This window comes from Ixodes scapularis, unplaced genomic scaffold, assembly GCF_016920785.2.
Source record: "Ixodes scapularis isolate PalLabHiFi unplaced genomic scaffold, ASM1692078v2 PGA_scaffold0__279_contigs__length_252992795, whole genome shotgun sequence".
In the NCBI taxonomy this organism is placed as follows: domain Eukaryota; kingdom Metazoa; phylum Arthropoda; class Arachnida; order Ixodida; family Ixodidae; genus Ixodes; species Ixodes scapularis.
Window position 1 is genome coordinate 202,907,308 of NW_024609835.1, and position 72,089 is coordinate 202,979,396.

Genomic DNA, 72,089 nt, shown 5'->3' on the forward strand with positions numbered 1-72,089 from the left:
AGTTCTTAGCACTCATTTTTGATGGGAAGCTAAATTTTATTTCACATTTGAAACAGCTAAAACATAAATGCCTAAAATCTGCTAATATCCTCAAAGTCTTGTCACACAGGTCATGGGGATCTGACAGAAAGTGTCTGCTGCGCCTGTATAATTCCATCGTCAGGTCCCGCCTTGACTACAAAGCAGTAGTTTACAGATCGGCAAGGTTATCGGCACTCACGATGTTGGATCCTGTTCACCACCTTGGCCTTCGACTTGCCACAGGGGCGTTTCGGACATCTCCAGCCCTCAGTTTATATGTAGAGACAAATCAGATGTCGCTGGAAAAAAGACGGCAATATATTAGCTTGATTTACGCCTACAAAGTCCTGTCAGACCCTAACCATCCAACATACCGCTGTGTGCATGACTTTAGTTCTTCCCTTATTTTTCAAAACAAGCCTAGTATCGTGCGGCCGCTTAGTCTTCGCCTTGAGGACATCCGTCAATCTCTTAGTCTCGAACTGAATGACATAAGCTTGCTCGAAAGAACCGACACAGTTGCCCCTTGGGACCTGCTGCCAGTCAGCTGCGATTGGTGTTTCACCAGGTTCAACAAACATAACATTTCTCCAATAATCATCCAGCATGAGTTTTATGAGGTGCTAAAAAAGTACAAAGATTATGCACAGTTTTATACCGACGGGGCAAAGACCTCCCCTTTTGTTGGATCTACTGTGTACTCTGAATTATTTACGAGCGTTCAGCGGTTGAAAAGTGTTGCTAGTATATTCACTGCAGAACTTCAAGGTGTATTAACTACAGTGGACTATATTATAGAAAGCCGTACAATGAAGGCCATCGTGTTTGTTGATTTTCAAAATGTAATAACTGCAATCAGCTCTGTAAAGGATTCAAAGCATAATCTCATCCAGCTTGTGCATGCAAAAATAAATAGGGGCCTACAAACCGGCATGACATCATATTTTGCTGGGTACCTAGCCACGTTGGGCTCAGGGGCGATGAGAAGGCTGACAGGCTTGCGGCCTCTTCTAAAAACTTGCTGGAAACACGTCTGCTGCTACCACATCAAGACCCGAAGCCTATTTTGTGGGCAGCAATTTTCCTAAAATAGCAAACAGAATGGAATAAACAGCATGACAACAAGCTGCACCTCATCAAACCTGTTTTAGGGATATGGGAGAGCTCTTCCCATAAAACCCGGACTCGTGAGATATTACTCTGTCGCTTGAGACTTGGTCATTCTTATGCCAATCATGTGTACTTGTTGCATGGGGCAGATCCACCTTCTTGCGAACACTGTGGTGAGATCTTGACGGTCTGGCATATTCAGGGTCTCTGCTCTGCCCTTGCACAAGAAAGACGCTCCTGTTTACCGGCATTCGCGATGTATTGTATTCGATTTCATTCTGCACTAGTGCTTGGCGAGCAGCCGATTACTCCCTTTGAACGTGTTGTTATGTTCCTTGAGAAAACAGGTTTATTGCTTAAGTTCTAGCTTTTCCAACATGCACTTTATATAGTATGTGATCACCACAGATAATTAGGTCCTAAGCATTCTGTCTTCTGCCCGAGTATCTCACTGTTACTTCTCCATTAAATAACACTCTATTTTTGCTTTGCGTAAATATTTAAGTCTGGCGCAGTATGGCCACGTCGCTGTTGCGCCAGAAAGCCCCTAATCAATCAAAATTTGAACGTCTAAAGAAGCTGTCCAACCCAAAAGTGATTTTAAACGGGGCAAGTTTGTATAACCCACATTATAATTTACAATGAAAATATAGGCGCGACTATTTTTTTTGCGCACGCTGTCCACAAATATAAAAAAAATAAACATATATAAACATACATGCATTTGTATTATGAAATTTAAAATTATTTGTAGATTGTTAGGGTCGCGTTTTTAAACTTCAAATTTTTGTGCGAAAAAGTTACACATAAAAGACACCACGGACACCATATCGTCCGACTTTCGACACACGATGAATCGCCAACGCTCGCAGACAGAAGGTTGCGAAGCTGCGCGAACGGTTTTTGAGAGATGCTGCGGGGTTACGCCGGGCGCAACGGTTTCGCGACGGTTCGAAGAGCAAAGGGTTCGCGATAACAAAGTTGCGTCTTGCATCTTCAGTAAGCTAACGGGGCTCGAGAGTCACATGCTCACATTTCCTCTGAGCGAGCTCGGTCGGCCAGATCGAGGCGCAGTCGGCTCTCGCGTCGCGAATGCTACGTCGTTGCTCTGCCTACACTGATGGTATGTGCACTGGCAGTCGAAGCAGCCCTTTCGAGACTTCATTCAAATCCAATAGACGAGTTTATAGTACGATAGACTTTCGTAAAACTGAGAGTAGAAGTCATTTCGGTTGGGGCGTAAGCGGCCGCTTTATGTTCGTTGACACCTGCGTCTACAATGACGAAATATGCACATAAACATTAAATATAAAGAAATACAGCACGCAGAGAGAAATGCTAACATGGCAGGGGCACGGCCAAAGTAGAAGACGTTAACGCTACGAAATGCACATACTTGCAAAATACACTAGAAGAGACAAAAATATTTACACCTAAAAAAAAAACGGAATTAAGTTTTCAACGCCGAGGCAAGGCAATGCGAAGGGAGAGCAGCTGGGAATCAACAGCAATAGTCCTATAGGCAGCTAAGGACGTATTTGTGATCGCGGTTATAACGCACTGGCGACGTACGCCCTATGAAGTTGGCTCAATAAAATTATCGCCCCGAGCGAGCGCATAAATGACTCTTTTCTACTTTGCTACCTCTGCAATTCAAAAAAAAAGATCGTTGGTCTTTAGCCTTGGTGACACAAAAATCAACAAGCCATTGGCTATGGCAGTACAATATTGACCAGCCTATACGAAGACATCACCAATATTGGAAAACTCTTGGATTTGATAGTTTAATATTAACCAGCTTAAGTCAACGTATATTCAATATCCGAAAGCCACTGGCTCCGACAGTCCAATATTGAACAAGTTATACCGGGTATGTCTAATATTGGAAAGAAATGGACTTTGGACAGTCCAATATTGGACAGCTTATCTCGGCGTATAGCCGATATCAGAAAGCCAGTGGCTCTGACAGTCTAATATTGGACAGCTTATCTCGGCGTATAGCCAATATCAGAAAGCCAGTAGCTCCGACAGTCCAATATTGGACAACTTATGCCGGCATATATCCGATATTGGAAAACTATTGGCTTTGACAATCCAATGTTGACCAGCCTATGCCAACGTAAACAAATATCGGAAAACCATTGGCTTTGACACTCTATTATTGTCCAGTGTTATTCCAATTTTGGGAAACACATGGCTCAGTTGGGCCACTGTTGGGCCATTCTTTGCCACGTCAAATCCAATGTTGGCCCAATACTATGTGTTGCCTGGGACTTCGTCTCTCGACGACGGAAAGAGCAACCGAGGCCAGAGACCGGGCAGTCTGGCGAAAAATAGTAACTAAGTAGAGTACTAAAGACTCAAATTTGTAAAGTAATTGAGTAAAGTACAAAATACTCCAAAAACGTAACTTCTTACTTTCAAGATACTTTCTAGTTACATTTTTCTCTGCGATTCATTGTCAAGCACAACCGAAGTCAGAAAAAATTCTTCCTCCCAGCTACTACGGAATTTCCTGGAAATCTCCTGGCTAGACTTTGGCTGCTACTCAGGCTTCGAGGAGGTCCCAAGTAACTACGAATGAAACAAAAATAAAAACGTCATTGAATCAACCATTATTCACTTGCGAAAATGAAAATCAAAACGCCAGTGCCAAAAGCTTTGTTCCCTCGCAGGAACAGCTGCTTTTCAAAATTTGTGTTTGATAATCTGCCCCTGTTTATTTTTTTAATACACATGTCCGTCGATGCTGGATAGCCGTTCGACAGGCGCGCTCGAAGGCACCGCGACGTTGTGCCGAAAAAAGAGTTTGTGAAGAGTGGGGTACTTGATGATCTGAGCCACTTCTTTGTTTCTGTCGTCAGACTGCAGGTATGATGACAACTCCTGTCCACCATAACTTTGAGAGCCCGTAGCCACCGACTCTTCAAAAGAAAACAAAATCATCATGCTCCGCTGAAGGTCACGGTTCCTCGGTTGAAAGGGTAGACGACTGTGGCAAGCTAGCGATTTCGTCCTTCATTAGTTCGGCCACTGCCTCGCGTTGACCGTCCGGCACCCACTGCAACTTGAACCGAGGCAGGGGAACAGCGCTTACAAGCAGGGTCTTTTCCATAGAGTTATTATAATGTACGCTAGTGTTCAGCTGGCGCTAGTGTGCTGTTGCAAATTGAAGCAGACAGCAAGCAGTCCGAAATTGACTTCCGGTAATGCATGTAATGCATTTCTACGGCGAAAAGCGAGTGCATTTCCTCCCTGCGCTCGATTATAAGAGCAAATATCACGAATAATTCGTGCCTACTAGGCACATTGGAACATTTCCCAGGCACGCAGATGAAATAATTGGTCAGTTACGGCGTTTTTATTTTAAAATCGTGGCATGACAAAAACGGTGCTAAAACCGCTTCGTACGTGTATTTATGTGCACTGTCGGTCACTGTTAGCGCGAACACGGCCCCGACGCTTTCCAGCATGGGGGTATACGTGCCAAACGAACGAAGGACATGTGGAAAACCAAGAGAGACGGCAAGAACTACGCAGTAACACTGGATAAGTAACTCCTTGTGCTTGCAGACGATCAAAATAAATTGAAAGTCACCTAATATAGTCCGATTTGCAATAAATAAGTACTGTTTTATTCTTTCTGCTCATGAATACATGCGGAGATGCTTGTTCTGTGTTCAAATCATCACCCGGACGCTCCAAATCTTTGCAAATAGGGGCAAGCCAGAGAACAGGTGCGCGATCAAAACTGCCCAACATAAGAAATATTAAGAAAATACACCTTTCACAGCCCACGTACTTTATTCTTTACGTTTCGAACGTTTTTTTAACCACTCGTAAAGATGCACGCCGAGGACATTTTCACATAGTGATAGGATAGGCATATTAGCAATATATAACCACAAACGGAACGCTGGTGAACTTTGAACACACTCTACACGCTCTACATTCCTTTCAATTGTTATTTTGCTTGGAATCGTCGCTCGTTTCTACATACCTGCCATGAAACAGGTTTAAACCTGAAATATAGCGAAGTTTAACATCGTTCAGTGGTAAAGGAAAAATGCAGTAACTAAAGCAATTACACTTTCACAATATTAATAAAGGTACATACTACCCGGTACAACCTAAATAACAAAAGTTATTAATGTTATTTTCCGGCGACGAGACAAAATTCACGCGCGTTTTCCCATAGGCATACACAGGAAAACTGGAAAAGTAGACTCCATGCTGTCTGCTTCAATTTGCAACCGGAAGTCCCGTAGACACTTGCGCCAGCTGAGCCTCTAGCGTTTATTACTATAACTCTATGGTCTTTTCTTTCACCGGGTTGCCAAACCTGTAGAGAACTTAGTATTTCACTAGAGTTATTATCATTTTCTGGCCACCATAATAAGTAAAAGCAAACATTTACGGATAATAAAACGAAACTTCACCTTTTCTCAAGGCCAACAATCACAGCAAGTCTAAGCGGCTCACAGAGTTCGACTGCAGAACAGGACGCGAGCTTACACTTCAGCGCTGTAACGGAGGGGAGCAAATATCCAAGAAATATGTTCTTGTCAGCCTGGATAATATCCAGTGCCTTTGCATGTTGTTTCATCACCTAAAGACAAAGTGTGATGTGTAAACCAGAATATATATATATATATATATATATATATATATATATATATATATATATATATATATAAACTATAGGTGCTGCCAACAGAACCAAATGCACAGTGCCCCCCCACCTCGCAGTATTCCTTGACTAACTGCACATTCCTGATGCGCCGCATGACTGAAAGTTTTTGTCTCTGGCTTTATACTTTCAAGCTGTCAATTTTTTCTTCTAGCAGTCCAATAATGCACTGCATGACGTTAAATTGGGGATTCCACTGTGTGACGTTTGGGGCAACCAGGTACCTAAAGAGCCGAAATTCGTGTATAGTTATGTCCACCACTAAAAAGAAAAAAAAAGTCCGGAACTAAGTGCCGTGATCAATCGGCAGAGCCATACATTTTTTTGTTAGAAATTACCTTCAATAGAAGTTGTGAATCTCGTCCGCCGTGAGAGTTGACCGATTCTGTCGTTCCCACAGAGCTTGGCACTTGCCGAACACCGACTTGCTGAGTAACAAGTACGTTGCGTCGTTCTCACCCCGTCTCGCGTCAGTGGTGGCTACCAGATTTAGAGTGTGAGCTGCGCATCTTTGGTGAGGAGGAAAACGGAACGGCTCTCCATCTTCGAGCACAGAGGATAAATCAACCAGCTGCGTATCCTCGCAATCGTTGTCCTTCTCGCCAAAGGTCCGAAGGGCACCAACCGGAAGGCTTTTACGAAGTTTGAGCAGTTATCTGGCACGACTCTGGTAACCTTGTACTAGATTCTTAACTCCAGAAAGACGTTCTAATGCTCCTCGGCTATCGTACTGTACGTTATACTGCCTCTCACGCGTCGACATCACAAAGCTGCCACCTTCCGCTCCAGCGTTCAGGCGTCCAACCACAGCGCGGTTACTTCAAGGAAGGAGCTAGGGAAATGCATGTTTTGTCATAAAAGTATTTATGCTACCAAAGCAGCAGCATAACTTTTACCGGTTGAAAGTCTTCCAGCAATCTGCGGGGGCTACCACGAACTTTGCTTTGCTGAACTCTTTTAGCAGCCTTCCCTTCTGCCCTTTTGCTTCGGAATCTCTTTTGCTCTTGGGCTTGGCCACAAACAAATTATAAGAAAATGTGCCTTGCCGTTTTGCCCAGTTAGAAGACACGACACGCGTTTGCTCGGCTTCAAGCTGCGGCACCTGGTTCTCCGTGTCACCTCTTTCAGCAGAAGCACGGAACTGCACTGTATCACGTGGCACGAAATGTATCTGCAATTGCAGGGCGCCTAGCCAAAATAACTGGAGCTGAATATTTCCCAAGCTTCCCGCCTCTAAAGAAAATAAAAAATAGAAAAAATTTTAAAATGAGTACAAGTTACTTGAAAAAGTATTTCAGTTAGAGTACTAAATACTGACGTTCGAAAGTATTTGCTAGATACCAAGTTACTCAGAAAAGTATTTAAGATGCAGCAACTTTAGTGGAGTATCTAAGTTGCGTACAGGTCTGCCGGAGACACACGAGGCGCAAGGCGTGCATCAGCGTGCACGCCTGGGCCCCGTGCGTCCGCCATTTCCAGATCGAGGGACGTCGGGGGGGGAGGGGGGGGGGAGGGGGGGGGAGGGGGGGGAGGTGGGAACCCCCACGTCATTTTAACGTGGATGTGGCAGTTGAGCTGCTCCGACGAGGCGGTTCCGGCCTGTTCGCATCCGAGGCACGCGGCCGCCTTCCCCAGCCTGGGCACCATGCTGCCGCCACCAACGACGTTCAAGGCCCGCAGCCGTCGGCGCACAACTGCCGTCGACGTCCGCCTGCTACAGCCAGTCGACGTCTTCTTCGACGGTCCAGAAAGATTAACGTCCTCAAGACCCCCCCCCCCCCCCCCCCTCCTTCCCGCAGTCCCAGGTTTGAAAGGGAGGGGGAAGGCGAGGGGGAGTGTGGGGATCGTGCACACAGAAGGCCCGTACATTGGCCCGCCGGGGGCCAAGTGAGAAGAAGAGGACGGCACGAGGCAGTTCTCTGGCAGCGCGGTCGCGGATGGTCGGCAAAGGAAGGCTAACGGACAAGGCACTGCCTCCAGGTCGTCCAACTGTGAAACACTATATCCTTCGTACCTAGTGTTTTGTGATCTCCTTCGGGCGGACAAGGCGAGGCCTCATTGGTTGGTGGCTAAAGTGAACGCCCACATAGTTAGCGCTTCAAGTGCTTCGAGCGCCAATGAGCTGTCAAACTTATCAAGTGGGAACTCAGAAATTGATGAGCGTCCAGCTCATGTCTCAAGGGGTGTTTTAATAATTCGCAGGGACAAGAAAGTCATTGCCTTCTCTAGATTACAATATTTTCTTAATTGAACAATTTGAGCGTGGACATCGCAGAGTAGTGCTTTCAGTCAGAGAAGCCACTACTGTGTTTCTAAGGCGATAATTTTAAGTAACTAAGATTATGAAAACATTTGTGATTATATTATGGCTTGCACTAGCGGAAATATAATATTTTGCTTAGTAGCATAACTATAATTATTATCATATCTAACTTTGAGATAATTCCACCTCTGAAATGCACCGGAGTTGTTTCTTTCAACAAATTTGTGCACATGGCGGCAGATGATTCTAATATTAATGACTTATTTATATGGTCCTTTTGTCATATCGTGTTATTTTTTAATATTTATCAAAGATCGGTTAATCACTATCACCTACATACTTGTTTTATATCTAATAAATTACCGACTATTTACCAACATTTTTATTCCCATAAGAAGGATAACAACGTCCTCTTTCTAATGCAGTGTCAGCATCTGTGTGATGTTGCTGGTACATCAGAAGAAGGACTTAGTTAAATCGACAGAAATTAAATAGGTGTTGCATAAGTAGACATGCACGCCCATGTCAGAGGGTCAGCTGTGCACCATTGACTGTTGCACTTTTTGTTAGATCATCCAAAAAACGACTATCAAATATGTGTCTTAAATGACGCAATGCGGATTTTTTTTTGAAAATGAACGTTTTAATAGTAGTAGTCGTAGTAGTAATAGTAATCTTTAATAACTAATTCTTAGAGTCAGGATCAAGTTCCAGGTCTTGTCAAAGCCTCAAGGGCTTGTGGGACTAGACCCAGCAGTTGCAGCAAGCTTATTGAAAATGTTCACATTGTCACGTACACACACTCACACACACACACGCACAAACACGAATCACACACCGATCACATCTTCTGCTCCAGGCGCAAGTTCACATTTCTGTCGGTCTTGAAAAAGTGCAGGAAAACACGTAGTCTCATCAGAAAATAAACGCACACATACGCAAATACAGTAGCCCGAGAATACAATGAAGACCGTAGTCGTATCGGAAGCAGGAGCGAACTGCCAAGGCCAACTTACTTCCTCAAAAAGAAAAAAAAAGGAATAAATACTTATTACCCCAATAACAACTAAATCATTTGAGCATTGCCTCCAGTAGAATAGTACTGCCTCAGAACGTACTAAACATATTTCCATAATTTTCATAACTGCTGATTCTTGTACTGGGAAAGAAAGTACACGCTCGTGTAGATATAAGTCCACAGTAGCAAACACACCGTAATGCATTGTCCCCTGTAGCTAAGCGTTATATAGAACCGTCTCTGCTGTATAAGAACACGTGCCCAAAATATCTCATTGCTTGAAGATCCTTAATAATAGAAAAATAACTTTCTTTAACACAGACAACCAATAAAATTGATTTTTGAGTATTTACACTGCCGAGAACGTGGCCGCGAACCCTGTTTTAGAAATTGCACTGCGGAGGCGTGAAGTGACGACTCTCTAATGCTATTGATTATTGATACTGAACTAATCGCGCGGTTCAATATTAGGGATGTCACCCTTTAGCTGTCTTTATCTTGCAAACGCGAGCAATATTTGACAAAATGATCGATGTGATGTGCGTAAATTTCTCGCGCGATTTCTTTTTCGTTTTTTTCTTGTACCACGTTGTTGCTTCTAATAATAATGTAGACAGAGATACGTATGAGTTGTAATTTAGCGCGTGTGATTTGCTTTTTGCAATATTCTGGCTTCTTTCTTGTCTTTTTTCTATTGTTGCTGCTGTGACAAATCAACCACACGTCCAAGTATTATCTAGACAATCACTATAATTCATATTTTACCACGCTTTTAAGACGCTTAAAAACAATCCGTTTTTAAGGCTCCAATTCAAGCGCTCTCGGAAACGAAAATATATTTTTGTTTTCTGAACGAAGACTGGATATTTCTACTGTGCCTTGCTGCATACTAATTTTTCTGAGAAAGGCATATTCAGCCAACTAAATTCAGACAATCCTCGTTCCCTACTCAGCCCTTGGTCATGGCAGAACTAACCCATTTTACACTGACACTTTCACGACAAACGCTGGCTGCCTTTCGCTGCCAGCGATCTGCTCTTCAGTCCGCGTTATTTTCGAGAAAGGCAATGTAAAAACCAGGAGACATTTCCAGCAAGCGTACCCCTCCGATCATAAATAGAATAAATGTATGGAGCATATTGACTATACCCTTTAACATTGGGGCGGAAACCTGCGACATTTTGGCTAGAAACATTTACTACCTTCCGCGTTAAAATTTGCTGTAAAATTTGGCTCTGGTTCAATAACTACTCGAAGAACTTCCTGTGTTATCTCGCATCTTCAGTGTTTCAACAATCTTCAAGCATCCTGTTTGTGATTGTAATCCTTTATTTCTTCGTTCTTCCATCTTTGCAAGTAAAACACAATGTTGTCTTGAAATCCGTTTTACCTCTCGCTGTCATTATGGCATACGGCACATGTGTATCTATATTTTGAAATTTAAACTTATATGACTCTGGCTTTAACAATCCCGTTCTCTTCTCAAAGAGTAAGGAGCATTCCAGTAAATTATTGAACACATTGTCCTTTCGTATGTCCTGTTTTTGTCACGTGTATTTTAATTGTTCAAGCTAATTTGTAGCATTATTTTCTTCAAAATTTTATTACTCATTTTTTCCCACTGAATTGTATGCACTCATCCCATTACTAGTGTGTAGGTATTTAAATGTAGTTTATCGTGTTCTGTTCGTTCGTTCGGTTTTTAAATATGTTCATTCATAGCGGCTAATACACTTAACGTGTCAATTTCGTAGCATAAATTTTAATTGGCCTTTGTTCAAATTTAAACTTACGACTTGACATTTTGCTTTTAAAAATCGACCATTTTATGGCCTCATGCATAAACTCGTTTGGTGCCTTCCCATACCCTCCCTGCGCCCATCTGGCTACAATATGCTTTGTCTGTTTCCAAACAAAATTGAACAGCTGACCTACAGCAAATGCCTAATTGCGAATATATAGTCGAGCATTATTCTTTCTTTTTCAATACCTCTGTCCACACCACTTATACTACAGTTCCACGGTACCTTAAGTTTTATGATTCGGAATTTAACTTTATTTCCTAACTTCTTTTTTTTTTTTTTTGTTGCTCTTGATATTTGCTTAACTCAAAGAGCCATTCCTTTACGTACTTGTTTATTTCTTCGTGGTATTTTACAATGTATTGTATTTTCGGGGATTCCATCTTTAAAGAGTCAAACATAATTTCCACACTTCTTACTACGAAGACTCAGGCCCATGGTATCCCATTTCTATCGACATATTCCTTTTATTTCCTGCAATGTAGTTAGGATATTTTCCACGAGTACTACATGCTATGACCCCCTGCAAATGTGGGTCCTCTGATGGAAGATGCGTGATCGCTCCATAACGGCGGTCACAAACGCGAGCTCCTTGCCTTCGACTGCGGATTGTCTGCAGAGCCCTCGTACAGCGGGCGCAAAGGTCGGAGCTACCCGCTTGCGCCACTTGCATGTTCCGCAGCGAACAAAATTGTATTGCATTTAATAACTAATGCGTCACACGTCTCCTGTTTCCGCATCAGTGGAGCGTGGGGATTACGATTGTGGAGTCCTTGGATGTACTACCCCTTGGGAACCTTCAGAAGTTCCCTCTGTCTCCTAAAGGCGTCTACAGACCACTATCCCACGCGGGCGCATTTGTTTTGTACAACAGAGGATAACTTTATCAGGGGATTTTTGAAAGAACGGATGTAGCTTTTAAAAATTTTGTGACATAGTTGACATTGTTTCAAGGTTACTTTCCCATCTGGGTGTAGGATTATCTTTATCTTCTTTAGCGTTAAAAAAATTAAAATTTTTTTACTGGTTTAGTACAAAAAAGTAAAGATGCGTAGTCTTGAAATGTCTGCATTCAGAGTATTTACGAATTACATTATGCTATGATGATACTTTGATTTGCTCTTAACTATTGAAACGCTGTAAAAAAAAACAGATACCCCATGCAGCTTTTTTGAATATTAAAACAAATATGACGACTCACAACAGTTGAAGCCCTTGAGACTTCGTCGCCCCTTCAAATGAAAGCTGCAAACTTTCCAGTGGGGAATATACCGAGATAAAGTTTAGGGTTTAAACAACACCGGCGCAGTATAGGCAAACATTTCCGACTCTGTAAGCACCATATAGACGTAAACGTTCACTGTGGGAACACAAAGAGTTTTCTTTTTAATAAAAAGCGAATAAAAAAGAAAGATACATAAGGGAATCTCTAGGGAATATGTTAGCGTAACCCTCATTGGTTACGTTTCCCAAAGAGGGACATAAGGAAGATACAGGGGGGATCGGTAAGGAATATGTTAGCATGACCTTTTTTGTTACGTTTACCAAAGGGACACGTGTGTGGCGCTTCCCAAGGGTCCTGCTGGATTCATGCCGTTTGGTCAGAGTTCATGGCTGAGTCTATAATCCAGATCACCTTAGGATGTACGGTAACAAACGCTACGAGTAACCAGAGCCAATCTCCAGCTTCAAGCGTGTCACGTGATCTTCTCGTATGGTCAATCGAATTACGGGGTGGGTATTCACGTGTCACACGCGGACGCAGGACTTGCTAAGGCTCGTTTTTACGTCCGTTGCTGTACAATGTAGAATAAAACATCATATAGCTGTGCCGCTGCTGCCGCAATGTAAGACGTCAGATCACGAGACATGGCTCTTAGACGCCGAAAGGTAACCATAAGTATATGTTGCTTACTTCCATTAGGGCCTGCCTGTTTTACTTGCTTTGGGCTCTGACTTGGCTGACACGCATTACCACCGTCCTTAGCCTAATAAGAGTGTGAGACTGTAGTTGGTCCAGGCCGAATGGCGTACGTGTAATTTATGTGAACAGTTTTCAATACATTAATATTGGTGATGTAGCAAATGGCTAAAGTATATTTAGAGCAATGAAAAATTATTCATCTCAATTTTTGTACGCTAAATATTTTGTTATCTTCTATATTACCCGATTTCAACGTTAGACACAGTAAACTGTGGACAGTATATTTTTAATTGTTGTTACCTTAGAGAGTCACCATCGCATTTCAAATATGATTACCTCATTCAAATGCCGCTCTAAGCCAGGAAAGTGTTCCAAAATGCGTCGTTGGCGCATCTAAAGAAAGGTAGGGACGCGTCAATCAAAGAGCAATACAGATAACGCGCAGTGAACGTGCAAAAATTTAACAGCCGAACGCGTGCCAATATTTCACGAGTTTGCGGGAAACAGAAGCGCGTGCTGAGATTTGAGAAGAAAACAAACACACGGGGTGCCCAAAATGCAAACGAACTGCGCGCCATTATTTCCCGAACAACGCAGCCCTTCAGACGTAGAGCGTATTTAAAAACAAATGTAGGCCTACCAATACCTCCTATCCCTCCTCTTCTTTCTCCTACCGTCGTATATCAATGCCGTAGTTGAGCGACAACTACCTGAAAGTAAGAGAGCATATCCGCCAAAGGTGGAGGCAGCAACTCCCTGCCGCGCATCGCTACGGCTCGGGGAACTCCTAATGGACTATAATCCGGTCAAGAAGGTTTCCAAAGTGGGTGGTTATTGAATAAGAAAAAAAAAAAAAAAAAACTAGCCGGCATATGGCCATCACTGCAGAAAGAAGACGCGGTTCTGAGAGTAGCACCTTGGCCTCTGCCGCTTTCAGCAGTCGGGATTACTGGCCAGGGCTTTCTCCTGCTGGAGTAGATCAGCAATTAGGGCTGCTTCCCCCGGGGGAACCTGGAGGGTAAACAGAGCGCCGGAGCTAATGCGGCAGCCGGAAGTGGGATCGATCTGCGATCGGGGCGCTGCAAGCTCCGCTGACTCCGCTTTTCTCCGTACTGCTTTTGCTGCGGGGAGATCGCTCGGGCTTTCGCTCTGAAATCAATGAGAATGTTAATTTGGTTTTCCTTATTTTACTCTTGCGCCGGGAATCGTATGGTCACCGATACATCCTTGCGTTTTGGTTCCGTCATTGCTTTGTTAAAGCTGGTCATCACAAGTGTCTGTAATTGGCGATGGCTGAGGAGCTTAGAAAGAACCCAGTAAGGCTAGAGTGCTCTATTAACACTCTCTCGGGCACGCTCTATTATATTGAAAGCACTGGAGAGCTTTCAGGTCATCGAAGTTGTTTGTTCTTGATTAAATTGAAATCCTCGAGAAAATCCTGAATAATAGAAAGGCTTGTATTTAATCGGTGAGGTTGAATAAGTCAAAGTTTACACGTGGCAAACCCAAATATGTTGTTGCTAACACGGCTCATCTCCGATTGAAACAGACAGTTTGAAGCGTCACCTCCGGCAAACTAATAAAATATAGGTAGCAATAATCAAAGAAAAAAGGGTTGGTGAATAGATATTAATGCTTGAGGGAATAAAACATTGAGGACGGGGCGGAAACAGGACTTCTTTCATTAAGCAACAACATGGAATGGCACTTCATATAAAAACCGCACCCGCCCCCAAGAAAAAAAAAACAAAAAAAACTTTTGAACGTTCGCGAAGAAGAAGAGGAGAACATTTTTAAAAAGGAAAGGGAATTAAATGTAAATATTAAAGTTCAAAAAGAACTAGCGTCACGACGATGTGTCTGTATTCTAGTCCTTTTTCGTGTTAGAAATTCGAGCTGTGTCGTTTTCAGTGATAAAGAAAGTAATGTTGTTGTTGACAGTCCCAATGGAAAATGATTCAATGATTTCTCTCCCAGAACTGCGGTTCTACCCGCCCAGTATTCTAGTATCAGAGAAATAAAGAGTACACTCCTCTCACGCGCACCCGTGAAAGACGATTGGGCGAGAATACTCATTTGAACCTGTTGATGCTTCCAAGTTTTGTTGTTTAGGTCGATGGTTGGAGGCATCTCCCAGTTTATTCGACATACCGACTGCCGCAGCTTAGAGGAATTGAAAAAAAATCTTTCTTTTTTCTCACTCTACGAACTATTTTGCATATTTTACATTGCACCTTGTGGGACTGTCGCTCTCATTAACTTTTCTACATATCTGTTTAGGGCGCATACAACAGGAAAAAACCACACTCGTGTCGAACTTGGACGCGATAGATCTTAAACGGTACGCAAAATTGTACATGTAGTAAATCACAGCAAAACGACCTTTCTCTTTGGCAACAATCGCAAAGGTTGTGGCCTGAGAATGAATCTCTTCAAGATCAAACAAAAAACGCTGTAGGAAAGCCTCCTTTTTGCAAGCTTTGTTACTGCAACTTGAGGCTGCTTTCGGGGATTCGCTTAAACGACTTCGAGAATGAGAACTTAAAAAGTGACCTCACTATGCCATGCTTAATTGACTTGGAGTAAACACTGGTGCTCACTCCAAGTCAGGTAAGCTAGGCGTAGTGAGGTTATAGTTTTCACTTCAAGTCAGTCAAGCATAGCAGAGAGTGGCCACTTTTCCAGTCCTCATTCTCGAAGTCGTGTACGCAGTTCTTTGAAAGTAGCATCAAGGTGCGGCATCAAAGCTTGAAAAACAACTTGGTTTAAGCTTCCTTCTTCGTTTTTTCCTCAAGAGATTCATTTTAAGTCAACAACATCCACATGCTGTTGCCACAAAGAAAGGCCGTTTCGCTGTGATTCTCGAAATCAAAATTCCGCCTACCGTTTAAGATATATGGCGTCAAATTTTGACACAATTGTGGCGTTTTCTGGTCACATGCGCCCAATACATGTGTAAAATGCTTAATGGGAGCGAAAGTGGCAGAGGGTGCAAAGCAAAACAAAACAAAAGTTTGTAGAGTGCGCGGAAAGAAAGGTTTATTTAATTCCACTAAGCTGCGGCAGTCAGTACGTAGGACAAACTGGGAGATGAGTCAACAATTGACTCAGATAACACAACTTGGAAGCATCAAAGCTTCAAATTAGCCCTTTTACCAAATCATCATTCACAGCCGCACGTGCAGTTATTGTGCTCCTTATTTCTTTGATACTAGAATACTGGGCGGCAATAACAAAAAGATTTGGAAGAGAAACTATTGAATAATTTGCCATGGGGACTGTCAAGAATATTTATTTATCTTCGTTATCACTGACAAAGGCAGTGGTCGAATTTGTAGTACCAGAGATGTTTTGATTACTGATACCTCGTCGTGACGCTAGTGCTTTTTAAACAATTAAATTGATAGTACATTTCCCTTTGGGATTGCCAACAACAATATTTGTGTACCGTCATGATCAATGACAATGACAGAGGTCGAATTATTATCACCAGAGATAACTAGATTACTGACACTCGTCGTGGCGCAAGTATCTTTTAAACTTTTATATTTATAGTAGATTCCCTTTCCTTTTTAAATATTTTCCTGTCACCTTCTTCGAGAACTTTCACACCTTTGGGGCGGTTTTTATCTTTTGTGTCATTCTATGTTCTTTCCCAATAAAATAATTCCTGTTTGCATCCTCGTCCTGGATGTTTTATCCTTACAAGTAATCGTAATATAGGTTCAAAACATTGTTTTGATGAAACTGCAATATGTAGTAAATTTGAGGCACAACAACGACAGCCAAAAATTATTTAATCATTCACGTGATAGAAGGTAGGTGAATGACAGAGTTGTGATTATGTACATTTTTACACAATATAACCGAATCAAAGCGAAATAGTTCACGGAACAATTCACAGCCATGCGTGACGTTCGAGGACATTGTATAATGGTTTTCCTTTCGTTATTGTGACTCTGCTTAGCATTTACATGAAAACTTCATAAAATTCAGCTGCAGTCCAAGGACAAGTTCTTCCTCCTACAAAATGTCGTGTAGCGGATTGTCTGTCTAATGCAAATAATTGTATTAAAATATTCATCTATAGTTACTGAATAAATGGGAGCCATATGGCGTGCCTTTCAAACGCCGGGACTTCTTCACGCGCCGCATATCTTCCCCTTTGCTTCGACAACACGGCCGCGCGCGAGGTCTCAAAAAGTTGAACCTTTGTCGAAGGAAGGAAGCTCGCACTGGATGCGGGAAAACTAAAGCCCCTCCCTGCAGTTCTTACCTAGTCAGTGGCTATAGTATACTATTGGCAGTAACATAGCTCCTTATTTATTTATTTTTGCTGCCTTTGTGCAGAGGCATTCAACTTTTATCCCGTCAACGAATCAGAAAAGTGGGGAATACCCCCCAATTCGTCCTTTCACGGAGAATAGCTCAAAGTTTGCTTCTTTACGGAGAGCAAGAGAAAGAAGCGACGAAGTGAGTGAATATTAGGACACTGGAAAATGTTTTTTCGGTAGCAGAGGAAATTTCTGTAATTTGGGCATTTACAAGGGCCAAATTTCTTTGCTGTAACAAACAGTCTAACGAAAACTATCTTAAGGAAGTGCGCTGCTTTCGAAATTCGGAGTTAGGATTAAAGTCTCATTAGTTGTATTGGAGAACTGACGAAAATTCTTGAAGTAGGAGAAAACACAACAGCTTTGAAAATGATGCGCTTGACAAAACAGCAGATTTACCTAAAATAGTTTGTCATCCTGAGCAGTGTTCTTAAGAAAAGGTGTTAATCGCGAATTTACTTCGAAAACACCTGCAATGAAATATTCAATTTCAGTTTAATATTCATGCAATGTCTATATATTAATATAGTTCTCACGAAACTGTAAACTTTTACACGCATTCTTATTATGCCTCTCATTGGACCTCTGAATAATATCTTGTTCATACTTGCGAATCCGCCGGCGAACCCGAGGGAAAAATGACACCGGTTGAGAGATCGGCGACGGAATACTCGGCCGCTGGCGCAATATGTCAGGGAGCAATTTTTTCCGTGAATAAGTTTCCACGCCACGGTAGCCAGTCAAACCGCAAGAATAATATGGCGTGTGCTGACGTCATAATCTCGCAGAGTCGCGCAGTTTTTGGGGTGGTCGCCTGAGTTGTTGGAGTAGCGAAGTTTTGCAAATTGCATCGTCTCGCTCGGATTGTTGTGTTGGAATAGAAATTTATAAAAAAACATCGATAATAAACTATTCAACCATGTTCGACAAGAGGCATCTGAACGACGATGACAGCGCCCACAAAGAAGTTATGTGTCGTGAATTAATCGTGAGGGGTAAGTAATCTGCGCACGTTGTCCCCGTTGGCTCGTTATTACAGTATTTTTGTATTGCATTTTGGCATCAACAAGAAACGGCTGGGCATTATTTTGGCAGTGCTAGAACCAAGATAATGTTGATTGCCTGAGAAGGTGTGAGAAAATAGTTTTTCGAACACATCTCGCATCCCGCCAGGGGAAGTCTGCTTTGGTATCGGCAATACCAGAACTGATTGCAACAAATATGAAAGGCGCTGTCCTTTTCCTCCCAATAAAGTAGGTCGGTGGCAAGATACTTTTCCACATATGTGAGCAAGACTTAAAACGTGTTAACATGACGGCAACAAAATTATGATTAATTCAATATTTTCAATATACAGCGCTACTCTTATCTGAGATAATATCATGATAAATTGTGAATTGTTTTTAACGTATCTGAAAATAAAAACAACTTAAACTGTATATAAGATTTGATTTTCATGCTAAGTGCAGGTTAGCCAGTGCCGGCATCTGGACTAACGTAATTCGAACATCCTCCATATATCTAATAGTGCCTCTTTACGGTCCCTATGCCAAGTAACACAAAAACTAGAAAGTGGTTGCTACAACTGCCTGTTGAGACTTTTGTGGAAAGACACCTAGTATAAATAACCGTAAAAAAAATACAAAAAAACAGTGACATGAGTGGCGCAGTGAAGAGAACGCAGAATTATGGTGTATTCGGACGACGGAGTTTCTTCCTTAGGAGAAGAATAAACGTCATCGAGTTTTGAGGTCACGTGCTCCGTGTCACGAATGTCCGCTGATCCCCCGAGCTCACGGCGTGCTCGTGGGGTCCCGAGGAGAATCTGTGACAGGCCTACAGAATCTCCGCCGTTCCGTCGGTATCCGTCGGAGCGGTCGGGCCCCCTCTTTTGTCCCCCTGATTTTGCGGAGGGGTAATGACGAACAGCTTTGAAGTGTGGGGTGCCTTTTCTTTATTATTTTTTGCCTGCCTTTTTGGTTGGATGAGCCCCCGAAGTCACCAGAAGGCTTGAAGTGTGGGGTGTCTTTTGTTTATTATTTTTCCCCTGCTTTTTGTTCAATGAGCCCCCGAAAGTCGCCAAAAAGTTTGCGAAAAGAAAGACTCCGGCGACTCCGTCGTGCGAGTGCTCGCTTGGATTTTCTCCACTTCCTCCTCCTCCTCGTGCCGTTTCCTTCTCTCAGCTCTATGACGTACTCGGCTTTCTCCGGGGATAAAGATCTCTCGTGCGAATACACCGTTGACGACTTCAAGGGAGCGAAGCACACACATCCGACCGTTTTGCTTGGTGATGATGTCTATATTTTGCAGGTTTTCTATACAAACAACGACCGGAAATATTTTAATCTGGTGCTGACACCGGGGATCGAGAAGCAACGGAAGGACTTTTGTCCAGCAGTTCAACGACGTTTCAAGTAGCCAATGAATACCTAAGTCACATTTCATCAAACCACGTCTGCCAAAGAATCATAAATCACTTAAAAAACAAACTAACGTACCAACCGACTCAACTAACGACAGTGCTTCGGGACACTGATCTTGCGCTCTAATACTTATATCCAGGAAATTACTCGTGGAGCCCTCCAGACTAATAGCTATCATGCTATAATTTGACTTGCTGAGGGGCCCTAACGAAAAGCAAGTACTATGATTTGGCACAAACACAAAATATAAAGGGCAAATAGAAAAAATATTCATAACGTTAATTTTACAACATTAATAGATTTCCGCCTACCAACTTGAGCGTTTACCGAAAAAGTATAGTAAAACAAAATAAAGCGCAACACAACGAGAAAATAAAAGTTCTACAGCAGGTAGCGCAAAATGAAAAACAGGAAACATTCAACGCATCATAAAGACAAGCTTCCGTTTAAATAAAACAAGCATACAGCTCAGTTTTGGTAAGGGAACAGACATATGTTTTCGAAGATGGTATCTATTTAGCAGCGAAGGCGACGTATGATGCGGGGATTCCTTAGCGCGTTTCGTGCGGAAATCGGGAACACACCATAGTTTAGAGTGGCGTGTACTGAGCGAGGTGTTTGTTTTTATCAAACTCCAATTTACACCAGAACACTCGATGAAATCAGTGTTGCTAAATATTAATGTGTATAAAAGGCGATAATCGTGAATACTTATAATAGTAAAAATTCTATTTTCTTTAGTAACTGAGTTTGACATGGGTAGTGTACAGCGGCAGTAGAACGCAACGCAACATTTTTTTTAATAAGACAACTGTATTAAATTGGTATTTCTTGTACCCCCACGGTAGGTGGCAATAATTTATATAAGAATAAAAAAGTGGATAATAAATAGTGAGTGTAATGTGTATAGGAAACCCTGAACGGTATCATTTAATTGCGCTTATCACTCTACCTAACTTTACGATCAAATCATTGATATGATGATCCACGACATATGTTTGAAAATAATTATATCCATTGTGTTCTGCCCCCTCACTTGGTAAATTTCTGTAGTATCTAAAGTAAGTAGACATTTAGTAAAATATACGTATTTATTTATATAAACGTGACTTTTTGGTTTTGGTCACGTTAATTTTGAAGTCCTTTACGTCAGACAATTTACCAACTATGGCAAGTACAAGGAGTTCCCGAGAAAAGGGAACAGTGTTTTTTGGTTAGGATAAATAAACTAAGGGTTATAGAAAGCTCAAACCTTGTGGAATTGTGGCGCTAGCGGTTGGGACAGAAGGCGAAAGTTAAAGAACATGACTTCACCAAGCCCAAAAGATAATTAAGAAAAAAATTGACCTTATGCCGCTCGAAGCCTAATATTGTGAAATCAAGAACTTACACTTCCTGCGTCTGTAGTATTTATTTTAGAGAAAAAATACTTGTCAGCTAGAAAGAAAAAGAAGATATCCTCTTTCTTGCTGAGACTTTTTTTTCACTGCAATAGATGGTACATGCTCCCAAAGTGTCATTACTTGTTTTAACGATGTTAGGCTTTGGTAAACGTCGGTTCCGAAATATTTCGGTTCTCTCAATTATTTTTTTATTAATGTGACGTCAAGTTCTCAAAACTTATGCGCTCTATTCCAACCCCCAGTGTCTGATTCTCACGGAGTTTCAGCTTTCTGCGGTGCATAATTTATTTACAAAGGCCAAAAAATATGGCTCTCGTTTCTTGGAAGCTGCCTGTATATCATTTCCTTTTCCAAGAAAGGTTTCGGTGTCTCTGCCCGAAGCGAAAATGTTGGCGTCATCGGCATATATAACTAATTAGCACATGTCCGATATGGATTCTAAAGATATCAAAAACCAAATGGTCAAGAATGCGGCCTTGAGATACATGAGAGGTCATAGGTCTAATGGAATATAAATGCTCATCAATATTTACATATTGTTGGTGATATCTAGACACGAATCAAAGAGTGATTGCGCTGTACCAGGCATTCTATTACAGTTTATATTTTCAAAGACGTATTTGATGTTTTAGACAGGCCAAACGCCTTACAAAAGTCAAAAATACTTATAGTCAAAAGCATGTTCTCAATGCTGTTTAGAAGTATATATTCTTGGAGCAAGTCTGGTGATTCGGTTTATTTATCTATTTATTGATTTAAGTACCCTCAAGGCCCTGGGGCATTACAGAGGGGAGTGGTACCAGACAAATTTGGAACACAAACAATATACAAACACTAAAAGCCAAGCACAAAAAAATGTAAAAAAAAAAATGTGCAAGCAAATTAAGAAATGTAAAAACAAGGCAAACAAACAAAGAGAAATATTAACATAGGTAAGTAGTCAACGCATTTTTAAACAAGTCAAAGGATGGTATGTTTACTAATTGCGCGGGAAGGCGATTCCACTCTGAAGATGTCCTTGGAATAAAAGAGTTATAATAGGCTGAGGTAATGCAATGAGGAATCCCGACTTTAAATTGATGATCTACGCGCGGCGAGATGAAAACAGGATTTAACATTAGTTTGTTTTTTAGCGAAGTATTGGAATGATAAATTTTATAAAAAAGACACAAACGAGATATTTTCCGGCGTAATGAAAGAGCAGGAAGTGATAAATTAGTTTTCATAGTTGAGACACTAGATGTGCGATGATAGTTAGTAAATATTAAACGGGCACCGCGATTCTGTAGGGCTTCAAGATCAGTCACGAGAGTTGAGAGACCAGGATCCCAGATTGCTGCTGCATAGTCTAGTTTGGTCCTTCTTTCTTAAAACCAAATTGATAGTTCGTTCTTATCGCATCCTTTTCGAGTAAACTTTCGAAGCGAGTTTTAACTATTGGCTGTGTGCGCCAAATACAGGAGGCGCTTCTCTAGTGATCATCATCGTCATTTCTTACGTCACGCATAGGACAGACAGGGACGGACCGTGCCGATCCTGGAGCCCTCGGCTCGTCTGCTCGCTTTATGCGCTGTTTGGGTAAAGCGTGGCACAGCCCGTTTCACGCGTTGTGTTTATTTGGTGAAGTGATATTTGTAGTAGGACATTTTAACAAAGCTTGAAACCGTTTCAAGCGTAGTTGTGCTTACAAGCACTATTGCTGCTGAGGTGTCGAAGCGCTCAGATGGTGGTGTGCTCTTCTCTACCCCTTTAGAAAAAGCTAGAGGCTGACTATAGATTATTCCGCGCTCTATCGCTTTACAACATCTACCGCTGCGAATAGGGTCGATTATTTTATTATAATTCGGATAAAATAAAACTGAGAACAAATTGTATCATCTATATGGGTAATACCACTTTAAAAATCGAATATCCTGTGCTAAGAAATGAGTTAACTGCTAAGATTAGGTACAAAACGAGCGTGTTGGTAACGGTAATTAGACATGAGGAAGATTACCGTTACCAACACGCTCGTTTTGTACTTAATTCGTTCACGTGAGCTCTCAAATCCTGCCCCAAGCAACCGACCTCGGAGTTTTATCCTGGTGAATTCTTCCAAGCTGCAGTTTTCCTCTCCAAGATGACACTCTTACGTTTACGTCTGCGTTTTTTGGGATACTCAATTCGCAAGAAGGTCCCACATGGATCCATCAAGCAGATCATGGGATTTCGTTCAAGCAACTGGCAAGCAAACCACAGGGTGATGCAGATCACTCGGGACGAGATCTCTAATGAACTCCGAGTCATGCAACAACTCCTGCCCTCCGTGATGTGCGGACACCTGGGACCCAACTATGATCGCCAGGCAGCCTTCAGGTTTCTACAGGAGTCGGCCAGCACCCTGCTGTCGGACTCCTGGAACCATTTTCTCCGTCACCTGAGGAACGGTGGAGACGTGTCAACCACGGAAAGCCTGTTCGCCCATGGACCTAAATTTGCCCCGCCCGTGAACAGCTCCAGAGTCGACGAACTGGCGTCGGTGTACGAGATCGCCGCCAAGATCCCGGAGGATAGCCGTCAAGACGTCGTCGGTGCTGGAACAAGGGCTGTGTGCTTCCACGGGGGGAGCAGGAGAGCCCAAAACGCCTCTACGCCAGTCATCAAAGAACTTCAGGCCGGTGAGCTGAGTTTACTTCAAGCTGACAAAACGGGTCAGTTCGTCATCCTGAACAGACAACAAATGCAAGAGAAATCCGACGAGGCCCTAAAGAAGAACTTTATCGGTCTCAAAACGCGGCCATCGGGATCCCTCAGGTCCAGGGTGAAGGTAATGTGCGATTCATCTAACCTCCCTTCTTTAAAAAGTGCCGTTCTTGCCCCAGCGAAGCAATTCCTCTCTATTTTCTTTTCCGCTAAAACCCACAAACCAGGCGTGCCGTTCCGCAGCATTGTATCTGAGACGGGGTGTTGGCAGAGGCCTTTGGCGAAGTTTCTGCAGAAACATCTCGGCACGTTAGAGCTCCCCCAACCTTTCAGACTAAGAAATTCGGAAGATCTCCTTCCCGTGCTGGACGAGTTACACGCCGGCACTGAAGCTGTAAGAGCGTTCTCGCTCGATGTTGTAGATCTCTACTATAGCCTAAACGTGAAGACCCTCCTGGGCTTCATTTCTGACGCCATCCACGAGACAGGTATCATAGACTTTCAAAATTCCTGTGGCATCTCGCTGTCCTCATTTCTCGAATTGACACAACTGTATCTCCAATCAACGCTTGTTGAATATGAGGGTAAAGTGTACATCCAAAAGACCGGCGTTTGTATCGGGTCTTGCTTGGCTCCCGTCCTCAGCGAAATTTACCTGTTTTATGTTGACGCCAAAGTTAAGGCGGACCTTCAACGAGATTTTCCCGGTGCGAAGGTTTTTCGTTCTGTTGACGATTATCTCATCCTACACTCCACCATCTCCGACTCTGCTGCCATAGAGACCGTGTTCCAGAAGAACTCACATGGGCTTACGTTCACCAAAGAGGCCCCCTCCCGTGAGGGCTTACAGTTCCTGGATCTCAGGTTGGTCCCAACTAGCAAAGGTGTCTGCTGGGCTCACCAGCAGAGGTCCTCTAAGCCCGTTCTTCCTTTCAACAGCTCACAATCAAGGAATGTAAAAAATGGGATCGTTCGAAATCTAGTTGCTTCGGCAAAGGTTAAATCCTGTCAGCACCTTTCCGCCCCCAGCCTATCCAAGCAGATTAGTCGCCTCATAAAGGCAGGATACCCGAGAGACCTGATTGAAACAACAATCAAAAGACTTGTCGCGGGGCAGAAGTCCAAACCCCTCCCTCCTAAGTCACGTTTCGCGTGCATCCCCTACATACACAACACCTCACATCGCCTGAAATCTATTGCGCTCGGCTTCAACACCAACGTTGTATTTTCCTGCAAGTTCAAATTAGCTTCTATTTGTAGAAAGGTCAACAACCCCGGTCCAGCGCCCCCGTGCCAGAAAAAGCACCAGATAAATTATGTAACCTGCTGCAAAGAGTGCGTGTATTCGATTCCCATGTCCTGCCGTGCTAAATACATCGGACAGACGGGCCGATGCCTAAACGATCGGGTGAGGGAACATGCAAACGAGATCAAGAAAGCCGCCTCCGACACTTGGGAGATTTGTTACCACCCGATTGCCAAACACACCTCTAAGTGCAGCGAACCCTGTTCGGCCGACCTTCCCTCGACCACCAGGATTGGAGGTCACGCCTCAAGATACGGGCGAGAGATCTGGAGGCCTTCGCCATGCACTACAGTCACGACAACTTCGGATCCCCGTCCATAGGCTTATCCAGGAGGGAGATAAACTTCCTGGGGCCAGAGCTGACGTCCCTCGTTTCAGCGGCTCCGAGCGATTAGATGTCTACCCCACGGCATCGTCCTGATCGTCCCTCATTTCCCTGGCTCTACACTTTCTCCCATCGCTTTCCCACTTTCCAGTGTAGCGTCTTTCACCCTCCCCTCCTTCACCTATATATGCAAATTTCGGGTTAATAAATGTTGTTGCTAATTGGAAGTCTTCGTTGTCCGTCCCCCCTTTCTATGTATCTTCCTCATGTCTAATTGCTAAGATTACTTTAGCCAAAAGAAATCATTATACTAGCAAATTTAGTTCTGCAAAAAACCCAAGGAAAACATGGGACCTCGTGAATGAGTTGATGGGTAGGAAAAGGAAAACTAACACTGATGTTAAAATTAGAAAGAATTTTCCAGCATTAGATAACTACACGGAATTAGCCGAATCTTTCAACAACAGCTTCATTAGTACCGTACAAGCAGTAAGGCAAAAGATAGCGGTGCATGTAAATGATGAACCGGCTGACCAAATTGACTGTGTAAATGCAGCACATCTATCAGAAATAAATGAGTACGATCTCATGAACATTATTAATTCAATGTCAATAACGTTAGTGCCTGGGATAGACCGAATTCGCATTAGGGATTTGCGCTTCAACTTTTCAAGTGTAAAACTGGTCCTCCTCGCTATAATTACCGGATGCCTGACAACAGGAAAAATACCGGAAGGACTAAAATTGTCAGTAGTGAGACCGCTATACAAAAAGGGTAGTAAGAAAGAATTAGGAAACTATAGCCCGATATCGATATTACCAACAATTGCTCACATTCTCGAAAAATGGGTACAAATATGTATGAATGACTTCTGTGAGAGATCTTCGTTATTGAACGACGGGCAATACGGTTTCAGGCAACAAAGGAACACTGTTTCATTACTTGAAGGTTTCTCGGACTGTGTTAATGAAACGCTTGAAAATAATAAAGTATCCCTTGCCTTGTTTTTGGACTTATCCAAGGCATTTGATACAATTGATCACGCACTCCTCCTATCAAAACTCAATAAGCATGGTTTCAGGGGCCCGTTTCAGAAATTCTTCACTGACTACTTTACAAACAGGTTTCAGATGGTTAAATTGGAAGCAGCACTAGTACAAAACTCAGAGTCGATTGCGGCGTGCCACAGGGTAGCACACTAGGTCCGTTATTGTTTAATATATATGTGAATGATCTAGGGTTATTACAACAACGATCTAGAATGTTTCAGTACGCGGATGATACCGTTCTATTCCTACCACATGACAACTATAACCAGGCGGTTCCGCTGCTTCAAAGCGATATAGATGTATTAGTTAACTGGTTCTCAAGTAATCTCATTTCTGTGAACGTCAATGAAACTAAATTAGTTTGTTTTCGTAATCCCCATAAACATATTAATCTAGTACCAAACATATATCTTCACCTTCATGATCATGCTCAACACATCTGTACGTGTAGACCGTTACCTTATGAGTCCTCGGTTAAATATTTGGGGTTAATATTTGACCAACATCTCCTTTGGAACCAACAAATCGAATATATTATTAAGAGAATATGGGTGGTATCGGCGTATCTTTACAAGGTAAAAACTGTATGTTCTGTAAACTTACGCAGAACTATTTTCAGATCGCTAGGAGAATCTGTTATACGGTATGGGATTACGATATATGGGAATTGTTCAGAGTACAAAAAACAGGGAATTGATAGAGTCATAAAATATAGAGTAAACAATATTTCTTACGGGTCAGTGTTCGATAAACTAGACATTGAAGAAAAAATGCGCGCGTTAGAAGTATTGTCATTTAATCAGTTTCATAAATATGTGATAATAACAAGTAATTATTGCAGTAGAACATTTAAACAAGAGGTAAAAAAAAGAAACTTGCGGCGTACAGATAGGTTCAAGGTCCCTAAGATACAAACAAACTATGGAAAAAAGTTAAAACGACACTATGTCCCTTCGATGTTCAACCGTTTGCCAGAATCTTTGCTGAACTTATCATCCTTTCGTGCGGTAAAACGAAATGTAAGAGAATGGTGCCCTCACGCTGACGCAATAATAATTAAATAATTACTTAGTGGGTATTCGTTGCCCAAAGGCCTACATTGCTGCTGTTTGTTTGTTTTGTTTCTCCAGTGTTCAATGTGTCACGGTATTTTGTTGGCTGCCTGGTCCCACATACAAGCATCTTTGCTTTCGTGGGCCAGCACGCCTACACCTGCATTTTTTTTCAAAGCTAATGAAGATAATATTATTATTATTATTATTATTATTATTATTATTATTATTATTATATGAAAATAGAAAATCGAAATTTCGAAAAACCTCGCGTGTGTACTAAACACTTGAATGAAAGCGACCCCGTGTATCATGTCGGTTCCAGTGTTCTGGGAGTGCAGGTCTCTTTTTGGTTCCGCGCTGATTGCCTTTTGAATTTCGTTAGCCATTAAACGAACATTTCCTCAGATTAACTGGCAGGAAGAAGTGGTGCCTGGCTTCCCTGGTCGGTTAATTTAAATCCCTGCTGATTTACGCGCTCTATGCGAAACGTGCGAGACACCTTCACGATCGAACTCTTAAATGTATAGTCCCTTGGAGGTTAAGGAACGGTTACGAGGAAAAGGAGGGCTGGGGAGGAGGGTGCAAACAGAATGCTCTGGAGGAGAGAAAAACCTATTCCTCTGTTTGGAGGGAACAGCGCAAAGAGGACGTAGGACGAGGTCGAAGAAACACACAGACAGGGCGCTGGCTTACAACTCTGAGTTGTAAGCCAGCGCCCTGTCTGTGTGTTTCCTCGACCTCGTCCTACGACCTTTTTGCGCTGTTCCCTCCAAACAGTATGTACCACCAACTAGCCCAACCACATGCCTATTCCTGTGTTTAAAGTTCAATCTGCTTCCTCCTCCTCAGCCTTCCTTTCCCTCGAAAAATGTTCTTAACCTGTAACCAACTGTAGTAAGAAGGTGACGCTTCAGCGCCCCCAAAGATAAAGAATACAGCAGCTATAAACTACTAAGGTATTTATATTTATTTTTGCGGGCGTAAATGCGCACAATGTGTGATTCGCTTCTCAGCGAGCGATTTTAAATTTGTAATCAATTTTTTACAAAATGGAATAAAAGAAAGGAATCAATGGCCTGAATTCACCAGGCCATGGTTGACAATTCAAGAATTCATGAAAATTTCTGCTTTTCTTTCGAGCAGAAGTCGCGACGTGGCAAGCTTCTCTGCCACATATTCAAATTGAAAGGAGCTAAGCGTCGGTTGCTGAAGAGAATTTTTCACGGCAGCAACTGTCGAGTAACACTTGGACAGATCTGTATCAGCGAGCTCGATCTAGTTAAAATAAATGTGCCGCGCGTCGCACCAGAATTGTGCGCGCGTGCAAAACTAAGAAGACGACACGTTATTTGCTCTGCTGACTGCAAAACATTTTTCTGCAGCATCCTTCACAGATCCGAAAAAAAAAACATTAGAGAGGCTTTGAATAGCCCTGATGCACGCCGCGCTAGCTATAACTGTAAAACTCGAGGCTGGTTTTAGAATATTTAAAAATTTTTCTTATACGAAAAGAGCATCCTCGAAGCGCCTGCTTTCATTAGAAACATCCCTCATAAAATCATCATACCCGACTTTTATTAAATAAACATTCTTTTAGTCCGCACAGATACGAACTACCATGTCCACTGAGTGCTTCGACATGGCACGTCGTTCTCGCATACTACCTGTTGCGTCAAAGGAGGACGCCCACGCGGTGGCGCTACAGAAACATGCTGTCGCCAATTGTCTCTAGTTGCTTAGAAAAGATATGCTGTATGTATTTGTTTATATATCTGGTCATTAGGTTTCCATATTATATTTTTTTTATTTACGGTAACCTGGGCAAGTTTATTTTTTATAAGGAAACTTTCCGTTAGCTAAACTGAGTTTGATGAGGTATGCGAAGTACGGCGCAATTATGGTGAAGACATATTTGGTTGTCATCATTCAAAATTCGTCCATATCACGGTTGTTGCTTTCTTTAAAGTTGAATCAAAGTGAACTATACCTCAAACACATTTTGGGGGTTTTGAAAGGGACGACTCTTGGCCTTGTTCATTATTTCTAACAGCATTTCTTCATATGTACTACAACCAAGATTTACCAAGTAGAAATTGAAGCATTCGGCCAATGATTCTTCGAATAGTCTTGTTTCATTAATCACAAGCACTTCTATTCTGTCATTTCGTGTACAGCCGTGTAGAACCTCATTTATAAATTTTAAGGTAAGAGCAGGTGACTGCCTCGAATAATTACCAAAACGGTTTCCAATCATTTTCAGTAGTGAGTTCTACTTATATGAATATTCTTTTTAAATATGTTAGTTTGTCTGGGGCTCTCGAAGAAATAATCTGTTTAAGCAGGGTGTTTTTTTAATTTTTATGCGATTTTACGAATCACGAAGACCCAAGGTCTTCGTGATTTTATCGACCAAGATATTGTTTTATATGAAAATCATTAATCATAAACCCTATTCAGCAAACCATAAAACACGCCATAGACAGCACCGACATTACACTGAAATGTCACACATGTCCAGTCAATGGGATAAATTATGCTTCTGAAGTGCTGCAGACCATATTTTGTCAATGGATGAAGAAAAAAAAAACGTTTGATTTGACTTTACTTTTTAAATCACAACTACGAAAAACCATCAAATTTGGGACATGACGTCTGGGTTCATATCAGCTGTAGTCTGTCTTTGGCTTATATTTGTAATAAAAAGACCTAGCATACTTTTAGTTTTTAGAGTAGTTCTCATAGATGAAAAAAATAACATTCTCGTACCCAAAAAAGCCCGCAATATTTATAAACCGTGTCCTGTCTTGGGAATGTTCTTTTATAATAACATTAAAATAACCACCAAAACCTGAAAACTGATTTGCTGAGTCGATTTACAACTAAATATCCAAGAAGGAAATACATTTTTCAATATTTGCTCAAGGAGGACGTAAACAATCGATGATATTTGAATAAATTTGGTAGGGTTAAAATATCAGTCTTCGGGTAATTTCGACAGGCAGTCCAGCTTTTATTAAGCCTCATCTCGCTCTCCGAAAATGACGACCCCACCTCCCGTCCCAGCAGTTTGACTCTGACAAAGGTGTTCAAAGCCAAATAAATGTAACACTGGTGGTCTTCCTGGTCACACGTTTTCGAAAACATTCTGACTTCAAAATTATAAGCGCAGTCCTTTAAAAAAAAAAAGGAAACACCTTCCTCCTTGTTCCTAAGATAACGTGCGTTAATTTGAAAAAACCGTGACATCTTTTGGATGTATGTTTTATAACTTCTGTAGCTACAAATAATAGATTAGTTCATCTTGAAGTCCTGTAGTCACGATTGGAAACCTTACATTCCCCGCCCAACAACCCGAACGTTGCTATTGAGCCATTGAAAAAGAGTACGCCTGTGAATGCAATTACAAAGACCGTGGCATTATATACCCTGCCATATTGTATGAAACAATTCGTATCTTACAAGGGCGACGTCCGCCGGAGAACTCGAGACACGAAAGCATCAACATGCATGGACCGGTAACTATATTAAAAATGAAGGAGCCCAAGTTGGAGCTTCTCAAGCTTAACGACTGACAGCGAGATTGGCAACCATTTTGATAACAATATCAACTGTATCGTATCAGATCAAGGCGGACAAGCTATCTGTATTCTCTATTGCCACGTGCCTTTCCCTTGCCCTCTGCTACACTAACCCCTTTCCACCTTCGGTTATATAAGTAGCAACACGGAATAAACTAGGCAGTGTTATCCTGACACCCGAGTTGTCTATTCTTACCAGCCCACAGAAGAACGATACATGGTATCGGGGGTGAGGTGAGCCTGCCAGCGGGAAAGAAAGGCTTCTCGGTGAACCGAACATGAACGTCGACGTCATGGGGCACCTAAGGCTGCCTGAACCATTACAACTGACAGCTGATGGAGGAAGAAACTGGAAACTCTTTCGTCAGAGGTTCGACCTTTTCTTTCAAGCCACAGCAAGCACCGACAAGCCGAGATCGGAGGCGGCAAAGACAGCCCTGCTGCTCAGCGTGGCGGGAGAGGAAGCCTTCGATGTGTTCAACAACTTTGTGTAGAGACCAGTAGCAGTGCGCGTGAACATAGGGTAAGATGTGATAACGGCATCTTTTTTGTTAGTCCTCGCACAATTTATATCGAAAGAGACAATTCACAAGTAATATATGGGTAATCTGTTCATATTTAAAAGAAGCAAATGCAGTATGACTTTGCAGCATCAAGTTATCCAGTGCATCAGCTTCTTCTCCGTCTTGAAGGTACCTCTCAGTTGTAAACTTAAGAAAATTAATTTGGCAGCAGTATGTTGAAACTTTTGTGAATAACCACGTAGAACAACTTTCGAACGAAAGCAGCGGCAGGGGCACAGGCTGTCGAAAAGAACGAATAAGTAACGAATTCACGAGAAACAGAGCATTCAACTTTGACCGTAACGCCTGTCTACGATGTATATATTTTACCTGTAAATAGTGTGCATGAACGTTTGCTGTAGGTTTAAACAACGACCAGAAATGCCTTTGTGCGCCCAGGAAAATCTTGAGCAAATCAAGGACCACAAAACACTTAAATCAACCTGTTCAAAAATTATGCTTTTACATGTGTGGAACGCAACCATAACCTAGAGGCTATTGAAAACATGAAGTGATATGATTTTGCTTAAAAGAAAAGCCTCAAAATAAAAGAGCTTGCCTTGTATGATTTGATTTTTGTAAGTACTCCCGATTAAAAAAAAAGTTGGATAATCATCTTACTACTGCGTTATTTAAGTCAGTCATGCATCATTTAGACAAACTAGCGAAGTAATTTCTTTTGTCACAAGGCGCTACCGTGTGTGCATTAAAAAATTGAGCACTTACTACTTTTAATAGAATAAATTAAGCGTGCATCAGTGTCGGGTAACGCCAAAGATAAATCTATCTTATTTTTTACGTTAGCCGATTTAACATTTGGTTAAAATAATATTTCAGCGTGTCAAAAATCATCTAATTTGAGCAAAACCTTCTTACGAGTGACCATTGAAGCGAGTTCCTGAAGTGTTTGAATTTCATGCCAATGAAATGCCTGCCTAAACTCAGTACGATTTTGAAATAAACTAACACTTTTGAAATTTGTGTTTTTTTTAAGAAAGACAAGAAAACGATCCTCTAGTTACTTTTTACTAACTGAAAATGGATGGGGAATGATCATCGCAGGTGACCGAAATAACAAAGCGAGAGGAAAAAAGAGTAACAAGGTAATAGCCTAGCGCTCCACGAAAAGTTAGCCTCAAGAAATATTTCGAATTTCACGGCAGTATAGAGCCGGCTTTATAATTTATGTGATCATTTACATTTATTCAGAAATAGTCGACAAGAAGGAAGCCTTAATGACTAAAATGAGCACGCCCACTTTACAGAACAAATAAAACGAAATCAATATTCATTTTTCTTCCAATGTGGAAGCAAATGTGCGGGCACTTTTAAGTTCTCAAAACAGTTTTATTTATCCTGTATATTTCTATGAGCCTCTGGGAGAGGGCAACGGTTCTTTTGCCCACGGACGCGTCCAAGCCGTTGAACCAGAAATCTGAATGCTTTCGTGGCCCCCACCTGTCTTCTCTCACAAGGGTCGCTGGGGTGCTGAAGCCCAAGCAGCGCCCCATTGTTCACGTGCGGTCGACAAGCTCAGTTTTGAGTGGGGTGGCATGCGTTTAATGGGTTATGACGACGCTTATTGAATTTCGAACTGTTTTCAGGACATTCCGAGCGATAGTCACAAATCTCTCCAGACAGAAGGTCTCTGAAACCGCAAACGCCGAGAAGAGGCGTCACCTACAAAATCACCCGCGAAGACCGTATCGTTTCATACTTCGTCTCAACCGGACATAGTAAAGAAATTCGTCTGAAAGAACACAAACGTGGCGCCACCAACTCGAATCATGCGACCCGACACAAAAGTGAGCGTGTCGACCACACCTGTAGATTGGGACACTGTTTCGACTTCAGCGCCGCAACGACCTCGACGAGAGATGAGAATCGGGGTCCACGAAAGCTGTTGCTATTTAATCCGGAAGGATTGGTTAGCGTGCAACCAAAACTGCGAACCACTCCCCAATTATAATAAGGATGTTCAAGGTAAACAGAACAGTCTTTGAAAACTTCATAAGGACCGGCCGTACATTTTTTTTGTAACTATTGATGGTGCTTCCCGGATGGGAGCTGAAACTTTTAATAAATTCGATTTGTTTCTTATGCAAAGTCGGCGTTTTTATTTTAGTTGTTTATTTTTACGTAGCTGTATTCAGCGAGAAAATGAAGGAAAAAAGGAGATAAGAAACTGCGAGGACGTTAGGGAGCCGTGCTGGGATCGGAATGATTATGGTTCGCGGGAAGTGGCGAATCTTTCTGCTTTTGTCTGTACTCCTGTTGGACCACGTTTGGGCGCTCAACGCAGGCGATTTTTAGTGGTTTAAGATGTTCGAATGGTGGGCAGAAAAAACGTCAGCTCATTTTTGCGTCTTCCCAACTATCGCAATTATTTTGATTCCCTTCCTGAGTCACTCGCCTCATTCAAAAGATCATACAAAATAAAATAATTTAACCCGCCTCATGCACAAAGACCGATCTGAAGTTTTGGAAATATGCCTAACTTAGAAAGTTTTTAATTGAAAAAAATGGTTTTGAATAACATACTGATAACAATGAAATTTTGTATGCTTTGCTTCACACGTATATTATTGAAAATAGGGCATGGAACTGCAAACAAAGCTTAGAAGACGTCTATGTTCTCAACAGTTACCAATAGCTATTACTTCGTGGCATATACTGCTTTAAATACAAGTTAGAACATTCCATCTTTAGTGCAATAAATACTGCACTAGTCATCGAGAAAATTTCTAGTTGTATTGCATGACTTGTGCAAGAGTGAAAATCCATATATCTAAACAAATAATTTCACGCAGTTTCCAGAAAAACAAAACAAATCTCTATAATATATTGTTTTTGAGTTATGACAGTAATCATCTTAAAACAAAAAGATTTTCGGTGCAAAAATATAGAGTGACCCAACGACTTTGATTTTTGAAACAATTACTCAAGTACTCCTCTCGAAGCAAAGTAAACTTATGGTTTATAAAACTAAAACTATGGAATATGCAAATGTAGTTTTGAACCATTTTAATGGGACATACATATATAAGAGATAAAAGATGCAAGGACTAGCGATAAGGTTCATAAGCAATCAATCTGACATAATAAGTTCCATTCATCAGTGTTGCGACTGGCAAACCTGCTTAACTTGGGCGAACGCGCGCTAATGAATAGAGTAAGGTTTTGTTTTTAATGATGCAGGGCAAAATAAATATCTTTATTTAAATATACAGAAGGTTCACACGACGACTACACACTAGATCATCACTTTTATGATAAATTATATAGTATTGTGTGCGACTCGATACAAACAAATGTTTTTTTTTAACCTTTGAACCACCGGTGAATGGGACGGGTTGCCAACTCACTTAACGAATTCAGGCACACTTCACTTATTCATTGATGATCATACTCTTGTTTCTCGCTAAAACGAATTGTCTTTCATTTTGTGGCTGTACTAAACGTTATATTGTCACGGGTGGTGACCAAACAAAAAAACAGGAAATAAACAGAAAGAAATAAACGTTTAATGTGGCGAACTTGTGCCAAAAAAATAAAGAAGGAAACAGAAGAAAGCAGAGCGTCGCGGGCGTCGAAGTCGGCGTGTCAGCAGAATCGAGCGCTGGGGCGAGACTGACTCGACAAGGTCGCGGGCGGCCTCTTATCTAGAGTGCTCCGCTATCTCGAAGATTCGGCGAAAGCGGTTCGAGCGTCGCGTGATCGGGGCGAGAATGAACACGCACTTTCTAGAAAACAAAAGCAGGGATAAATGATAGAAGTTACGTGCGGTACATGAATAAACGGGAACTTTCTGGAGGACCGTGACCGAGCGTTGCTTTCTCAGCCTTGCGCGCGGCATTACTCCCCCCTTTAAAAGTGCATCGCCCCGATGCAGTGTAAAACAAATCAAAATAAAAAAAGAACGATAAACTAAAGAGTCTTTTGGAGCACAAAAGGTCCACAGTCCTATCGAGCGTAGTACGGCTTCAGGCGCACGACGTGGACGACCTCAGGTCGTGGTGGGCGGCGTGACGATGTTCGTGTTCCGTCGGGCATCACCTCGTAGTTCAGATCCCCGAGTCGACGAAGCACTTTGTAGGGTCCAAAGTATCGTTTCAGCAATTTCTCACTGAGGCCGCGGCGACGGATGGGCGTCCATACCCACACCCTATCTCCGGGCTGGAAGTGGACGTCCCTGCGACGAAGGTTGTAGCGGCCGGCGTCGACGCGTTGCTGGTCTTGAATTAGGAGTCGGGCGAGCTGGCGAACTTCTTCGGCGCGTTGAGCAACCGCCTGGGCGTCGTCGCTCTCGTTGTCAGATGGCTCATGGGGCAGCATGGCGTCCAGCATGGTCGTTACCTTCCGACCATGTACCAGCTGGAAAGGGGTGAATCCAGTGGTCTCTTGAACCGCCGTATTGTAGGCGAACGTGACGTAGGGCAGCACCTCGTCCCACGTCTTGTGCTCTACGTCGACGTACATAGAGATCATATCGGCGATTGTCTTGTTGAGTCGCTCGGTCAGTCCGTTGGTCTGCGGGTGGTATGCAGTGGTTCGACGATGGCCGGTGCCACTGAGACGAAGGATCTCTTGCGTCAGCTGGGCCATGAACGAAGATCCGCGATCTGTAATCAGAACCTCGGGAGCGCCGTGCCGGAGGACGATGGACTCGATGAAAAACTTGGCGACTTCCACAGCAGTCCCTGAAGGAAGAGCTTTCGTTTCGGCGTACCGCGTGAGATAATCTGTGGCGACGATGATCCAGCGGTTCCCCGACGTCGAAGGCGGAAAAGGACCAAGTAGATCCATTCCGATCTGCTGGAAGGGTGTAGTTGGAGGAGAAATGGGCTGCAGAAGTCCGGCCGGCCTCGTCGGCGGTTTCTTGCGTCGCTGGCACTCGTGGCATGATCGTGTGTACTGGTGGACGGTCTTGGGGAGCTTCGGCCAGTAATACTTTTCACGAATACGGGCCAGTGTCCGGCTGTAACCAAGGTGTCCGGATGTCGGGTCGTCGTGGCAGGCTTGGAAGATCTCCTCTCGAAGGTCACTCGGGATTACCAGCAACCAAGGTGTGTTGTTGTTGCCGAAATTCTCTTTGTAGAGTACACCTTGTCGGATGGCGAAGGTCGGCAGTACTCGTGAGAAGACACGTGGCACGGTACTCCTGCCCCCTTCCAGGTGCTCGATTAATGCGCGCAGCTCAGGATCGTCCCGTTGACGTCGTGCCATATCGTCGGTGTTCACTGCTCCTTGAAAGCACTCGTCGTCATTGTCGTCGCTGCAGCCGGAAGGGGTTTCGACGGGGGCTCTGGACAGGCAGTCGGCGTCGCGGTGCTTGCGGCCTGACTTATAAACCACTGTCATGTTGAACTCTTGTAGTCGAAGACTCCATCGAGCGAGGCGTCCTGACGGGTCCTTCAGCTTCGCAAGCCAGCAGAGCGAGTGGTGGTCCGTGACTACACGGAACGGGCTGCCGTACAAGTACGGACGAAACTTCGTTATTGCCCAGACGACCGCAAGGCATTCTTTCTCAGTTGTGGAGTAATTTTTCTCCGCCTTGGACAATGTCCGACTTGCGTAGGCGATGACTCGCTCGATGCCTTCTTGCACTTGGACTAGTACTGCGCCCAGTCCCGCGTTACTTGCGTCCGTGTGAATTTCTGTTTCCGCATCCTGGTCGAAATGTCCAAGCACAGGAGAAGTCTGGAGTCGTCGTTTCAGTTCGTCGAATGCCTGCTGTTGCTCCTCGGCCCATTCGAACTTCTTGGCGTCCTTCGTGAGATTCGTAAGTGGTGCGGAAATCCTTGCGAAATCCCGAACGAAGCGTCGATAATAGGCACAAAGTCCAAGGAATCTTCGCACGGCCTTCTTATCTGTCGGCGCTGGAAATGCCGCGACGGCGCGAGTCTTCTCGGGGTCTGGGCGGACGCCTTCGTTACTAACCACGTGGCCAAGGAACTTCAGTTCGTCATAGGCGAACCGGCACTTTGACGGCTTGAGTGTGAGTCCGGCGGTCTGAATGGCTTGAAGAACAGCTCGGAGTCGTCTCAAGTGCTCGTCGAAGTCAGCTGAAAATACTACGACGTCGTCAAGGTAGACGAGACAACTCTGCCACTTCAGCCCTGCCAGTACGGTGTCCATGACACGCTGGAAAGTTGCTGGCGCTGTGCATAGTCCGAAGGGCATCACCTTGAACTCGTACAGTCCATCCGGCGTGACGAAGGCTGTCTTCTCTCGGTCCCGTTCGTCGACCTCGATTTGCCAGTAGCCGCTCTTCAGGTCCATCGATGAAAAGTATCGAGAGTGGCGCAGCCGGTCTAGAGTGTCGTCGATGCGGGGGAGTGGGTAGACGTCTTTCTTCGTAACCGTGTTTAGCTGCCGGTAGTCCACGCAGAACCGAAGAGTTCCGTCCTTCTTCTTAACCAGCACGACTGGAGAGGCCCATGGACTGCTTGAAGGTTGGATTATGTTGTCATTCAGCATCTCTTGAACTTGCTGATGGATCACCTCCCTTTCCTTAGCGGAGACTCTGTACGGCGATCGATGCACAGGGCGCGCGTCGTCCTCAGTAACAATGCGGTGCTTGGCAACCGCGGTCTGGCGCACCTTCGACGACGTCGCAAAGCAGTCGCGGTATTCGGCGAGGAGGTTAACCAGCTGACGCCGTTCAGGGTCCGGAAGCTTAGGGTCAATGTCGAGCTGCGCTGGCGACGTACTGTCTTGCTGGGGCGGCGATGATTCGTCAGTGATCGCAGTGATTTCGGCGGGGTTTCGGAGTTTCTCGACGTGGCCCACGGCTGCACCTTTCGTGAGGTGTTGCGTTTCGTTTCGGAAGTTCGTCACGAGGGCCACAGTCCGCCCATCCTGAAGTTCAGCTACTCCCCTTGCGACGCCTATGCCTCTTCCCAAGAGCAATTGGAGGCTTCCATCGAGAAGAACTTCGCCACAGGAAGCTTCATCGATCCCGACAAGTACGAAAACACTCGACCGCGGTGGTAGGTTTACGTGGTTTGCGAGGACTCGGACCGTGGGTGACGTCGCTTCGGGTTCCTCCGCTGGTGGAGCAGGTTTTCGTAGCGTCAGCCGGTTTGTTCCGAGGTCGATGACGGCGCCATACTCGCAGAGAAAGTCCATTCCGAGGATAACGTCCCTCGAACAGTCTTGCAGAACGACGAACTTGACAGGGCACGTTTCACCGTGGATCTCGACGCGAGCAGTGCATCTCCCGACTGGTGTGATGAGATGACCTCCGGCGGTTCGTATTTGGGGTCCTTCCCACGGCGTCATGACTTTTCGAAGGCGGCGGGAGAGCCTCCCACTCAAGACTGAGTAGTCTGCTCCGGTGTCCACGAGTGCCGATGCGTCGTGACCGTCGATGACGACGTTTAGGTTGTTGGACACCGTTGCAGGGGCGTCGTAGCGATGCGTGGCGTCGGGAGAGTGGGAGCGCTCCGGCGTTCTTGGAGGCTCTTTACGTCGGTCGTCTTCGGCAACTCCACCTCCAGGGGTTGCCGCGCCTAGTTTCCCCGGCGAGGAGCGAGGGGCGACAGGCTTTCACGTCGGGGTCGGTGCATCGGCGAAGCTGGACGTCGTGGCGATGGCGACCGGAACTCTCGGCGGGACGCAGGCTCGGGGGACTGAGGTCGTCGCAGGTACTCGTCGATCTCGATAGGGCGTTCACCATGACGGGGGCGCGGGTCGTTCGGGTGGAACCCGCGTAGCCCGAGTCGTCGGTATGGGCATCGGCGGTAGGTGTGGTCCGCTTCCCCGCAATAAAAGCACAGAGGGCGTCGGTCGGGCGTTCGCCACACGTCGGTCTTGCGGGGTGCGCGAGGCTCCGGGCAGGCGTACTGGACCTGGTCGTTGTGGGGTCGGTCTTGCTGCGGCGCAGGAGACTGACGTCGGGGCGGCGTCACAGAGGTGCGACGAGGAGGCGGTGGCCGTCGGGCCACTGCGGCGTAACTCAACGTCGGTGGTTCCGGAGCGGTGCTGACGACAACCTCAGGCTGCAGCGCTTGCTGGACTTCTTCCCTGACAATCTCGGCGATTGAGGGCGAGGCTGGGCTTGCGGCGGCAGGTAGAAGTTTCTTGATCTCTTCCCGGACGACGTCTCGGATCATCTCGCGGATGTCCGCGGTGTTGCAGCCGGAAGGCGAAAAGGAACCGACGCCGGGAACTCGGTGATAGTGGGTGGCTCGTGCTAGAAGGGCACGTTCGATGTTGGTGGCCTCCGTCATGAAGCCTTCGACGGTGGTAGGCGGGCTCCGCACAAGACCACCGAAAATGCTTTCCTTGACGCCACGCATCAAGACTCTGAGCTTCTTTGCTTCGGATGCTTCGGGATCGGCGCGGTTGCTCAGTCGCAGGACATCTTCCACGAAGCTAACGATGCTCTCGTTAGGGCCTTGAATCCTCGCTTGAAGAAGCTCTTCCGCGCGTTCTCTTCGGTGGTCGCTCATGAACGTTCTTCGCAACTCAGCCTTGAGTTGCTCCCAGGAAGTGATCGAAGCTTCGTGGTTCTCGAACCAGTTCCGGGCGGTGGCTTCCAAGGCGAAGTAAGCGTTTTGCAGACACTGTTCCGGTGTCCATCCGTTATGACGGGCCACTCGTTCGTACTGTTGTACCCAGTCGTCGATGTCTTCGTGGCTTTCGCCGTGGAATGGAGCCGGTGTCCGAGGAGCGACGGGTAGGTAGACGACGGCAGGAGCGGTGGGGGCCTGCGACTGGTTGTCCATCGTCGTCTTCTTCGGCTTGGGTTTGTCCAGCAGCAAACCGTACTCCGGATCCTCTCCCTTGGTGCGGCGGCTGGTCCGAGTTTCAGGTTCCGCGCTGAGTGGTCTTCTCAGCGAGCTTGGAGTCGGGCTTGCACTGCGGGTCCTGGGAGGGGAACGCTGCAAGGGCATGCGGTACCCCGCACCTCCACCAAATGTCACGGGTGGTGACCAAACAAAAAAACAGGAAATAAACAGAAAGAAATAAACGTTTAATGTGGCGAACTTGTGCCAAAAAAATAAAGAAGGAAACAGAAGAAAGCAGAGCGTCGCGGGCGTCGAAGTCGGCGTGTCAGCAGAATCGAGCGCTGGGGCGAGACTGACTCGACAAGGTCGCGGGCGGCCTCTTATCTAGAGTGCTCTGCTATCTCGAAGATTCGGCGAAAGCGGTTCGAGCGTCGCGTGATCGGGGCGAGAATGAACACGCACTTTCTAGAAAACAAAAGCAGGGATAAATGATAGAAGTTACGTGCGGTACATGAATAAACGGGAACTTTCTGGAGGACCGTGACCGAGCGTTGCTTTCTCAGCCTTGCGCGCGGCAATATGTTTCTTGAACGCTGGGTACTAACATTGCCTAACATTGAATCTTGTCTCCAAGTGATCTTTTGACTCATGTACTGCTTTTTCAGTGTTGGTATTTATGTTTTGAATTTTGTGCCAATTCTACCACGGACCCCAGCAATATCAGGAGGTATTCTTAAAAAATAAAAACAAAACTTATATAAGACATTTTAAATTTCTCTTTACCCATTTCTCGTTTTCAACCCTTTTCAAGATTCTAGACTTTTCTCGTCGTTTATGTGTCAGTCCACATAAGGAGACCATCCGGATCTAGTAACCCAGTTCAGTAATATGTATTTGTCTGCTTCTGATTATTGAATGAAACATCTGACATATCACATCAGTTAGGATTAAATTCATTGTGTCTAAACGTGTCGTTTAGCACATTTGCCTGTGGTGCAGAAAAGGATAACTTTTAGTCGCTGGAACAGAGACAGACGGGAACGTCTCACAAAGTCCCCTTTAAACACGCCGCAGAAGGGACGTTCCCTTCTGTTTCTGTTCCTCCGACTAAAAGTTTTCATCTTCTGCTCCATAGTCTCAGGTGCTAAACAACATACTTAGCTTCCACCAGCTCGCCTGTGCACTAACAGTCCTTACACCCTCTCCACATCTGTTCCGCTCTTTTCCGTTTTTATAATTTGAGGAATAAGATTTTTCACTTAAATTCACGCGAAATAAATTAATAGAAACGATTATTAAAACAGTAGAGAAACCTACAATAACCCGTGTTCACATAGTTAAAAATTTAGAGTTTACATGATTTTAAAGCATTTTTTTTTAAACCCGGGAGTATCCAAATTAAAACATTACTACTCTAGCGGGTGATACCTTATAATTAGGAAACTTATAATTGCATAATATTTATACTTCCGAAATGTCAAGACAAATTTTTCAGTTAATAAACCTCCAACAATATTCAGTAAGACGGGCTCTGAAGTCTCTATTACGAGCGGACCTCGTCCGTGAATCGTAAACCGAGGTCCTTCGCTTCTCATCTTGCTTGTTTTTGTTTCAATAGCGTGCTAATAATGACTTCTAGAAAGTAAATATCTTTTTAATAACACAACATATAAAATATCCAGGTAGTATATTCATATCGTTCCTGCACATTTTCTTATTTAAGTAGTTGGTTTGGTATGTATTATTTTTTTTTTTGTGAATTTTGTTAGTAAAGTCATCACAATTTATGCATTAGCTTTTTCGCTTTGATTCCTTCACCTAAAACTGGTGGTGTCATAGACCGTAAGGTTACAAATAATTGAAATGTTGATTTCGTATGTTTCGTAGTTTTATTTAAAAAAACAATTGCATAAACCAGCTTTCTCGAAACACTTTTTAAGCAGCTGAGAACTTAAACGTTTCAATACAAAAGCATAGCATGGGTTAACGCGCAAACGGTTGAATTAGAAGAGAAGCTGTACGTGCGCCAGGATCAAAAGGCGGACGCTAGATTAAAGAGGCTAAGCAACAAAGGGGGGCAGCGGTTCTCTAAGCAAAAAAAAAAAATTAAAAATTGGCTTGCTCTTTATGTTTATACAGCCTTGATGGAGATGCGCCTCAACGGGTAATCGGCCTCTTAGCTGTAGATGAGAAATATAGCCAGTGCGGTACAACCGCTAACCTGGGATTTTTAACGTGCATCACGCAGTAGTGATCACACGAACGCGTGCCGGTACGAAACTCATCCAGATCGAAACGGGCGGGGGCGGCGGGGATCGAACCCAGGAGGTTCCCAGCGCAAGCTTTCGCTCCACGCTCCGAGCTGAGACGCGTTAGCCCACTCGGCCACTTCCTCCCCCCTCTAAGCATGAATACCCGTTCACAGAAACCAATAGCAGAGCCGCCCTGGACTCGGGCCACCGAGCAGCTCTACAGTCGGTTGGCCGAGAAGAGTTTGGCCGACGCTGTCGGTCTCCTCGAGGAGTTGGATAATCGTCTCGTCCCTGTATAATTACTGTGAAGCACAATGTGAACCACCGAATCGCTGATGTTCACAACCACCTTTCAAGTGTAGAAGTACGCCTTCAGCACCTGAAACATTCTCTTCCAGCTCTCCCACCAGAAAACTCGGGCGAACTTCCCTGACATCCGGAGATGTTTCTGACTCCTCTCCGCCATGTAGACGAGGTTGTGAGACAAGTAGAAACCGCTCTTTTGCATTGTGACAGTATGCGTTTGACGTTTGAATCCTGTGACATTCAACAGCCTTGGTTCTTTGAGGTCATTCATTGTGAAATTTGAGACGGCGGTCCTACACAACGGGTAGACTCCGGATGGCATGGCTGCAGCCTTAATCTCCCAGCTACGAGGAAAAACGGTCGAGCGCCTTGAGGTAATATTGGACTCAACCAGAAGCACCTATGAGGCCCTGCTATAAGCCCTGGAAGATCAGTTTGATGGCGCCTATGTTCAAGAGCTCCATCTAACAGCCCTCAAAACATATCGCCAAATTAGAGAGTTGCTCCAAGAACTGGCAGTAGCAATCGAGAGATTGGCTACGAAAGCTCTTGTTGGGTGCACCGAAGCCGCACTCCACCTTATTAGTACTTCAGTTTTCGTACATGCCATTAAAGATGCCGATGTTCAGTGCTATGTGCGCCTTGGACGATCTACTGCTCTCAGTGCTATTCTAGGCCACGCATTTGAAATGGACGCGGCAAGTAGAGCAACCACCTCCAGTGTCAGTCAACTAAATCGGACCCCGCTCAGTGGCAACCCGCGAGACAAGCGCCGTAGGCCTGAATCACGCTACTGCTCCAATTGTGCATGACCGGGTCACCTTTCCCGCTTATGCAAGAGTCCAACTCTTCGGCACCAGAAAAACTCTCTAGCGAGCCAGACAGGGCAGGGTTTAGCGTCGTCTACGAAGTCCCTCTGGCCACAGCATCACTAATTACATCTATTTAGCCACGCCTCTCCGTCCATTTCTATAAAATCGCAAAGTTCATCGAGCTTAAGTACACTAGCCACTCTCGGGTGTGACTGTTGCACAGCAGTAGAGATTCAGCCCGCGTTTGAACATGGTCACGGAGCCTTCTCAACACTCCAAGAACGCAAGTGTTGCAACCTGTCGAAGGGCACACCTCTCTAATTCGCTGCGACGAAACTGAGCCGGGCATTAAACAAAGTTGGGTGCTTTTGTACTATTACTGCTGTTCACTAGTTTGCGTGGCAAATTATGTCAGAACACTTTCGGAAACCCTACAACGGGCTTTACAAGCCTGTGAAGTTTCTGCGTTTTCTGTTGCCTCGGCAGATCACACGTAAACCATCATGGTTTATGGTAGTTCCGGCAGTGGACATAACGATTCTGAAGTTTTGGGTTGTATGGGTTTCAGCAATAATTTGAGCAATCAGCGTTCAGGAGATTTCATAATCGAATATGTTCTGCACTCCCAGCCCGGAGCAAAATTTGCTACGCCCAGAAGTCCGGTATCGTGGCCCCAAGGTGACTTAGACGTTCTAGTTTTTTACCTAGCCTGTAGCAATGTTCACCTCAAACGAGGCGATTGTTTAGGGGTAGCTTTTAATGAGTCTCCCCACACAGAGGCTGCCGCGGTTGCAAGTTCACCTGTGTTAACCAGCTCAGAGAAACAGAAAGGAAATGATGACAATGTCCCATGAACGGGCTTCAACTTCAGACGAAATCTACCTGAAATGCAGAAGGCATTCAGTCAAACATTAATAAAAAAGTTTTACAACTCTCTTGCCCTCACGAAAGATGAGTTAGAATGTACACCGCTAGTCCGCCACAACAAAAACACCGGCGACCATATGCTAATATACCAGTACCCTCGACGAATGTCCATGTCTGAAAGAAAGGAGATCAACTCTCAAGTGGACGACATGCTTCAAAGAGGCGTTGTGGCAACATCTAACTGCCCATGGTAATTGCCCTCCGTGCTTCTTAAGAAACAAGACGGCTCGACAAGTTTTTGCGTAGATTACAGGAAGCTGAACAGACTCACCAAACTTGATACGTACCCCCTACCCCGACTTGATAACGCTCTTTACACGTCTGCATGAATCTCACTAATTCACGACTTTGTGTTTCATGTCGGGGTACTGGCAAGTTGATCTCCACGCAGATGACGCAAAAAAGTCGAAGTTTTTTACTCGCGATGTTCTGTTTCAGTTTAGATGTTTACTGTTCGGGTTGTGTAACGCGCCAGCAACTTTTCAACGTCTCATTGACAGAATCCTAGGCCCTCTGAAGTGGACCATGGACTTAGTCTATCTCGACGATATAATCGTGTACGCAAGCAATTTTGACGAACATCAACATCATGTAGGGATTGTATTAAATGCCCTATCAAAAGCTCAGCTTGTCTAAAGCCATCGAAGTGTTTCTTCGGATGCGTCGAAGTGACCTATCTTGGTCATGTCGTCAGCAAGAAAGGCCTTCGGCCAGACCCGGCGAAGCTGTCTGCACCTATTAACGTGCCTAAACCGACAACCATAAGATAACTAAAAGGTTTCTGGGCTTCGCATCTTATTTTCGCCGATTCGTCCACAACTACGCTCCCAGGGCTGCTGCCTTGAGCTACCTCTCTATAAAGGACACACAATGGAGATGGGGCACAGAAAAAGCTGGCTCTTTTGCGGATGTCAAGAAAGCTTTTTCTGAACCAGCTACGCTATCAGGCCTTGTGGAGTACTCACCTATATTCCTTCGCTTATATATCAGCGGAGAAGAGTTAGGTGCTGTTCATCTAAAACAATACAAAGATGGTTGCGAACGTCCAGTCTCCACGCAAGTAACAGGCTAAGTAAACCTGAAAGTCGGTGCCACTCTTCCGAACTGGAATGCCTCGCGGTGGTGTGGGCTGTTGAAATGTTTTGCCCATACCTGTGCCGCAAAGCATTTGCATTGGTTACAGGTAAATCGACCCTGCAGGGCTCCTTTCAAAAGGTGACCTGACGTCAAAAGTTGCTCGAAGGGCCATGAAGATTGAAGAGTACGATTTTGCGATTGTCCATCGAAGCAGGAAAAACCACCAAGACGCCGATTTCCTTTCAGGCAATCCTGTACTTGACGCTCCCACGTTTTCAGTGTTAACTTTTGTGGACCTGCGTGTATAATATTGAACGGACGTGGAGACGTCGAGTATAATCGATGATCTCAGAAACACAGGAAACGACTCGTGTCTACTGAACAGATGATGCCTACGAAATTTACGAGCGAAATATCAGCTGCTTGTCGGGATCTTTTCGAAACGATAATGACGGTACGAGTCATGTCTACGTGTTGTGCCCGATGTTTTATGTCGCAGCGTCATGGTTATTTGTCACGCCGCCCAAATAGCAGGTCCTCTCGGATAGCATCGAACATTTGAAAAGACCGCAAGAAGGTTCTGGTCGCCTCGTGTCAAAAAGAAAGTTGGATAATATGTCTCTTGCCAATGTGTCAGATGGGAAGAACACCCCCGCACCCAATGAAACTGGAGCTTCTGCAAATTCCTCCTCCTGGCACCCCGTTCTAAGTTATGAGAATCGATCCCGTCGGTCCATTTCTGAAGAAGGCCTCAGGTAGCAAATACACCGCTGTTGCGACTGACTACGTAACAAAATGAGTAGAGGTTGCAGTAGTCCCTGGCTACTCCAAACAAGACGCGAGCCACCCACCTCGTCATGCTTCTTGAGAACCTTGTGCTACGCCATGTATCTCCGCGCCTGATAATTTCTGATCGCGGAACGCCGTTCATGTGCAAACTGTTCAGACGATCACTCCAAAATTATGGAATGGGGCACGCAGCACCATCGTTATACCATACCTAGACGAATGAACTCGTGGAACGAACGAATCGCACCCTGGGGGATATATATCCAGCCTATCTGAGTACATCACACAGGAACTGGGACGAAAATGTAAGTACAGCTGCGTTTCACTGAACGCCTCCCGCCAAGAAACCACCTGTCAGACACCATTTTATCTGGTGTACGGCAGATTTGCTACCTTCCATCGAGAATCTGCGATGGACACGACGTGGACCCACTCCGGCCAAGAGTGTGTCAACGGCTTCTTTGTTGTTGTTGTTTGCTGGTTTTATGGCGCAACAGCAACAGAGGCCATACTGCGACAGACTAAATTAACTGATGAAACTCCTATGGTTACCTTATTATAAAAAGGCGATCCTGGAAACAACTGCGACTAGATCTGGTGTATAAGGCCAGTACTAGTAACAAATGATAAAACTCGATCAAGAGGAACAAGAGGGTTCTTTCCCAGCAAAAGAGCGGGATGAAATGCAATACAAAATCTAAAAAACTCAGGAAAATGAGTGCGTCGTTCAGTGTCGAATTCCGGGCAGATCCACAAAATATGAAGAATAGTAAGATTGTCTCCACAGTGCTCACAAACTGGTGGATCCTCCCCATAAAGGAGATATCTGTGTGTAAGGAAGGAGTGCCCGATTCGAAGCCGGCACAATACAACTTCGTGAAAGCGGTTTTAAGTGAGGAGCTCTCCCAAGACCCAAGGACTGGTTTGCTTACATGGAGCTTATTATTAGACTCCATGGCCCACTCTGCCTGCCATAGAAGAAAAAGTGACGACTTAATAAATGACTTGATATCCTGATAGGGCAAGCTAGCTTGAGTAGTTATCTGAAGATACAGGGAGCCTCTCTGCCTCCTCATTACCCTTTATTCCCCAATGACTCGGAACCCAGCAGAATTTTATATTGTGACATTCACGTAAAGCTCCGTTAAGTTTACTTTGCACCTGTTTCACAAGCATATTCTTAGTGGCTTTTAGAGAGCATATAGCAGTAATGGCGCTTTGAGAGTCCACAAATATTACGGCCCGTCTAGTTTTAGTCTTCATAGTATAATCCAATGCAAAAGACACAGCATAGACTTCAGCAGTAAATATACTCGCAAATTCCTCTAGACGTTTAACTTTTACAAAACGACCTGAATGCACGGCACACCCGACAAATGATGAAGTCTTGGCACCGTCCGTGTAAAAATGAGCATAATCTTTTTACTTCTCTTCCAGGTCAAGGAATTCCTGCTGAATCACAAGAGCTGATATGGTATTCTTATTAAACTTAGTGAAAGTCCAGTGACAAAAAACACGCACCACATTCCAGGGCGCCACGCAGACTGTGTTCTGAATTAGGTTAAGTTCGTCCAGATGAAGTTTAAGTGAGTAACAAAATTGCCCTATACGAAAACTCAAGGGTCTGACAATGCTTTGCTTATTTTCAAAGAGACGGTGGAATTGAGATCTTTGTACGGAATGATACGTGGGGTAATCAGGGTTTGCTAGGATCCTAGACGCGTAGGTTAGAGTGAGGTATTGACGTCTTTTACACAGTGACATTTCATTTGATTCCGCAAAAAAACTAAGTACAGGCGATGCCCGAAAAGCACCTGTTGCCAAACGCAAGCCAAGATGATGTACAGAATCCAACATCTTGAGAGCAGATGGGCGAGCTGATCCGTACACCACGGCGCCATAATCAAGACGAGATCGCACAAGTACGGTGTACAAATGCAACAGACATTTCCGATCCGACCCCCATGATTTATGAGCCAAAACTTTCATAAGGTTTGTGGAACGAAGGAAAATTTCCTTGAGAAATTTCAGGTGGGGAATGAAGGTAAGTTTTTTGTCAAATATGACACCAAGAAACTTGTGCTCCTTCCTAACAGGGATCAGAGTACCGTTTAGTTCCAAAGCTGGGTCTAAGGAAAGCCCGCGACGTAGGGAAAAAGGCACACAGACTGTCTTTGCAACAGAGAACTTGAAACCTTTTTCGTCGGGCCCACTTACAAAGTTTGTTTATAGCCAGTTGTAACTGCCGCTCACAATTAAAAAGGTTCCAAGAAGATGAGGAGATCTGTATATCGTCAGCATAAAGAGAGTAGGAAATGGACCGAGGTAGCATTCGTGTGAGAGAATTCATTTTCAGTACAAACAAAGTGACGCTCAAAATGCCTCCCTGTGGGACTCCGTTTTCTTGAACAAAAGGTTTAGACAGGGTGCTGCCAAGCCGGACTTGAAAGGTTCTGTTTGTTACAAAGTTCTTAATGCATTGCAACATGCTACCATGGATATTGCAAGCATACAAGTCTTTCAGGATACCATATCTCCAAGTGGTATCATACGCCTTGTCTAAGTAAAAAAACACTGCAACACAGTGCTGATTGTTCACAAATGCCTCGCGTATAACAGTTTCCAGGCGAACGAAATTATCGAGAGTAGATCGACCTCGGCGAAGCCCGCACTGATTTTTGTCAAGGACCTTTTGCCTTTCTAATATGTATGCTAACCGCCTGTTTATAAGCCTTTCAAATGTTTTCCCGACACAGCTCGTCAGAGCAATGGGACGGTAACTTGATGGTAATGGAGGGTCTTTCTGTGGCTTTAGGAGCGGGATGACATGTGCATGCTTCCACGCATGGGGAAACAGGCTTTTTCCCGAAATAAATTGAAGAACAAGAGAAGACTTTTCAGGGACTCAGGAGAAAGGCGACGAAGCATTTCATAATGAACTGCGTCGGGCCCTGGAGCAGAAACCCTCGTTATGTCAAGTGCTATTTCAAGTTCACACAGCGTAAAAGGCTGGTTATAAAGCTCAGAGTCTCCTCCAGATATGGAGTTGTTTTGTCGCTCTGCACGAGATTTAAACCTACAGAACGAATCCCGTTTGCCGAGCTGGATGTGTTATAAAAATGTTCACCAAGGATGTTGCCGATATCAACTAAAGATGAAGAAGGGGCATCAAAACTAGGAATTGCAAAGCACCTATAATCTCCATTTATTTTCCTGTATCTATCCCAAACCTCCTTGGCAGGCACAAAACTATTTATAGAAGAAACATGCTTCATCCAGGATTTCCATTTTGACTGCTTCCTGGTCCAACTGTCTTTAGCTTTCCTCTGCCTGAACTCTGCGAGGTTACATGATGTGGGATATCTTCGAAGTTTGCCCCAAGCCCTGTTTTGATCCACTAAGGTTGTGGCACACTCCTTGATCTACCATGGTTTGCATTTTTTGGCAGGTTACCAGAGGTTCGTGGAATAGACACTTCAGCAGCACTTAGTATCTGCTGAGTAATATACACTGTGGCATCTTCGGGTGACATAGCAGAAAGCAGAGCAGGGTCCAAAGTGGGATGTAACCCAAAATGTGACCAGTCAGCTTTATCTAACTTCCACCTAGGGATACGTTTCAAAAGTGAGGGCAGCTGAACAACGCTCTCTAAAACACTCGGAAAGTGATCACTGCCAAAAGGGTTGTTGAGAACATTCCATGTAAATCAAGGAAACAATGAGGGGGATGAGATCGACATATCTATGGATGTAAATGTGGTGTGAGCTGCACTGAAAAATGTTGGCTCTCTCCCATTAAGAAGGCATAGCCCAGATGCCAATAAAAAACGTTCAACTACACCTCCACGAGGGTCTAGACGAATACTACCCCATAGGGGGTGATGGGCATTAAAATCGCCTAGATTCATAAAGGGTTGTGGGAGTTGACCTACAAGACCCTGCAATTCACTAAGATCTAATGGAGTGTGAGGTGGTAAATAAAGTGATACTACAGTTATGAGGCGGTTTTAAAGAAGGCGCACTGCCACGGCTTCAAGTGGTGTGCAGAGTTGGACCTCAGAGCAGGCAACCGCACCCTGTACAACCACTGCCACGCCACCAGAGGGAGTGTCACTAAGACGGTCTTTCCTAAAGACCCGGTGACGTCTTAAAATATGAGAAGAGCGGTCATGAAGATGAGTTTCCTGAAGAGCAAGAGCTATCGGCCGAAGCTCCTCCATAAAATGATTTACATCATCAATATTTCTTAAAAGTCCGCGACAGTTCCATTGCATAAAATTTGCTTTTGTCAATTATAAAATTTGTGTATATCGAAAAATGTAAATTAATAAAACTCGGTAGTTAAAAGGTTAAAACTTAGGAGAGAGAGAAGTTGGATTACTTCGGCGGAGTAACAGGTTTTTTGTTCTTCCCTGCACGGGTCTGCGTCTGCCACTCTATACTATCCGGGTCAGAAGCAGGAGCTGCCGAATTGTCTAACTCCATGGACAAGTCTGTTTCTTGAGGTGTGTCGCTGGTGTTAGCCAGCGTTTTCTTTCGACTTGGATCACGGGGAGCCAGGCCCCGGCCGCGACCAGCCGAGGAGGCAGCGGAGGTGCTGGGCAGAGCGTCTTTCAACTCTGCCTGCTCCGACCCCTTGGGTACTGGGGGAGCAGCACGGGAGTTGTGCCGCTCTCTGGAGGAGGCCCTCTCCAGTAAGTTGGGGCGAGAGTGTCGCTCATTCTCACTGGGGGAAGGCGTCAATGTAAGGACTGGCAATGGCATTGCCTGCCTGTCCTTACACTTGAGGGCAGCTAGTGTGCTCCCTCCAGAAGGTGGGGAGAGCTGCTGCCCCTGCGGGGGGGGGTGGGGGCCCGAAGGGCCACTGCCAGGTCTTCAGGCGAGACCTGGGTGGCCTTCGATTCCGTTCGCGGTGAAGGTTTCCTGCGCACCGCGTCGGAGTATGTGCCTTTATAAAGAAAAGAGAATCTTTGTTTTGCCTCTGGATACGATATGTTTTCTTTGGCTCTCAGGGTAAGGATTTCTTTATCTTGTCGCCACAAGGGGCAAGAGCGAGAGTAGGCAAGGTGAGGACCTCTGCAGTTGGCGCAGGAAATGGCATCTTCACAGATGTCGGCTAGAGGGCCGTGGCTGCCACATTTTGCGCAAGTCTCTCTCCCTCGACAGCTGCGCGATCCGAGGCCAAAGCGCTGGCAACAGAAGCACCGCTGAGTGTTGGGGACATAGGGGCGGATGCGGCAATTAAGGTATCCTGCCTCGATGGTTTCTGGCACTGTGTGTCGTTCAAATGTAAGAATGACGTGTTTGGAAGGGATTTCCTCACCATTTTTTCGGAATATAATGCGCTTGACAGCAACAACACCAACACCTTGGTGTCCCTCGAGGAGTTCTTTCTCACTAGTGTGCAAGAAGTCGTCCTCGGAGAGGACCCCACGGATGGTGTTGAGCGTGCGGTGAGGGCTAACTGACACTTTGACATCAAGAAAACTATTCAACTTCAGGATCGCTTCACTTTGTTTTTTGGTGGTTACCTCCACTAAGAGGTCTCCGGAGTGCTGCTTTTTAGCCTTGTAGAAAAACCCTACAAGGTTTTCCAGTACCTTGGCAACAACAAGAGGCGAAAGCTTTGCAACAGGTTTATGTTGATCGAGCGAATGAACAATGAAGAACTTTGTAAATGTTTCGATTTCAGGATCTTTGTCAGTGGTCTTGGGTTCAAGACAACGCCTTTTAAAGGCTTGCCCTGAAGGGGGTTTAGAGGGGTGGGGGGCCATAGGAGATCAAAGAGTGTTCAGAATCCGCGGTGCACCGCCCACCACCGAGCTCAACATGGGGTTAGGTAACGCACCATTACAAGAAGGGCTTGGCTGGAGACGTTACGCTAACAGTGTTGCCGGGAAACTATACCCAAGTGTGGGTCAAGACAGAGGTCAATTGCCACCCAAGGTTAGCCCTTGCCACCAGAGTGGGGTGAAAAAGGAGTAAGATAAGTGAGAGAGAAGTAAAGGAAACAGGAAAGGTAAAAGTTCCGTCTGATTGGAAAATTGGTAGAATCATCCCTATTTTTAAAAGTGGGGATCGTAATGTTGTATCGAACTATCGCCCAATATCTCTCACCAGCATCTCATGTAAATTACTAGAGCACATCATTTTCTCTTCTACCATGAAATATCTGGAAAATTACAATGTGCTTTTTAAAAATCAGCATGGTTTTCGTAAGACATATTCGTGTGATACCCAGCTAATACAATTCATTCATGAGCTTCACAGTAACTTTGACAACAGATTACAGACCGATGTCATTTTCATAGACTTTTCTAAAGCATTCGATAAAGTTCCCCACCAACGTCTGCTACAAAAACAAACCCAACTGCGTATTCATAATTCAGTAATCACTTGGATCAAAAATTTCCTATCCGATCGTACACAATATACTGTTGTAAACGAGTCCCGTTCACCTCTTTCTCTTGTAACGTCCGGCGTACCCCAGGGTAGTGTTCTTGGCCCCTTGCTCTTTTTAATATACGTTAACGACCTTCCTGCTAACCTAACATCTGAAATTCGCCTCTTTGCTGACGATTGTGCTCTATACAGACCGATAAGTAATAATAATGATCACCTACTTTTACAGGCTGACTTACTAATAATAGAAGAATGGTCTCAAACATGGCAAATGACAGTTAATGTAAATAAAACGAAACTGGTGTCGTTCACCAGATCAAAGTCCCCATCACTCCTTTCATATCAAGTCAACGGCACAATAATTGACCCCTGCACATCTTATAAATACCTCGGCGTTCTTTTAACCTGTGATCTACCTTGGGCAACTCACATTAATTTTCTTTTATACAAGGCTAATTAATCATTACGATATCTTCGGCGCAACCTCAAACTGGTCTCACCTGAAATTAAACAATTATCATACATAACATTTGTTAGATCTCGTCTAGAGTATGCGTCTTCTGTATGGTCCCCATGGCAGCATTACCTAGTTATGAAATTAGAGGCAATTCAAAACCGAGCTTTAAGGTTCATTTTCTCAGACTACTCTCGTTTCACTGGCGTAACAGGCCTAAAATGCAAAGCTAACCTTCACACACTTTTATTTAGGCGCATTCTTTCTCGACTAGCCCTGTTTCATAAATTATACTATAACAATGCCTCTATTAGAGCATCTCTCTTCCTTCCACCCCACAGCATATCTCTCCGCCATGATAACTCCCGCAAAGTTCGCCCGATTTTTAGTTCAACTGTATCATTTTATAATTCCTATCTGCCCATGACAATCAAGGACTGGAATAAATTACCCGATAGTGCTGTAACCGAGACTAACTCTGATAGATTTGCCGAAGAACTGATCAATTACCTGGAACTTACAAACATGTCTATCTGCTAATTTTTTTCTTCCTTTTTATGTTCACAGTGCATACCGTTAAAATATTAATAATATTGTGTAATGTTGATAACTACTTGTATTTTGTTGTTCTTTGATTGTATTGCTGACTTCCTCTCTATGAGTATTAATTTATTTTAAACTATGATTATTAGTGTGTTATTGACCCCCCTTGTATAATGCCCTAACGGGCCCTCAAGGAATAATAAATGAATGAATGAATGATAGTAGAAGAAATGGCGACTAGACTGAATCATCCTGGCCGGGCCTTACCAGGACTCCCGTCTATGAGAAGTGGGGGCCGAAGTGGTGTATTGCCTCACCCGGGGGGCCCCGAAGGGTGCAAACCTGCCCCGGGCTCGGCTCAACCACCAGGATTCCCTTTTCCCCAGACACGGGAAAGCCACGAACAGCCAGACGTGGGCGGGCGAACCCGCATGGCTCGTGGTCCGTGGAGACGCCACTCTCCAGACACCTGCTTTCACAGGTGCCCCCTGCGGGGTGTCAACGGCTTCGCCCGGCAATTGACGGAGGCCCGAGAAAGAGCTGGCCTCGCAATTGTGCACAAGCAGTCCACCCTTGCTGAACGCTTGAGTACCGACGCCGCCGCACTTTCCTTTCAACCTTCAGCATGGTACTAGCTCGGAGGCACCTGCGTAGACCACACTCTCCGGAGAAGCTTCTTTCGCCCTACTGTGAACCCTTCCGTTTCCAGAAACAACTTGGGCCTGTCACCTTTCGTCTTGAATAACTCTCAGTGGGTTGTCGACAAAAGAGTAAACCAGCGTTTTCCTCTCATGCCACTCAGCTGAAGCTATACATTGCCTATTCCTATACCTATACATACCTATACTATTCAAGACGCACAGCTCACTGGAGTGGGGCGAGTGTAACGCGCCAAATGTTTAAATAGAAGAAGAGGAGGTTACGTGCACGAGGAAAAAAAGGTGGACGCTAGATAAAAGAGGTTACGCAATGATATGCATACTAAAATACCGAAAAGCAAAATTCAAAGCGAAACATGTTATTCACCTAACTTAACGCGTCTCCTCCACGTGTCCTACGTTTTTATTCACGCTCTTTGAACTATACCTTTGGTCTGATTGGAAGAGCATACGGCCACTTATACGGGATGAACCATACTGCATCAGCGTCGGAAATAAAAACAACCAAAAAAGCGGGACAAAATGTCTCAACAGTCTGAGAATGCTTTTACACTTCCCGTTCCCCTCCCTTTCGGGAGTAGGCTTATCTAGGGGGTGTGATAAATTTTAACTTCGTGGATTAAATAGGATAACTGAGCTCTCGGCATGCAAAAGAGTAGAGTTCAATATTTTCTACATGGGATTTTTTCTTTCATTCGCTGTTTCTATCTTGGTCTAAATAAAGTTGTCACCCTATTTGAATAAAAAATAATTCATGAACGCGAAATATATCCGTTCGAGCAGTCCTTGAAAAATATTGGAAGAATGTTTTTGTTCTTAAACTTAAAACCAGATATCTACATTTAAATAACACCTAAAATGTTTATAGTATTGTTTAAAAGTCTATTATGCCTAAACACACTGTACCTTTGAACATTTGTTTTCATATTTAGCAACTAGTCAAGAGGACTGCACGCACCATGTGCCGTTTTCAAAGAATTATTTCACAATGAACTTTACCAAGGTTACCAAGTGTGAAGTAGAAGACGCTGCGCATTAAATGTAAGGGTACAAAATGCATTATAAATATAAAGGCATCTTTATTTATAACGCCTGAAAAAATATTACATGGCGTCACACTTTCGCAAGTGTACTGACTGTAGACATACGATACATATTACCATTGCTAAAACATATAAAATAGCGCAACAGAAACAAGGACAAGAAGTAAACAGGACAGGCGCTATTACCATCATATTACCATTATATTACCATTACCACGTTCAATTATTTTACACTTACCTCGTTCAAGCCACACAGGCTTTGCTCGAACAAAATTTCAGATACGCGATATGCTTGTTATACCATACGGACTTATATTCCTGGGATATTGAACGATAAATTCTCAAACGTTTGCATAAGGAAGTGCTAAATACAGTTTGATTTCCTAATTTTATGACACTTTGTCAATACCCGCAACCCTCGCGCCGTAAAAGAATATTAAAAATTGTGGTTATGCGTTGCAATTTTTTTTCAATAAAACGCGACAGAGAAATCCGGCAGATAATTTTTCTAGAGCTATTTAAGAAAACGAAATATGTCCGAATGTGTAATCGCGTTTATATTAGAGCAAAAAATCACGTTTGACCGCTATTTTTCATTGGGAAGCTTAGGGTACGAAAATAAGTCCTTGCGCCAACACAATGAGGAACGGTTCGTTAGGAACGGAAATTAGGAACGGTTCAGTGCAGTTTTGAGATTTCCGTGCCCGTTCAGAGACAAGGTAAGTGATTTAGAATATAGCTGGGGGGGGGGGGGGGGGGGTGTCTTTATACACAACGGGAGCGCTCGGCTCTTCTTTGACTTGGCGTTCTTTATAAGTAAAGATATAAATGTCAAGATTCAACCGTACTTACCATTGCATCTCAAAATCATTGACACCGTACTATGCCTGTTAGCTTGAAAATATTTCTTACTCCCCCAGAAAAGAAATGTTAATGCGATTGTCCTTCGATAGTACCGGAACGATGTATTTAAATGGTTGGTTTTTTAACGAAATATAATTGACTAGAACACTCTCGTCAAGAAGGTTCTCAGTTTTCAGGGTTCCTAGTAGTTCGACATTGGAATAAGTCTAATTCAAGTTTAATATGCACGTCGCAATTGTTTAGTCAATGTTGTGGTAGCGATTTATACGATGGGACAATCTAGGAACTAATCGTTATCTCACTAAACAAATATAAAGGAGTTTCTAATAACTTCAAAGGTAAAATTGAGCGGGGCTTTTTTTCTTCTTTTAGCGCCCCTCACCCTTATAAATTCCTGGAATTTCACGGCCACCATTTTTTTATTAAATTTTCGGAAACTTGCGTTTTATATAAAGCGTATATCGGAGACTTCGGTATCTGGTTCTAAGTGCTAGCTTTACATTTGGACGTTCATTTGGCGTTCGGTGATGCGTAGCTCAATTTCGCAAATAAAAGAACTCAATTTGTTTGGTGGTCACCCAACTTTCAAGCGCTTCTTTAATTAATTTGTGCGTATTACAATTTAGGACCCTGTATATTGGCAGTAGACAGATGAGCTTTAATTCGCACAAATTGCTTAAAAAAGTTATGGATAGAGCACTAATTCGGTCTGTGCAGGTGAATTACACGGCCAGACAAAACAAGGCCGAGAAGAATAATCTTGATGATCTATCAATTTATTAACTGAGATTTGCTTGTTACCTTTTTAATTAATGAAACTGAACACATAATTATACTTAGAAACCAGGCGGGCTTCATCTAAAACACTAAATTAGCAAACTTGTGATAGACTTGAAGCAAACGGGAAGCGTGGGGTGCTTTCAGGTTGCCACGTGTACAAACGACGAAGCTCTGGCGTTGAAAGAACACGAACGATCAGCGTTTTTGCAACGCCAGCTGAGAGCAGTATGAAGACTTGTGGCTGCCCGTAGGTATGAGAGAAAAAAAGACAACCTGTTCCCGGGGTGCAATACATAGTTGAATAGCCCAATCAGCCTGAAGCGTTCATCCCTGTTAGCGAAACAATCAACCCGCTAACCCCACAGAAACATAGGTGTGTCTGCGGTTCGTGCGCAGTTAATGCACTGTGTTGTCTGTGCCTGGAGCGATTCAAGTCAACTACTGTTCGCTTTATATCCGTAACTCTAGCATCTGCAATAATCCTCACATGATATATATATATATGTGTGTGTGTGTGTGTGTGTGTGTGTGTGTGCGTGTGTGTGTGTGTGTATGTGTGTGTAAGATATTTCAGTCGATTTACTTTGCAAAGAAATGATGCTGTCCTCAACATTTGTGACAAAACAGTCTCTTTATAAACACACAGCAGTCGCGAGAAAACCGTCACCTTTTTGTTGTGACCAAACTGTTATTAGGGGTAGGCAATATCCCAGTAGAGGTACCAGTAAGTATGATAAATTCCTTGTTTGCTATGAATAAGTTTCAAGCAAGATAATTTATCATGCTAACGAAATTCAGTGTACTTTATTCGTAAACTTTGCACTAGATATCACTTTCAGGTTGCACGAAATGAGCTTAAAATATCGTTTGACGTAACTTCACGCTGGCCAGGCGAGATGTATTATTCTGATATCTTCACAGCGCGCTTCTACTTTCTCCTGTCTGTTCCTAAATAGTGTTATTTTTAAAATATTTTCTACTCTTCGTTCCTGCATGACTTTTCTTGGCTAGCGGTTGCAGTTTCTTACTGTGCCATTGGTATTTCAGAACACGTTTTGTATGTGTTCAATAACTGTGTAATCTGTCCGTTCATCAAATGCCTATTTGTTCGAGGACTGGACAAGTCTCATTTTGAAGTTTTCTCCTCGCTCCCCAGCAAAGTAAAATAAAATAAAAATTATCTCTACACCACTGGGCATCATTTACCCATTCTGAAAACTTAACGGTCAATTTAGAAGAAAGCTCTCCCTTAGCTATGAAGCATTAATCAGCAGCTTTCGTTTCACGGGCAACTAACGACTCCAATATATTATGGGGAAGAATGCCTGACTTGGATTCAACATCCGACTTTCCGATCCCGAACAAGCAGATTTGAACCTCAAACTCGTTCACCTCCAGGTGTGCTCAAAAAACAGGCTTAGGCTTCCGAGCGCGAGACCGCTGAAGCTCAGCGAGCCTTACCGCCGCAGCCCAAGGGCTGGTATTCCTGTCCGGGCACTGAAGGCGCGCCTCGCAGAAAATCCCTCCGCGCGCATTACCGAATCGATCGGAAGCAGCTGACTTCAAGACTGCCTCTGCATGCTTTTCAGGGGAGCCCGTCTTTCCAACAACACAATGAGTGATTATCTTCGGGAAGTGGGTGGTCTCGGCTCGAATAGTAGCGCCACTGTAGCACTGTAGAATAGAAAATTCGCCCAAGATGATCATCATGCTAACTTTGTTACAAAGTAAAAAGTCCGTTAAAACTTTTCTTTATTTTTGTTGTTGTTGTTGTTTTTTTCAGGGGAAAAGTAAGAGCAGTGCGGTTGGTGAAATTTATTCTGTGTTACGTTGGGGTGCGAAGAGCGTTCCGAACCGTCATCCATTATCCCTTTTCTCGCGTATGCGCAATTTGTTATGTTATGTGTTATTTTCTAACGATTTCTACGACGTCCTCTATCAAATCATTTGAAATAAATAAATTATTTGTATCTGCTAGTACAGATGCCTGAGCCTCGGAAAAAAAGGCAATCTTGGTTGGCTTGACTAAGTCCGGGCCCGGAGAGCTTGGCAGATGGTGACAGAGGTGCAGTAAAAAACAATCAGGGTAATAACACACTAAAAAAGGGTATCCCTACACCCTTTTGTCCCATATAATGCACCCAAACTATAGTTCGACGTACAGCACACTATAGTTGAAAAGACGATCCCACATTTTGTCGCATATGGGACAAAGGGTCTAAGAATACACCTTTCTTGTTTTTAGAGTGAAATATGCAGCAAAAACCCGTTAGCTAAAAATGTTAACATAACTTAATACATATTATACAAAAAGTACGTAGGCGGCAATAAAATGAAAATTGTTCTGCCGGATCTCAATTTACTTCTACTCATTCAATCACAAAGTCGTTGGTTATTGAGTATTAACGCGAAGATTTAAGCCTGACACCCTTGAAATGTATGAGCTACAAGCGACACCCTTGGACTGTATGAGCTACAAAACAATACGGTAGCTGTGTTAAAACGTTTAAACACTGTAGAAGCATACCTTGCTGGGCTGGTTGGTTGAACGACATAATGAGAAACAGCGCAAAATGGACAAGGCCCAGAGTAGAAGGACACAGGACATACACTGAATAACAACGAATGGTTTACTATAACTCCCACGCGCGCACAGCGGCCCACGCGAGCACAAGCTCCTTTTTTTTTTCAAAAGAAGAACCAGCGGCACGTTGTAAAACGCGTTACCAGAATAAATATTAAAAACAAATACTAAAATTCCAACAGCGGCACGAGAAAACTATCAGATCATTGTAACGGAACTTGTTGTTGGGCTAGTTGGTGTTGACTGAATTGAACCGTGGTTAAAAGCGCCCGTGTTTGTCTTCTATCTTGTGTACGTCTTTTTAGCGCTTTTAACCATGGTTCAATTCTATCAGATCATGCGCTTCGGACACTCCACATGCAATTACAATTTCTAAATTTTGAGCGCCCTTAGTATACTGTACACGCTATATGTAAAGGTCTAATTTGTGTCCTCAACGCGATGTGCACATGGTGCGAACGTGGAGTTTACGCAGCGCATGATCTTATAGTTTTCTCGTGCCGCCGTCAGAATTTTAATATTTTTGTTTTAAATATTTATTCTGGTCAAGCGTTTTACAACGTCCTTCTAGTGCCCCTCATTCTTCCTATATTCGCACTTATCTATTTTGAAAGAGAAAGAAGAGCTTGTGCTTGCGCGGGCCACTGTGCGGGCGTGGAAGTTATAGTAAACCTTTGTTTGTTAGTGAGCGTATGTCCTGCGTCCTTCTATTTTTTGTTTTGTCCATTTTGCGCTGTTTTCTGATTATCAGGTTAAACACATTTCGAAGGTGATTTAATTTTGAACTAATACATTGGGAGTGATAAAAAGTATTATTAATTGGCGCCCTTGTCGCATTTGTACGCTACTGGATCACGTAATTGCTATATTGGTTCGGTTGTAAACACATCCAAGTATTCCGTATTTTGATAACTACCTTTGTTTGCTGCTCCCACTGTGTCCCTTCTTCGTCGGGGAACGCGGCTGTCGAACATGATTGCGGATTGTAATTGTATTGATACATAAAGTGAAGCAATTCAAGCTATATTAAGACTGCGACTTGGACACGTTAGATTCGATACACGAGGAGAAATGCACAAAAAAAACGAGGACAGAGAAGAGAGGCACTCAAGACAGGGCGCAATAAAAAATTAACCTCAAAGTGCTTCGAATTCAGAACTGCACGGACTCAGTAGCTAGGACGGGACACTCGGACGGCGGCACCTATCTATTATCTCCAAATCCGTCTTAAGTCGTTTACTTTAACGGTGGTAGTCCTAGGATTTTGTAGTTTTTCAACGGTCGGCTTTTAGGTCCTCAGTTGCTTATTAGTTCTCCTTTACTGCGATATTCCTCGGCAGTAACTTGGCATGTCGCTGCTCATGCATAAAAATTCGATTAATTCCTATAATATTTACACCCTTCTTGACTTACTTCTGCGAAAGAATAAGAGTCCGGTGTTTTTCAAGTGAGAAGCAAGCACCCATTGCAGGTATCCCAGGAAAATCACCACAAACCGCTAAATTTAAGGCGCCGGGCAGAAATAAATTTTAATTTTATTGACTCTTAAAATTTTGTCTAAATAAACACACTAACTGAAAGAATCTGTAAATAGTGCTCTCGTGCTTGACTGCTGTCATGCACAGAACAATGTCGTCTGCATGATATTGGTGTTACCATGTTTTACCAGGTGTGCCGTTTAGCCATGCCTGCTGACGTGACAATTTATAGTTTGTATCTTTTGTACAATATTTGGTGGCGGTTGCAAGCTTCGTAGACCGAATTTACAAGTTTTTAAAAACGTGATATTCACTAGTGGAGGTATCGGACTTCCCAGACGTCTGTTGAAACTTTCAGTGGCTAGACTCAACGTATAAAATCATATAACCTCCATTTTTGTTTATTATAGTGAATATTTCACTAGTTCCATTCCCTTGAGCAGGCTTGCGAAACTAGTTCATACATTGACGCACAAATCAGTTGAAAGCATGATTCAATATTTGCGAACGTACTATCTCAATAGCGATGCAAGAGTTATCACCACAGCGCGAAATTAACTTTAGAGCAAGCAAAAATAATGACTCATGACACGAACTTATCCAACTTATCCCAGAGATGAAAGCAATTAAGAACTGTAACCTTGAAAATATATAGACCACCAGAAAAAAGGTGACATTGCTTCAAACTGTCAATAATCTCGCTAACCGCAATGCGGAACTTTTCTTCAATAGAGAGCTTGGAAAACCGCTAAATCGGTGTCGCTGTCAGCAGTTTTCTCGGTCTAAGGGAGGACACAATCGCTGTCCGTCATTTAGGAATCCTATCAAGGCATCGCTTGACCGACCGAAGTTGTGAATGATTCCCTTAGACTCTCCTTGTAGCACGACATACGGTAGCAGAAGCAACACACGGTAAAGTGCACGGCTTAAAATTTAAAAACCCACTGCGGTGCAATAAACGCGTCTAAAGTTCTGTGAGAGAGTCCGTCCAGAACATGAGAATTGGAAAAAAAGAAAAAACGACAAAGAGGACAGACGCAGTAGCACGTGATGACCGAATGGAACGTTGATGCCGTGACTCTTCAATTTGTATAGTTTTGAAGTACATATGTATCAAAATATTGTCGCGGAGAAAAAAGGCTCCACAAGCTTCAACTAAAAATAATAGTTTAATCAGAAAACTTATGCCAGAAACAAAAATAATGAGTGAAGAAACAGCAGCAACGTGCGTCGAGGCGTCGGCATGACAACTGGTTGAAACCAGAGTGCGAGAGTGAATGAGCCTCGTTATCAGGAGTGTCTGAACGAGACGGCAAAGCCGTATTCGGCCCTTTATCCACTACACTCGGTGTCTAAGAAATTTGACCTAGGGTAGTTGGGAGTAAAGTAGGGCGAAACTGACCCGCTTACTTATTCTGTCCTTCTTATATTTTACACTCGGTGTAACCCTAGTAGAAAAACCCAGATACAAGGAACTAATACGGATATGAACCACACCGTCTCAGAATCGGCACAATAATGATGTAATGTAGCACAGTCTACCTTTTTTTTCTTAACATATCACGAGCACAACCCTGCTCATCGGCAGGAACCTGATTTAAATCTCTCGAACAAAAAGACACGTGCGCGATTGGAGTCGTAGGCGTCCGGTGGATACATCAACACTAGACCCGCAAACACGGCGGTGTCACATCGTCCAAAAAAAACCTTAGCTCCCGAACAACGGCCTGGTACAATTTCGTGACAAAGAAAAGTAAAGAAGAAATTTAGAATAAATGATCCAGCTGGACTAACGAAATAGAATATAGAGACAAGAACGTCCGTGTCTTCTTATCCAAATTCAAAGAGGACCTACTAATGCAATTCCCGGCGCTCGTATCATAATTGGCTCCTGAATAGCCCTTTTAAATGAATATTTTACTTTGCTAACAACAGACGTCTCAGCGCAGTCTGGGTAACAAATATTGCTCTCACTGAGATGGTTTACGATTTCATAATTGACCAAAAAGGAGCTAACCGCTTTTTTATGTTCTAAAAGCCGGTCGTTACAACAGCGGTCAGTTTGACCTAGATACGAGAACCCACATGACAAAGGATTTTCATAAACTACAGCAATCTCACAATTAGTTTCCCAATCTCTATGAATTTTTAGGGAACCATGCTTGTCCCAAGAAAAAATAAAGAATGTGATATTCATTTGATGAAGAAGAAATTCACTGACACAAATAAAGGCGCTTCAGCTGTTAAGTTCTTACTAAAAACTGAAACTTAACCGCCCCGCTTCGTATTGTCCTCAATGAGGACGGGACTTGGCAGCGTTCCTTGTCCAATTTCCTGCAAACTTGTCTTATAGAACTACCATTTGGTAATGTCCTGTTCCTTCGGAATTCGGAAGAGTTGATTGGTCTCGTGGAAGCTTTCCATTCCAGACCGTGTTCCTTGGCCTCACTAGATATTAAAGATCTTTATTATGCTTTCGACAGGTCCGTACTCCTCAGTCGGGTGCGTCATTTGTTAGATAATAACCTGCTTAGGTTCCAAGTTGCTCCTGGCATTGATATTGAAAGCGTTATGTGTTTGCTGTACCATGATATAAGATCAACAGCAGTTGATGGCGATAGGAACGTTTTAGCACAGAAACAATGCGTTTCTATTGGGTCCTCCTCGACACCGTTACTTTCTCAAATGTATTTATCTGATTTAGACCGGATGGTGGCTACAAAGTTGAGTTAGCGATGCCGAATAGTGAAGTTATTGAGCGGTATGTCGACAATTCTTTTCATCAGCGCGTTTGAAGGACCAGATGTGTTCAGTTTGATTTCCGTCATAAATGATCCAGCTCCGGAGCTCATGTTCACAAGTGAAATTTGCATCTCTAACTGTATTCAAGTTTTAGATTTTATATGTTTCCAATTCCAAGGATTGTACTGGAGCTGTGGCAAAGCTGGCCCCAAACCGGTGCTCCCATTTAAAAGTTGTTACCCGAAAGCAGTGAAAAAACAGTAGTATCCTCTCTCCTCAAAAATGCTTTGGGCAAGTCTTGTTTTAACTATGATCCTGAGGGTGTTCCTTTTCAAATTTCCCGACTGGTTGCTTCGGGCTATAGCTCGTTTCTCCTGTCGAGTGTGTTGAGGAGTATTCTTTTTAATCTCAGTACCGTTACGGTTCCCCGCAAGAAGCCTGAGAAGGAGTTTGCATTGTTTTCAACGCTGTTTTCAAAAATTATTTTAAGCTAAGTAAGCTTACTTCTTTTTCGGAGGACAAGCATGGTTGCTAAAAAAATCATAGGGATCCGGCAACTAATTGTGAGACGCAGTATGTGTATCAAATTCTATTGGCATGCTGGTTCTCGTATGCAGGTAAATGGGCCGTTGTGTTATCGACCGGGTTTTAGAACATAAAAGAGTGGTTAACTTCTCTTAGGTAAATTTGTAAATTGTAAATCATCTCAATAAGTGCAATAATTTTTACCCAGTCTGGGTTGAGACGACTGTTGTTAGTAAAAAGAGTGATCGAGTTAAGAGGTTTATTAAGGAGACAATTAAAATTACGAGCGCCGGATATTGTATTAATACGCTCTCTTTGACTTTGGATGAGGAGACACGAACGTTCTTGTTTGTCTAGTATATTTTCTTAGTCCAGCGAGATGATTTCTTTCCATTTTCTTTATAATTTTTGTTTATTACAAAATTGTACTAGACCGTTCATCGGGACCTAAGGTTTGTTTTGGACAATATAAAACCACCGGTTTTGCGGGTCTAGTGTTGATATTTTCGCAGGACACTTAAGACTGCAGTCGTGCACGTGTATTTTTGCGTGAGGCCTTCAAATGTGGTGCCTGCCAATGACCATGGGTTGGACTCGGGATATCTGAAGAGAAGAAGGAAGAACGAATCGAATTAATCATTGTTGTGCTGGTTCTTAGACGTTGTTTTTCCTGTCATTTTAGCTTCTTGTCTTTGGGTTTTTGTACCATCATTCGCCACCAGCTCGCCTGGATCTTCACTCTATTTTTTAACTCAAGTAGCATGGAGCTAGAATATTATAGAAGTACATCGAAGCGTTTCTTCATGTTTATGCACGCGGCGATATATCGGAACTTCGACAAGTCTCTTCATAATTAATGACCCAGCTTTCGACGTTCACCCTTCAGCCGCTGCACAGGTTTCCTTGTTCCGGCAACCTGCCATCGTTTCGTAGTCTTCATGCCAGCAGGACCAGGCAACGAACACATAGATTACGTTCACTACTGCCTCCCACCTTTCTGGTCTTCTGATCCCAAATGAGGGTTTGCTCATGTGAATGCTCCATTTGCCAAGGCGCGAATCGCGAACCAACTCCTCATATTATACCATATTATCAAAACGTTGTCTCCAGAGGTGGCGACGGAGGTGTGTGATCTAATTATCATATCCCTGCCATAGGATCGATATTACACGCAGATGACAAAACTCATCAAGCAAATCTCCATCACTTTACAGCGCTGGTTCCAGCAGCTACTCACCGCTGAAGAGCTGGGAGACAGAAGATCGTCCCAGTTACTCTGCCGTGTACATCAGCTGCTGGGAGGTAGTGTCACTGCGATCGACTCTTGCTTTATACGAGAGTAGTTGTAGAGCGCTTACCGCGCAACGACACCATCCTAAGCAGCACAGATTTGGCCAGTCATTGGCCAATGGCAGGCAATGGTCCTTTGGCCAGTGGCTGACAGTGGAGAGCCATTGGCCGATGACTGCCCTTTATCTGGACATTTGCCCATGGCCACTGGCTATTAGAAATCGGCAAAACATTGGCCGATTAACGGCCACTCCTTGGCCATTGGATACTGAACCATCACCAGCCATTGGCCAATGCTTAGCCCGATTCCGTGCTGCTTGGGATGATACTGACGCCAACAGCAGGCATTGACGTCAACGCCCATGAACAACTCGTGGACCGACTAGTTGAAGTGGCTAAACACAGCATCGACACAATTTGTTCGAGGGCTAAACAAGTGCAAGCCAACCTCTCAGTAAAAAAGAGAGGGCAACTCCGAAGACCTCGACATAATATATGAAGACATCAAACAACTAACACTGCAGGTTGAAGCTCTGATTACTGGCCACCCATCACAGAACCTTCCACGCTCCTTGTCAACTTCACGGAACCCTTCACGTTCGTTCTAATCTAGCAGTACGCCCTCCGTGCACGGCTCCGGGAAACGGACAAGCGCGCCACTAGAGGCGGCTAGTCGGAGCGCATGGCGTCCCACCCCCATGTTTTTTGTCCCCGGAAATTACCTTTGGTTTACGTTTTCTTATAAACACTGGTGCGGAAGTAAGCACTATTCCGGCATCTCCACAAGACAAACAATGTTTTGAGTATAGATGTACACTGCGGGCTGGGGATTCCGACTCCGATTCGGGCGTATAGAGAGGGAACCCTAGCCCTCGATAGAGGGCTTCAATGAACATTTAGATGAATATTTCTCATTGCTGGAGAGTCGTAGCCAATTCTTGGAGCGGTATGTTTTTTCTACACAGACTCAATCTCCTTATGATACTTTGCCCACAAACAAGTCTCTCAGTTGCCCTTACAATTTGAACAAGCCCATTATACACGACGTGGGCCATCATATAAAGGCGACCGGGGCACCGAATCATGTTCGGCTGCGTCGGCTAACTCCAAAACAACTCAAAATAGCCAAGACTAAATTTAAATATGTGTTGGAGTTGGGAATCTGTCGTCCTCCGTCTAGCCCGTGGGCATAGCCCTTCAATGTGACGCTTAGGAAACAAAACGACGACTGGTGACCTTTCGGGTATTACAGGGCATTCGCCATTTAAGTAGTAACATAGAAACATATCTATTTTAATTCTAAATGATAACAAGCTTTTTTTACGTAAAAGTTTCAGTTAACCAAAAAACGTACTCTCCTCGCGAGACAAGACATTTGGCCATCATTGCCTAATTCACTACCGATAAACTGCACGAGCGCATCGATAAGCCTGTGGCTAACACATTTCTCCGGATCGACCGTCTTATCTGCAGACTTCTTCCAAAACAGCTGTGCGCGAGAAACCCCTCAGAGTTGAACAACAGTACAAATGGGAAGAACAACGCTTACGTCACTCTCCGGGTCGACTTATCTTTCAAGAATCTCGTATACTGGGACGTTTTCACAACACGTTTTGTACGACGTTTCTACAGACGCTAGACGACCATTCGGCCCCGACGTGTTCCGCAGGCAGGAATTTGGCTATAATGCAACTTAACGCAAGGTTGCAAGCGAGCTTGACAAGAATAATTAAAATATCCCTGGCAAAGGAACACAAGACGGACAAAAGACAAAACGCAACTCTCCAAACACAACTAAGTGACTGGTGCTCGACCGAAAAAATTCGCCTGATCTGGGTATCGAACCCGGGACCTTTCCATTTGCAGTGGAGCTCACGAGTCATCTAGCTGTGTTTGAAGATTCGTGTCTGCCCTTTGTCCCTGTTGTTCCCCTTCTCCAGAAATTATATTTTGTAGGAATTCGATTTTCTGCATAATATCGCTCATGCCGGGCTAGTCAAATGAACGGATGCCGCACAACGTTTTGATCATATCCACATCGACATCGTCGGTCCCTCACTTTCGTCTGACGGGAATAGCTATATACTCACTTGTATCGAGAGGCTGCTCACCGAACAAGATTTAATATCAAATATGGCTGAATCAACATTAAGTGACATATATACCCGTCTCTTCACTAACAATTCAATATTCACCAGAAGTCTCTACCGAAGTAAGAGGGCAAGTGGAGGGAGGGGCATCTTTCAGAGCTATACTCTGTACTCCCGCTGGGTTTTAGCACTTTCTTTGCTTATACACTCTGGTAACGTGTGTCACGCGTATAAAAAAGCATGCGGGTATTGATCAAAAGTCCGCTACCCAGCGTTTCCGGTATATCCTCAAGTCCAATTGATAAACAACGAAACCAAGCATGTACGAACCGCGAATAAACGAACACTCCCAAACAAGTACAACGTTTAGTCATCTTTGGCCCTACAACAAGCTTCTAGGGTTTTCCGGGCATTAATTCCTTGTCATGAAATGACGCCGCGTTTTTGTTTCCGTATTTTCCTAATAAAGACGTTACGACAGTGGTTGGCACACATTAACATTAAATTTAATAAAACATACTTACAAGCAGCTGGAATTCAAAGATGAAACACACCTCTATTCGTCTGTTTTTCCAAAGGCTGCAATTAATACGACCATTATTAAGTCCGCCATCGCGTCCAGGTATGGAAGACGTAAGCGAAGGATTGATAAAAGATTCACCCTCTCCGCTCTGCCTTCGTTATACGCTTTTTTCCGGTACCGGTTAACCCATCCGCCTGACATCTTGCATTAAAATAGACCCTTGTTTCGAACATCGCCGGTTCGTTGGTGAGCTTGGCGGGAATGCTCAATCTACAATATGACATTTACTCTAAGTTAGAACTGCAAGCGAATGTTGGGTCGATATAATACCAATACAAATACCTCGCAGTCATGCACAATATGATGTATAACGCTCCTCATACAGCAATTTTACGCTCATGGTGTGCGACAGGTACGCATCGTACAAATTTGTGTTTTTACATATGCTTAGTGGGGCATTTTATAATAAAATACGAGTCGCCACAATTTTAAGATAAGCAGGTCCTCTTTCTAATCGACTGCAGGTTGGCCACTTACTTTAACATGTGAAGCGTCGCAGAATACCATAGTAATCCTGATCGGAGTCCCAGTTAAAGAGGTTACAATCGGGAAGAGTTGGCTTTCGTATTCTCCAAATATTGATCGAAGTGCAACAAAAGTGGGAGTGGCCACAAAGTGTCCTCTCAGTATCTCGGCGTTTTCCTAGTGTGGATTTATCTTCGACTGGAAAGTTTCCTTATTCTTATTCAACGCAGGCTCATGCGTTACAATTTAATTATGACCAGCTGACCTGCAAACTTACTATTACTTATAAAAAAAAATAATGTAAGGGGAGCCGCCATGTAAATGTGAAGCAAACAGCCGCGTTGCCAGTCCAATGTCGTGGTAACAAGGGTGGGCTCGGTGGCTGTGCCACAACATAGTCCACTAATCCGATTGTCTTCGCCATGCAAGTTTTTCTTTCTGTCATCACCCACGTGCTGTTTCCTACACTGCTGACTGCTCTCTCGGACGACAGTCCGGGATGTGCGCTCCTCTCCCATGGGCACAGCGTGAATGGCTACTATCTGCCGTCCGTCAGTGAGTGATCACGTCTGGCTGCGCCGCCACTGGAGCACTGGATCTTCGACCAAGCATGGATGGCACAATCGACACCGACAAGTCCAGACGCCGCATCTATAAAGCAGCGACGACCACCGGCGGCGCTCTGTGGTCTCGGTGGCTGCACTACAACACAGTCCACTAATCCGCTTGTCTTCGCCATGCGGGTTGGTAAACCGTAGGGTCTTTTTGCTAAGACATCTCGCAAGTACTTTTTGGTAGAGCTGCCGAGCCCGCAGTGTTTCCTTGCCGTCTGTGCTGAATCCGTTCATGTTGTCCGTTTTTTACGGCTGCTGTCAGGCGACGTAAAAACAAACCCAGGGCCTGACGATGCCGTGTTTGTTGAACTGCAAAAATTGTCTGCCGGTCAGTCTCAACAACTTGCTGATGAACAAGGCCACAAATTCCAACAGCAAACAACCGACAAAACAATGTCTGAACTCAGGAAGCAAATGGCCGAACTAGAAGGCCATTACAAAGCCTTGCGGCTGTGCGAACTGAACCAGAAAAAACCCGAGCCGACAACGCCCAGACGGCTCGCCACGTCTGTGACCTGGAGGCCCGTCTGGACGATTCCGAGAACCGCTCCCGCCGAAACAACTTGATTTTTTTACAGTCTTCCTGGTCCCACTGCCTCAGGAACTTTTGCCCAGTCGGAACAGAGAGTAATTCGCCACCACTCTTTTTATCTCTTCAACGTCACTTTGGACCCTAAAGAAATAAAACGTACACATCACCTCGGGCGTTATACCGCTGACCCGTGCCGCCCGATAATTGTAAAGTTCGCCTTTTTCATAACTAAAGAGTTGATCCTTTCAAATGGCCGAAAGTTGAAGGGCACATATTACAGCATTGGCGAAGACTTCTATCGTCCTGTTTGTAACGCTCGGAGGCCCCTTGTTGCTTTTGCTAAAACCAAATCTGTCGCGTTTTCTCTACACTACAAAAACCTGCTCATCGGTTCTAAACGCTGTGCTTTTGATGAGGCAACAGAAACAGTAAAAGAAATAGCATAGCAATCACCCCGCGATCAGCGAGCAAAAAAAAAAAAAAAAACCCTCAGACTACTGCCCGAACAAATCTTTTTTTTGCGGCAATCTTTACTAACATATGTAGTTTCCATCAGAAGCGCGAACTCGTGTCCAATCTTGTGTCATTATCTGCCGGGAATTTACTAATATTAACTGAAACATGGCTGACTAATGACGTCACAGACTCTGAGGTGTTGACTGATCTACCGAATTTCAACCTCTTTCGTAACGATCGTAAGGGAACTCGAGAGGGAGGCGTCCGTATTGCCGTTAGTTAACATTTGCCATGTTCTGTTCTCAACATTATGCCTGACCTTGAAATATTATAGCTTATCTGCCAAGTAGCTCCTCAAGCTGTTCTACTTGGCCTATGCAATAGACCCCCGCATAACATTTCCGACTTTCCCCTTAAGCTCAATAGTATCTTAAGTCAACTTACCGCAAAACACCCCAACGCACATATCCTCCATTTTGGAGGCTTTAATTACCCGAACGCTGGTTTGACTAGCTCGTCAAATCTAACTGTGGGTAACGCAGGAATGGGGGCATTTATGGAAATATGTCCCAACTTCAATCCCTCCCTATTGCTATCAGAACCAACACGCATATCAATCGAATCTGCAAACGTTCTAGACCTAATACGAACAAGTCAACCGCACAGCTTATCATCCATCACTTTTCTCCGCGATAGCAGTGACCACATAGTTATTCCCGCTGTTTTTGAGTTTCTTTGATATTGCGCCAAACATACAAGAAAACGATCTATCTATAAAGGAAACTACGACGAAATAAATAATGAATTGACCACATCTTTCAGATCTGTTGAGTCCTATTCTCATGACCGATCCGAAAACAAAAATTGTTTGATTTTCAAAAGCAAGATAGAAGAACTGGTAAATAAATTCATTCCGAAAGTCAGTTTTCGCGCCAATTGCCAAAAACCATGGTTTATTTATTTATATCCGGTTACCCCGCAGCACCCGAAGGCATTATTGCAGGGGGGGGGGGGGGGGGGGGGGGAGGGGGGTACATAGTTGTGAAGGTAGAAATACACACGTGCATATGTATAAAAAAAAACAAGAAAAAACGCAAGCCCGTAGGAAAACACACTCAATCAAAAGCAAGCCCAGAATATGATAAAAGCAGCATCGGTTACTCGAATTCCAGGTACGTGCCAGATAAAAACATGAGGTGAGGAAAATATGCTCTGGCAGCAAAATTAAATAACTCTCACTTGCCGCGTGACACAGGAGTAAAAAAAACAACAAAAAGAACTAAAACCCTGAAGAGAGTAGAGAATCAGAATAAAGACTATTCCGCGCAGCCAAGCAAAGAATAACCCCTTGTGCGTGGGACAAATACTATCAAGCTGAAGACACGTATCTGTCTGCCAGCGGATGCGCTAAGCGCTCTTTCTTTCTCACCGACCTACCTAATATCCTACTCAACAACCCCTGGAAGTTCTGGCAAATTTGAAACCCCCATCATACGCACACTATTTCAATTAGAAAAGAATCGCGTGAAGTTGCTAATGAT

At 44.0% G+C, this 72,089-nt stretch overlaps 2 pseudogenes; one reads left to right on the forward strand and one right to left on the reverse strand.

Annotated features, from left to right (window-relative positions):
* Positions 1–5,942: 5,942 nt before the first annotated feature.
* Positions 5,943–7,468, reverse strand: LOC121837953 (annotated as a pseudogene).
* Positions 7,469–22,870: 15,402 nt separating this feature from the next.
* LOC115316951 lies at positions 22,871–25,317 on the forward strand (annotated as a pseudogene).
* The last annotated feature ends 46,772 nt before the right edge of the window (positions 25,318–72,089 follow it).